At 39.7% G+C, this 72089-nt stretch overlaps 3 protein-coding genes and 2 pseudogenes across 3 annotated transcripts; 3 read left to right on the top strand and 2 right to left on the bottom strand.

Moving 5' to 3' along the window:
* Window positions 1-12095: 12095 nt before the first annotated feature.
* LOC138885598 (uncharacterized) lies at window positions 12096-13216 on the top strand. The gene is made up of 3 exons (XM_070166561.1): window positions 12096-12182; window positions 12451-12621; window positions 12749-13216. The coding sequence occupies exons 1-3, from the start codon at window positions 12096-12098 to the stop codon at window positions 13214-13216; spliced, it is 726 nt and encodes a 241-aa protein (XP_070022662.1).
* Window positions 13217-28079: 14863 nt separating this feature from the next.
* Window positions 28080-29615, top strand: LOC138885597 (uncharacterized). The gene has a single exon (XM_070166560.1). It carries the CDS (start codon window positions 28080-28082, stop codon window positions 29613-29615), a length of 1536 nt encoding a protein of 511 aa, XP_070022661.1.
* Window positions 29616-30767: 1152 nt separating this feature from the next.
* Window positions 30768-31718, top strand: LOC138885596 (uncharacterized). The gene has a single exon (XM_070166559.1). It carries the CDS (start codon window positions 30768-30770, stop codon window positions 31716-31718), a length of 951 nt encoding a protein of 316 aa, XP_070022660.1.
* Window positions 31719-44857: 13139 nt separating this feature from the next.
* On the bottom strand, window positions 44858-45197 carry LOC104249761 (large ribosomal subunit protein eL33y-like; annotated as a pseudogene).
* Window positions 45198-47763: 2566 nt separating this feature from the next.
* LOC104249762 (large ribosomal subunit protein eL33y-like) lies at window positions 47764-48105 on the bottom strand (annotated as a pseudogene).
* Between the last annotated feature and the right edge of the window lie 23984 nt (window positions 48106-72089).

Below are 72089 nucleotides of genomic sequence, written 5' to 3'. Positions count from 1 at the left end.
CATAATTTTTTTTTTACGTTGTCAGTGTATAAGTTACTTATTTGGAAATGAAGCAGACCTTGCTTTGCCTTATGGACCTATTCAATCAACCCTACTTTTTCGTTTGCTTTTTCTCCTCGGGGGTTAAATCAGCTGCGTTTGCAATCATGTCTTTAGTCTCTTGTCTTTTAAAAATCGCAAGCTCACTATATCTATTACCACAAATGGATGCAATTTTTTGACCTGCAGGGTATGTAGGCTCAATTACAACCTTTTGAATTATGAGAAGTAAATATATCAACAGAAATATATATTCCATTTAGATATAATGATAACTGCCATTAATATTTTATATATCGGATATTTCAATTAATTTTCTAAATTTTCAATGAACTAATATCTTAACTGTGTATAATTTCAGTATCTTGATTAAAAAGAAAAATAGAGAAATTTTTCTTAATGAAAATGACACTGTATAGCTGCTCTCAAAATAATAACCAAAAAATATTATATATATATAGAGATAGAGAGAGAGAGAGAGAGAGAGAGACACTATGTATGTTATATACAAATATTATACAAATTTTATACACTTTTCCGGCTACCGAATGTAAATAATTTCTGGCGCAAGCTAAAAGTAATGATACCCCTTTTCCTTACTCTTAATTATATAAATATTACATTAATTGTTATAACACATAATTCATTCTTATTCTAAATTTTATAAACTTTTTATTAATAGACTTAAAAACACGTGCAACGCACGTACACTAAAGCTGGTAAAAGTAAGGGATTTTTACCTATATATACTACATTAGAAACTTATTTACCCTTACTGTTTACTCACTCCAGTTCACAATAAGTGACCGATTTACTTTTTCATTTTGGTTCAAAATAAGTGTCCAGTTAGGTAATCAAGAAAAAATTCAATTTGTTTTTACTCCTTTACTCTTATGTGCATATCCCTAAAAAGTTTTCTCACTCCTCACTATAACTATGTGACCAATATTTAATAAAGGTAGTTTAGTCAGACTAGGTATTTTTGTATAGGATTTAGTATTTTCTTAATGAGCGTGCTAAAAGGAAACTGGTCACTTATTGTGAATCGGAGGGAGTAAGTTTTAAATTAATTACAAGTTGATATACAATTTACCAATTATATATAAATTAGTATTAATGTATATCTCTTTGTATAAGGAATTGAGTAAGAAATTTCCTCTTCTCTCTCTTTCGATTAGTATTCTTATATTAATATCTTCATGTGGATTAACTGAAGAAATGATACTAATGTTAAGTGAAAAAAAGAGAGAACATTAGTACCTAGCAAAGTTCTTGCTTCAGATCTTACAAAATCGAGGAAGTAAGTAAGAAAGAAATTAACTTTGATGAAGAGAACCATTTTAGTTATAATTCTTTTAGCTTTTTTGAATCAATAAACAAAATAGAATTAATTAGAAGTGAGTAGATTGAATTGAAAACTATGTTAATCCATTAAAAACTCCATTGACAGCCATTAAAATGCTTTGAAGTTTGAATTCGAAAATCAAATTTTATGAAATTATTTTTTATTTGGATTGAGTGTTGTTGCAAATGATTGGGAATATCCGTTAGAGTTTATATCTCAATTTTGAGACAATTTGGTGAAGATTCGAGGTGATTTTGGTTGAAATTTCAGATTGAAACTCTAAAAAGAAGACATAAATATATTGTATATATTTTATATGTCGAGTGTAGAAATGGTATACAAAATATCTACAATTTACATAATTGTATATAAGTTGTATATAAATTGTAGTTTTTGACCGGATTCTGTAAATTAGAGTTATTGACCGGATTCGTATATATTTTGTAAAAAAAACGTTTGTCACTTCTTGTAAATATGAAAACTTAGACAAAACCGTGAAAATAAGTTTAAAATCGTGTATATATACGAAAAAGTCCCTAAAAGTAATTGGTGGATCGGCTAATCTGTATTCCTTTATATGGCTTTAGAACATCTCGTAACCAAAACAGTTTTGAGGAAAAGGTATAGAAAACACCGTTAAACTTGTTAATTTCAAATTACATACATATACTTTTGGGAGGAATTCATTACCTCTAGACTTGTTTGTTACGGGCTAATACACCTTTGAGGGATGATATGGCAACGAAAGTCTACACACTTTTTTATAAGCGCATGACTTGCAGAAAATAAGTTAGAAAACTGATATTTATATATATAAAGTTATTTTTTAGACGCTAAATATATTAGTTGCAATTAATCGATTACCACCTTTTTCAAAATAATAAAGTGGTCCTCGTAATTAGGAGGAAATGATCTCAACATAAAATTTAACATTGTTAATACAATGTTTGATTTCATTTTTCTTTTGGACATAAAATTTTGCTATATTTATACAATGTTTGGTTCTAATTTTTCTTTCACATAACCAATGTACTCGCGTAGGCTGTGGGGGAATTTATATACTATTTTAATATTTTATGTATGATAAAATATGAAATAAGAATGTAGAATTGCTAATACATGGTTTTAAAACAACCAAATTAAATGACAAGAATAACTCTATATAGAAACCAGTAATGTGTTTAGTTAAAAGATAACAATAGTACTTTTTAAATCGGAAAATGCCTGAAAATGCCACTTAACTTATAGAAATGACCTATCGATGTCATCCGTTAAAAGGTCGCTATTTCCATGCCACTACCGTTATACATTTGGCCTATCTATGCCATTATTTGCCAAACGGTTCAACTTTTTCTTTTTTAAATAATTATAATTAATTTTTAGACCCCATATTTTCACGTGTCTGTTTATTATTGGTATGTCTTTACCCTGCCCTACATTTGTTTTAACCCTGGTTAGGTTTATTTACCAATACCCAACCCGATAAAACAAACTCATTTTTTAACCCAGATTTAAACCCTAGCTCCAGTCGTCTCCCCCAAATCAGCAACCCTCTATCCATCATTAAATTCAATTTCTCCATTATCATTCTAAAATTCCTAATAGGGTTTAGGTCTATTGTTCAATTACGATTCATCTTCATAGTAACTTTTTCTTGTTAAAGAGTTCAAAATGTCTACTGGGCCGAGCGACTCAATTGACTCAAAGAGGAAGTGTCGTTGTGGATTTGTAGCCCATCATTTTATGGGGACGACTCCTATAAATTATGGGAGATGTTTTTACAAGTGTCCATTGCCTGAAGTAAGTATAATTTACATAATGCATTTCACAATTTTATGGTGTAATATTTTATTGGAACATAATCTGTGATTTTATTGTGTAATTATTTGGCAGAAACAAGGCTGTGGGTATTGAGAATGGGACGATGTTGAATTTTTCCTGCGAGCTGTAATTGTCATTAGCAGTCAAAGGAGAAAATTGGAAGCTTTTGAAATTGAAAGAAATAGGTTGATGAAGAAGATAGATGATTTTGAAGCTTCTGCTGTTATTGATGCTGAAATGATAATAAAGTTGAGGGAAAGATTGGATACACTTGAAGCGTCTGCTGTTGAGGATAACTTGAAGATTGTGGAGTTGAGGAGAAAATTACCTTATTTGAGGAAGTAGCTATGGAAGATTGGGTCTGTATGGCTTGCTGGGGTCGAAAGATCTTCCTTCAACCTTGAAAGTATGCTGTGCTTTAGCGCGAATGAAACCATTTCTCAAAATAAAAAGGAATCCTCCTCTTGAGGTTGATAACCTAGCCCAAAACCATGCTCATGGGAAAAAAGTATGGGGAAATTAAAAGAGACCTTGATGTCTTCGCCCTAAGCGCATGCTAGGAAACTCATTCCTCTCGGCAGCATGGGCTACAAAATGATCCGTGTAATGATCATTGCTTAGAATTCTATAGTTTGGTCTTTTGTTAGGTATATGTTTGTGCTATGTAATTTTGACTTCATGTAATAGTCTATATTTTGAACTTGTCTCCAGTCTTTCCGAATTATGTAATAGTCTATGTTTTGAACTTGATCTGATCTTGTGTTATCATCACAGTTGAATTCCTTGGTTGTTCGTGAGAGTCACTATGATATTGAACTAAGTTGCTTTATGAGCTGCAAAAATTTGACAAGGGCTTCTTCATGCGTGCAGGTGCAGTTCCCTAATAATCAACCAATCTTTGCCAAATCTCCAAACCCAGAAAATATACTACTACTGTACAAGATATAATAGCCTTCAAAAGAGCTCAAATTAGTTCAGATCATATTCCCCTTTGACCTTTAAAGCAGAGAAATAACTTGCACTAATAAACCAAACTATTGACATAGAAACTAAACTAAACCAAACAGTTCGCCTAGGACATTACAAAACTAAACCAAACTGTTCACATAGAAATTGAAGCTAAACCAAACCGATGTCTCGTATCAGTTGTATTCAAAATACGTAATACTAACCCATTGTAGCTTAACTGAACATTACAACAGTCTAGCTGCATAATCGAACATTACAAAAGAGTAGTTTTCAATAGTCTAGCTACATCTAGAATCGTTACAAAAACTGAACCAAAAGTAGCTTTCAATAGTAGCTTATGCTTCAACAACTGTAGCTTCAATCATCTACTGGTTCTCCTTGGCCCTTCCTTTCCTTCAATTTGTACTTCTTTTTTCTAATTTCTGCTTGAAGTTGGCTTAAAGTAATTACTGGTTTTTCATTCCAAGTAGCCTTTGTTGGTGAATAAGGCAAGTTCGTTGGTGTTACTGCACCTGTATCATCTCCAGTAAATTGGATACTTCTTGTACTAGTTAGATTCATATGTACCTTCCTCATGGCTAGTTTTGTGTCAGTCTCAGATATAACCATCAGCCTAATTGTTGGGTCTTCATCATCTCCAATATCAGGTCCATAACTGTTGTACTCTTGTGTTCCAGCTTGAGTGTTAAAGACTTACTATTGTGACTATTGTGTTCCCACTTCAGTTTCAAAGAATGTTTCACTAAACATTGAACTCTGTCCAAGCTCTTGTGTTTCATCTTCTGAAGATGTAAATGTGGGGGTATTGTCCAAGTCTTTCCTCTTTTTTGAACAAAGTCCAGCCCCACTACCCTGCCAATCAAAGACAATAGTTAGTATATAATCTGCCAAAATTGTAAGTATTTCATAAACAACAAGAAATATAAATCTTTACCTTGTAACATCCTCTTGCATTATGATTTTCATCACCACACTTACTGCACGTCATTATAATTCCCTTCCTTGAACTACTCCACTCACCTTTCCTCTTCAAAGCTTCATCAGCAACCCTATTCCTCTTTACTTTGGGTCTTCCAACCATCTTGACAATTTCAAGTGACTCCATGGCCTAACTAGGCAGAATTTTTCAGAATTGTACCCCTCTAACAAGCTGAATTTTGTACTTGTATTTTAGCAAATAAGCCTCCTTACTATACTACTAGTGTATTTGTGTCACTTGTTCAATCTTCTCATGCATCAATGCCTTAATATCACGAGGACAAGGTATTCCAGATAAATTCCACAACTTACAGGTACATCTCTTCTTCTCAAGATTCACAGTATGTTTGTCTTTACCTTTAGTGATTTCAAAGCCATTGTCTCCATTAAAGTTCAAAGTGCAATCATGTGATATTGCCTTATAGTCATTGTATAGTTTCATATATGGTGAACTAAAATTGGCATTCCAGCTCATAGCTTTGCCTTCATAATCTGCAAGCCTTTCCATTACCTTGATCCTTATGTTCTGCAACATCTTGATAATTGACATATGTCTAGCATCTAGGATCCATACATTAAAGAACTCAATAAAGTTGTTATCCACCATTAGATTTTTATACTGTATATCAAAGTAGGCTTTACACCATGCTTTTGGTGGATAGTTGACCAAGTCCCTTGCAACATCCTTTGACATCTCCCCAAGCTTCAATAATTGATCTTTAAACTCTTCTTCATAAGTACACCAAGCACACCACCACATCAACTTCCTCATTTCCCCACTCCTTCATTTTTTTAACCAGTTGTCTTCAATGTGTCTAGGACAATACATGTGATGAGCATAAGGTAGTACAGTGCTCACATCATCTAATAATTCCTGTGATGGCAGCAAATCAACAAATTAGTAAATTAAATAGAAGTGAAATTTGTTGAAAACAAAAGAAAAAAAAGAAGAAAAAACAGAAGAAAAAATAAAAGTGAAATAGAAGAAAAATCAAAAGTGAAAACAGAAGAAGATCAGCAAATTAGTTGAATTTTCAGAAGTGAAATTTGGTACCTTTTGCATGTCTGATATAAATGTCACTCCAACCCCATTATTTAGGTCCAAAGACCTCTTCAAAAGTTCAACAAACCAACTCTAGGTCCTTCTTGTTTCCTTGTTAACCATTGCCCAAGCAAGTGGATAGAACGGATTCATAGAATCCTATCCCATGGCCACCAATAGCTGGCCTTTTCATTTTCCCTTCAAGAAAGTACCATCCAAACCAATAAGTGGTCTCAATCCAATTTTGAAGCCTAGCTTCAAAGCTTGGAAACATATGTACAATCTCAAGAACCTCTTTTTTCCTTCTTCCAAAGCATCCTTTGATATGTTGATTGCAACATCACTCCCAGGATTAGACAGTCTTTGTTCTTGACCATATGCTTCAAGCTTGTTACATTCATCCTTGAAACTCCCATCTAACTTCTCAAGGACCATCACCTTAGCCTTTTTAAGCTTAGATTTTGTCACATTAAAATTAAAATCATTCTCTAATTCCCCTCTCATATCCTTAATAGTATACTTGAGATTGTTTTGTAGTTTATTCTTAAAGTATTGTGCTGATATCTTAGCATCAGCCCTTGGATTTTATAACAAGGATTACAATTATGTTCTGCTTTCAAGTTTTTGATATTAAACTCATTAGTCTTTTTATCCCTTGAGATAGAACATGTAAAAGGGCATCCAACATCAAAAACATATCTAGCCCTACTAGGATCTGTTTTTTCAATCTTCAAGCCATAACCATTAGAAATTGCATAATAGTTCACTACACTTCTAGCTTCCACAATATCTTTAAATGTCATACCTTTATCCAACTCCTTAAAGTTTTCCAACCTATCACTCACTACCCTTCTCCTTTGTTTGCTAATAACCTCAAGTCCTTCAGAATCATATTCAATATCAGATAGAGCATATCAACATCAAAATTATAATTCCCAATAACATGTTCATTTTCAGATACTGCTTCAACATCTACATGAAATATTTCAGTATGATGCAGAATACTTTGAGTATGGACAATCAAATCTAACTCATCTACAACAAACAACTTTATGATTTTGAACTCCAAACATATAAGACACTGTAATGCCCTGATACCATCATCTCTATCAATTATGTAGAACCTACTCGACGGCCCAACAACTAAAAGTTGTTTCACTTCAGTAAACCTTAACTCTTTTGTGAACTCTTTACATAAATCTTTATAAGACAATAAATCCGGGCCAAACCTATTCAACATATGGACCAGTTTCTTATTATACAATAAATCTGGAGAAATTACCCATTCACCCCCATAGTTGAAATACACATCCACTATGTCAGTCATGATGCGATAATGTTCACATGCAAAAGGAAAACAAAATAGAAAATTGAGTGAATAAATCAGAATTACACATCGGCAATTAAAAAATACAAGAATAATAAAACCCTAGAAAGACAATTATTTGGGAGACCGGAATAGAAAAGAACAAAAACATAAAAGGATGGAACTTCAGAGAATAAATAATGATTTACACTACATTTATGAAAGACAAAAACAAGTAACCCCACATGTACAACTATCTCCACATGAACAGAATTTACACCCACCCTATTAAACCCCACCACCAAATTAAATAAGTTTTTCGATCTACTAATTGTTTACTTTGAAAATGGAAATAACAATTAGATTTGATTTTGTGGTTCTAAAAATATGTGATATATTTTTATGCTACTTGTTAAGAAATAGATGCTAAGTGAAAAATTAGAAAATAAGACAATAGCTTGTAGACAGTGTAATAATCAAACTGAATGGCTGGAAATCGGGGCCTCGAGCTTGCGTATACGGAGCCTCGAGGTCGAGTCGGATGCCCGACTAAGGGCAGTCGATGGAGGATTAACAGTTATAATAAATTTGATGGCGTCTCTTTATGACCAATAATGAGCAATAAATGAAGAACAATTAATGAAATGTAACAAATATGAGCAAGACAATAAATGTAAGCAATAGGATCAAACAGAGAATATGTTTGAATTAGAGAGTAGAGAATGTTCTTGTATTGGATGTAGTGTGTAATGATATTATGTCTTACAAAATGACAAGGATCCCCTTTATATATGAGGGAGAATCCCAACATAGTACAAATGCATTTATTACAAAGATATGGGGCAGGTACAACCATTTAATGCTATGATATGGGTTAGAACTAGCCTAATAGACTTTGTCAGCTCTAGTCTCATGCCTTGGGAACTTCACATCGATCCACCATAGCCGCTGGTTTGCACTTCCCCGAGGTCGATCATTGAGAACCTTCGGGGTCAAAACCCCGAGATGAGCTTCGAGCCTTTTGGGGGCGATCTTTACGAGGCGCCTTGATGATCATAAAATCGGACCACTGATTTTTACTGTATGCATATAGTCCCCGCCTTTCTTAGAGTGAAACGAAAAGAAATGACTTTGATATCTATCTCCTCGAGCTTCCCGCGATGATGTCATGCTTATGACATAAGCCTTTGTGATAACTGAAGCGTCCCATCAGTTCATCTTCCTAGAGCCATCCACTATACCGATGGTTTATTTTCTCCAAAGTGATAATATCGTCGTTGGTCCGTTTCCTAAAATGCATTGATTGCACCTGTCGGTACATTTTCCAAAGACATTGATTGCGCCGTCGGTTACATTGCCGCCCTTTTTATAAATGGAAGCTTTCTTGAACCAAAACTTCATTCAAATGTTCTTCAACAGCCTTTTACTTCTTTCTTCTCTTCGTCCTCATCCAACGTTATTTCCCATATTTGAAGCCCGTGGCCATAAGGTCACACGGCAGTGTTCTCATCAGTTATGCCATGGCCCTTTCCCAAAGCTTTCCCCTACTGAGTGGGATTGCACTAGTTTGTTGTTATTGTTGTTGTTGTTGACCCGAAATAATGAGAGAGAAATCTCAAGTTATCTTCGCATTAAAGGATATGCAGACTATGAATTTCTACTCATCTCTCTTAACTACCTGGTGCAGCACTTCACTCCTTTTGCTTTCCGTGGAGTGAGGTGGTGCCATCTACTAACTATTGCATCCTGCACTGGTGCAACGTCTCAAGAAGTGGCTTCACAATAGTAGTGCTGGCGAGACCCATACTCGCCAGATTTTTCACCCAACCACTTCTTCATCTTTTTCTTTTTCTTCTTCTTCTTCTTCTTCATTGTTTTCTGCTTCTTCTTAAATCTTGAAGATACCGTTTGAAAGACTACGATGAGGCACCCGGGGAAATGGTTCTCGAAGATACTACCCCCGAGGATGTACCCCCGAGAGCAGATTAGGCTTGTAGCTGTTATATGTATTTTTTTTGGCTTTTTTGTTTCTGTGTAAGGACCCTTCATGGGCTTTTATAATTATGTGTAAGGACCTTTCGTGGGCTTTTGTAATCATTGTTTACTAATGAAAAAGTGTTTCTTCAATTTTGTACCTGATTTATGCCGGATTTCCTTTTATTTGTGTTTGTGAAGAATCTGAGTGCATGACTCTACCAATCGGTCTAAATACCGGGCCCGGGTGTAGGTATTTCCCCGGTTCCTAATTGGTCAATACAATATCCCATGGAGCCCTTTGTCGTTCCTCAAACTAAGCCCGGATTGAATTGATACAAGCTTAGGCCGCCGGGACCCCTGACTTCGAGTTGAGTGAAAGTAGGGCTTCAAATATTTAAAACAAAACTTAGCCTTTTAGATCCCATCGATAGTCCTCGAGGGGGAACTTGCTCGGACGCCTGAGAATAAAGATAGCCCTTAGGCTTTCGAAGGAAGTCCCTAAGTGAGATTTCGCTTAAGCTCGGGCGACCTAAAAACTTGTTTTCAACTTAAAGCGAAGATAGCCTTAAGGCGTTATAGATAGATCCCGAATGAGGGTACACATGGACTCGGATAGCCCCTGGATTAAAGTAACCGAGAGGACGTTTAACTTGATCTGAAGGCAAGAAATAGCCCTAAGGCTTTATTAGTAGTTTTCGAGTGCAAATTGGCTCGGGCTCAGGTAGCTTAAGGGACAGAGGATCAGGTAAATGACCCATATTTACAATAGCAGAAATCCTCGAGGTAGGGTACCACCTCGAAGTCAGGCCTGTATGAGTAGATTTTTAAAGCTTATCTTCTTTTTGACAGAGGTCCTCAAGATCGGGTACCATCTCGAGGCTTGTAATGATATCAATGACATTTTAGAGCCTATCTTTTTTTGACAGAGGTCCTCGAGATCGGGTACCATCTCGAGGCTTGTAATGATATCAATGGATCCTTAGAGCCTATCTTCTTTTTGACAGAGGTCCTCGAGATCGGGTACTATCTCGAGGCTTGTAATGATATCAATGGCTCCTTAGAGCCTATCTTCTTTTTGACAAAGGTCCTCGAGATTGGGTACCATCTCGAGGCTTGTAAAGATATCAATAGCTCCTTAGAGCCTATCTTCTTTTTGACAGAGTTCTTCGAGATCAGATACCATCTCGAGGCTTATTGATGCGGGGTCTTTGATCCCCAAAACATCATACGACAACATTAATTGCATGACATGGTTATGAAACACCGAGGAAATCCCGCTGGTACATCTTCCCAAAGCAATAATGGCTTAGTCATCATTTTTAATTGGCCTTTGAGGTAGGCGTACAATCACCACTTTCTCTATATATATAGGGTTGTCTTCCCTCCTTCGAGGATTCCGCTATTCTGAGTAGTTGTCCTCCTTCATAGAGTTCTTCTTTCCTTCGTTAGGTCCTTAACTATTTAACTTTGAAGCCCTTGCTCAAATTCCCGCTCTAATTACCTAGTTTTACCATAGTTATAGCTGCTACGCCAGGGTCCGCTCGGCAAGGAGAAGGAAGTTCCGCCTCTGGTTCTTGCCTGGTTAGTGTTGCGCCGCTGGTGCCAGGTGAGCCAACCTCGGGAAATTTTGTTTCGAGGGGGGACTTTCCGTCAGAAAAACCTCCTAATGTTTGGGGTCATTGGGAGTATGCCTCGAAGTTTATTTCTTTAATAGGAGAAGGGCACCTTGAGTCAGTGAGGAAAGATTGTGGATGGGGGAAAAGGTAGTACTGCGGGTACCTTCCCCAGAAGAGAGCATCATGGATCATGTCGAGGGGTTTTTGAACGTATACACATACCCCTTTACGCTGGGCCCCCTTGATAGGGTCGTGCTCGACTTTTGTCGAAAGTACCATGTTACCTTGGCACAGGTTCATCTGTCATTTTGGAGAATAGTATTGATGATGAAGTTCTTTGCGGAAGAAGTAGGGCTTGAGTTCACCCTTAGTCATCTCATCAGGCTATACTGGCCTTTTCACCACCGAGTCCTGCTAACCCTACGATGCCGATCCACTACGCTCTTCGTGTCGATGATGAAGAATATGGGGTCGGGAATGGATGAGCCGATTCGTCCGAGTACGGACTCTTGATATTATCCTTGCAGAGTTTCTTCCATTTCCTAAGGAATGGAATTTTACATGTAAGTGGTACACTTGTCCCTTCATTGTTTTGCTTATGGCGGAGGTGGGCTCCGTAAATGCGCCTTTCTTTCCCTTTCTACAGTAATTCCATGGATGCCATACGAGGTCCCCGACCTGACGGATTGGGTTTGGAAGTTGGCGACCCACTCGACTTACGATGAATGTAAGTGGCGAGCCTTGTCTAAGGGTAGATAGGAGGCAAAACACCACAATACGTGCTATGTGATTTGCTCCTTTTTTGAAAGGAATTTTCTTTTTATGCGTACTAACTCCGCCATCATAGGAATTGGGGAGTTCTTTGAGGCGAGATCATGCCTCTCTGAGAGGGAGAAGGATCGTCAACTTTGGGGCCGAGGAACAATAATAATAAGCAGAAAGGGTCTTCGCAGGGCGATGGTAATTATAGCAAGATAAGTCCAGCCCGGAGGCTCGGAGAGGATGTATCAGTTGAGCCTGCAGTGCTCGAGATCTCTGGTTTTAGAAAAACGGTCCCTCCTTTGCTGCCGTCTTCTTTTCTCGTTGAAGGTACCTCGAGGAACGAGGGTTATCTACCCCCGACTTCTTCTCCCGTCGAAGGCACTTTGAGGGATGGTCGAAGTTAGGGGCCGTATATATCGAGCGACCATATCCCAACTGGGAGCGGTTCTACTGGGATTGATGGAGCCAGACTAGTAGACGTGCGCTCGACTTTCGAGGAAGCTCAGCGCCTCTACTCTGTGGTGAGTTTTGGCCGATCGTATTGGTCTTATAGTTTTTGCAATTTTTACTCTCTTATCGAGTTTCTCCTTCATAGGCTTTTAACAAGCTCAAGTCCGAGCTGCTTCGTTGTGAGACCAGGTTGCGAAAAGCCGTGGATGGAAAGAAATCCCTCAAGCTTCTTTGCGATGAAAGGGAAGACGAATTGGCACACTTGCGGTATGAGGCGAGTCGAAGTCTGAACTACGAAAGCTACCTCGAGGAGCAGGTAATTTTTGTTTCAAGGGAGTGCGTGTTTCTTCTTCTATCTTCTGAGGCTAATGTTTCGTTTACTTCAGTTGCAAAAAAAGATGGAGGACCTAGAATGACTTTGGAGCAAAGTTGGTCAATCCAAGTGTGATCGTGATGAGATAAAGGCTCGGGTGGACACTCAGGTTGCGGCTAAGAAGGATGCTTTGGCCAAGGCTTCCGCCCTCAAAGTAAAACTTTGCAATGCTCATGAGAACATCTCGGTCCGAACGGACATGATTTTAAGGATCGAGTATGAGCTTTTGAAGATTAAGGTCGAAGTTGTGGATGCCCGGGCTAAAGCCGAAGCGATCCGAACTAAGGCTGATAAGAAAGTGGCTGTCTATTTAAAGGACGCTGCCGACGGTCGTGCTGAGCTGAGGGGGGCTCTCGACCAGGAGAGTAGGGGCAAAGAGTATGTTAGGTGTAAATCTTGGAGGGAAACCCTCGAGAAGATCCATGCCAGGGGCTTCGATCTCTTAGAAGAGATAAAGCAGGCAAAAGCGAACAAATATGACGCTAAGTTCCTTCTGTCCGATGCTGAAGATAGCGAGAAAGAGGCCGACGGGCCATAGTCCCCGAGGGGGACGTAGATTAGGCCTTTCTTTTCTGACTTTGTATGTAGTGCTTTTAAAGAACATGGATCTTTGTATATTTTTTCACATATACGTATATAAAAAGAAGCCTTGCAGTTTCATTTTTTATGTACTTCCCTTTGCTTTGATGTTTGTCAGCCATTAGCCAGACGAACTACTCTTCAATTTAGAAGAACACTTAGGTTTATAGTACGACCATGGGGCTCATTGGGCTGGCCCATAGGCTCTTATGCATTTGGTCGGTACGACCTTTTAGTATAAGCCGACATTTAAGCTCTTATGCTTTTTCTCTTAGGCATATTCAGTTAACTGTTTCGGGTTCAGTCTCCGAATCGGGTCTCGACTCGAGCTCATTGACCCTTAAGTTTTTTGAATTTAAAGCTGGCCCTTAGGCTCTTACGCGTTAGGTCGGTGTGACCCTTTATATGGGTTGACGGCAATGGCTCTTACGTGTTAGGTTGGTGCGACCCTTTATATGGGCTGGCGGCAGTGGCTCTTATGCATTAGGTTGGTACGACCCTTTATATGGGCTGGTGACAGTGGCTCTTATGCATTGGGTTGGTACGACCTCTGATATAGGCTTTATTTTTCCCTCATCAAGGACTTTTCTTTTTAAAATTGTGTTTGCCTGACTCTTCGACAGTTCGATAAAAACCTCGATTGTGAATCATAATGTGGCGATGAACGAGCACCTCAGGAGGTTTTGGTCGGTGGCTGAGTGTTTTGAATCCTATAATTTGGAGTTGACATGGTCGAAGCTCTTTTGCCTATGTCGAGGGTTGCCTATTTAACCAGCTCTTTTCAAAGTACTTTCGAAGTAATTGAAGGCCTGTGATTTTATAGCGACGATCGGGCGTCCTCGAGTCGTGTTAGTTTGGTTGGTACAACCTTGTGACCATAGTCATTGTGTTTGGCCGGAACCTTTCAGTCCCCGAGTGAGATAATTTTGGTGTCTATATCGAGGGTATGCCTTTTTAAGGGTCTTACAAGTTCAAATATAGCCTTAACTTTAAGGTCGGGGTAATGCCTTTTTGTAAGGTGTTATAATTTTTACATACCTTTGAGGTCTTACAGTTTTGGTTACTTGGTACAAGTATGGTTCATGTCTTTCTTGAGGTCTTACAGTTTTGATGTTGCCTTATGAAGGTCTTATGCGCTTGAGGTTGCCCGTATGTGGCCTTATAACCTCGAATTTTTGACAGATCTATAGGGGTGACAGTTTGCGGCAGTCCCCCAGTCATCGAAAGTTTTCTTGGCTCTAGAGCCATTCCTTGTAAACTTGGTATTGCCTCATTGAGGTCTTACGAGTTTGAATTTTCCGAACCGGATGTCATGTGGCCTTGAGTTTCTGACGCCTGTCCCCGGGTGTTCGAGACACTTTTGGCTTCTGGAGCCATTTTTGTAACCTTAATGTTGCCTCATTGAGGGCTTACAAGTTTGAGGCTTCTGATCCAAAGGTCATACGGTCTTCGAGTTTTGACGTTAGTCCCCGAGTGTTCGAGACATTTTTGGCTCTGGAGCCGTTTTTGTAAAAAAATACCGAGCTTCTTTGAAACGCGAACTGTTTTGATGGAGGGGAAAGTATTCTTTGACTACTTGGCACAAGTATACACGTTTTTGCTGTCAAGGGTTTGGTTATTTTATACGGACACATTTCGTTCAACCATTTGGCCCAGTATATCATTTCCTATCGAGACCCCATTTAGCACATCTTGGCTTTTCCGAGGAGGTGACCCACCGGAGGGATGCCTCTCAGCATTTGAGGTTGATTGAAGAGAAGCCTTGAATACTTGTTGAGTCCTCCTTAGGTAGCACATGGATATTGCCTCGTTAAAAAACTTGTAGGTAAAACCCTTCTTGGGATAAAACTCCGGTCGAAGGAAAAGAGTGCAATGTATGCTTTTGGAATCTAAGGCCTTCAAGTTGAAAAGCGCTTCAGCTGTTTCGATTGAATACCTGCACACAAGTTAGTGTAAAATGTAACTAAAAAGGGAGACGATTATACCTTAGTACCGATGGCACCTTGGGCCTCGATATGCTTCGGTGGTTTGTTATGAGAACACGGCACGATACTTTGCTTGTTTTATTCGAGTATAGCCTAGAATGTATCTCGTGATTGCTATTTTACTGTTTATTTATCCCGTGGTTTCTTCGACATCAAAGGCATTGGTGCCGGTGCTACATCGTTTACTGCGAACATTTCCCTTGCTGCATGTTGTTCCCCGTACATGGTTTTTATTCCGTCCTTCATCGAAAACTTCATCATTTGGTGAAGGGTTGATGGTACTACTCTCATGCAATGTATCCATGGCCTTTAGAGCAAGGCGTTGTACCTCATGTCTCCTTCGATGACATGGAATTTGGCATTTTGGATAGTGTTGGTCACGTTGACCGGGAGGGTGATTTCTCCTTTCGTTGTTTTGCTCACCATGTTGAACCCGTTGAGGACTCGAGAGACAGGCATGATTTGGTCAAGTAGTTTGAGCTGCTCTACCACCCTCGACCTGATAATATTGGCTGAACGACCTAGATCCACAAGTACACGTTTAATTTGAAATGTATTTACAAGAAAAGAGATTACCAATGCATCGTTGTGAGGTTGAGACAAGGTCTCGATGTCCTCATCGCTGAATGTGAGAGCGTCCTCGGGTATGTAACCTTGAGTTCGCTTTTCTTTGGTGATGGATATTTTTGTTCTTCTGATAGTGGGTTCCTATGGGATGTCGACCCCTCCCATGATCATGTTGATAACATGTTGCGGCTCATCTGCTTCATTCTTCTTGGTTGCCTCTCTTTTACGGAACTGATTTTGGGCTCGATCACTAAGGAATTCTCAAAGGTGACCTCTACTGAGTAGTCGGGCTACTTCCTCCCGGAGTTGTCGACAATCCTCGGTGCTGTGACCGTGTGTGCCGTGAAATTCACATGCTAAGTTATGGTTCCTTTGCGAAGGATCTGATTGTACAGGCCTTGGCCACCTAGCGTCTCTGATTTTACCGATAGCGAATACTATGTCTGAAGTGTCGATGTTGAAATTGTATTTCGACAAGCGGGGTGCCTCTGTCGGCCCTGTATGCCTATCAAATCCGGCTCTTCTATCGAGTCCCTGAGGATTCTGGCCTCGATCCATCCTTCAATCATTACGGGGTATATTGTGCCTTGGGGCATTTCTTCTATATTTAGTGTATGGTTGGTATCTTTCTTTGTTTGGTTTTGGCTCCTTTGCCGGAAGCCTACTAGGATATACCGAGCCCGAGAGGACTCCTAGTTGGTCATCTTCGACCCTAATTTTTGATTGGTATCGGTTGTGGACATCCGTCCAAGTCATGACGAGATATTCGACTATGTTCTGCTCCATCTGCTTCGAAGCTACCGAGCTTCGCTCGTTCAACCTTGAGTGAAGTCTGCACTGCCCAGTTGTCAGAGACTAGTGGTAGTTCCATTCGTTCCATTTGAAAGCGAGATACGAACTCTCGCAGCATCTCGTTCTCCCTTTGCTTGATTTTGAAGACGTCGGATTTCCTTGTAGCTACCTTGATGGCACCAGCGTGTGCCTTTATGAAGGAATATGCCAGCATGGCAAATGAATCTATCAAGTTTGGGGCCAGGTTGTGATACCACATCATCGCCCCTTTCGAAAGTGTTTCTCCGAACTTTTTTAGTAGATTCGATATCGTGACTTGCTCGTTGGGGTCCGAGGTTCCATTGTACTTCGAAAGGTCGGACATTGTAAACTTCTTTGGAATGGATTTTGGGGCCGCTTCCTACAAGAACAGTTTTTTTACGAACTTCTTCGAATCTACACCCATTCAAAATCGGGGGTGCGTCCGGAATTTGATCGACCCTAGAATTATAGGTCTCTACCTTCTTGTCATTGACTTCTATCTTCTTTTCGCCCGACTCGATCCTCTTTGTGAGATACTTGAGCATCTTTATGATGGCGGGGTCGGTTGCCGACCCGTTGTTGCTCGATCTTTCTGGTGCCTGCTTGGCTTAGGGAGCCGTTTCCGGTGCTACCGTGCTGGGAGTTTTCTGGTGGCTTTGTAGCTGAGCAATTGCCAGCTATTGTGCTTGTAACATTTCAAAAATAACGTGAACGCTAACCTCTCGTTCTTCCCTAGATGGGGTTTTCTGAGCTTCTTGTTGGTCTCCTTGGCGTACGCTCCTGTTAGTGTGGGAGCTTATATCGACGTGTTGGGCATCGTGTGAGACCACATCCGCGGGATTGGCTCTGGCGTGCCCTCAGGGTTTAGCAGTGGTGCACCAATACCTGGAATAGCTACACCATTCTCTCCATGATCCTCAAGACCGTTGTTTTTATATGCGTCCGCTGAGTTAGACATTTTGACCTGAAATCAAAGATTCTTGGACAAGAAAAAGTATGAAAGATAACTTGCGTTATGTAGTAAACCAGCAAGAAAACAATCACTATTATTTTTAGCCCCATGGTGCGTGCAAACTGTTTATCTTGAAAATGGTAATAACAATTAGATTTGATTTTGTGGTTCTAAAAATATGTGAGTCTATTTTTATGCTAGTTGTTAGGTAATAGATGCTAAGTGAAATATTAGAAAATAAGACAATAGCTTGTAGACAGTGTAATAATCAAACAAAATGGCTGGAAGTCTGTCACGACCCAAACCGATGGGCCGTGATGGGCACCCGATACGTTACTCAACCGAGTACCAACATAACATATATTTCTTATTACGTCATCATATACACGTGACATATGGGCCTAATAGGCCAACATGATCATTTATAAATTCAAAACATAGGCCGACAAGGTCGTACAATCTTTCACGTACATGACATATGTCTACAAGCCTCTAAGAGTACATAAATGTCATAAAGGTCGGGACGGAGTCCCGCCATACCAAACAATACACTTCTAAATCATATAACCAAACAAGGAACTCCGAAGCAAACGTAGCACACCAATATCTTACACTGAGTTGATATCCTACTTGGAGGTCTCTCGACCTGTCTGTCTGGACCTGCGTGCATGAAACACAGCGTCCCTAGGCAAAAAGGACGTCAATATGAAATAATGTACCGAGTATGTAAGGCAATATACTGAAAGCTGAAACTGAACTAATAATATAATAACTGCAAGTAGCTGGAAGTCAAAGATAATCTGAAGATATGTTTACCTGCTGATACTGACTCAACTCTCTCAATATAGTAAGTAAATAGCTGTCCGGTCCTATAAGGCTTGGTATATATAAAACTGCTTTGCCATAGTAGGCTCGCTCAAAGGCGCTCAGCCATACTAGGCTCTATATCTCGACCAACTAGGATCGCTCATAAGCACTCGGCCACAGTAGGCTCGGTATATATATAACTGCTCTGCCGTAGTAGGCTCGCTCATAGGCGCTCGACCATACTAGGCTCTGTATCTCGACAACTAGGCTCGCTCATAAGCGCTTGGCCACAGTAGACTCGGTATATAAATTACCATATGATCAGAAATTGCCCAATAGAGGCCTGTCCATTAATTATAGCTCGATGGTAATAAAAATACTTTTAGAGTCGTCGAACTTTGACAAAATCATAGAAACCTTTGTTGCTATTAATAGCAGCCATGAAATGGATGGTTTCTCCGATGAACGGTAATTCCCGGTTGCCCGGCGGAACTTTCGCCGGAGTTTTTGTAGTAGTATTATGCCATAACATCTTTAAAGATTTCACAAATAAATATAGCAATCCCAAGTAGAGAACTATGTACCAAAACCAATAAAGTAAACGAGATGTGTGATTGAATAGTAGCTGCATTTTTTCTTCTAGAATTCTAAGTCCTAAACTTGTGCCTCAGTTAAAAATGAAAGATTGTTGAAAATTGAATGGTAAAGACAAATGAACGGTTGTAAGTTCATTTTTTTTGTTTAAATTTAGTGGACAAGTAATTATGGAATGTTAAATGGATGTTTCCACTTAAGGAATTAAGTGATACTGTATATATGTGAACTATCTGATCTTTTGACCGGAATAAGGAAATACTCAACTGAATATGTAGTCCCGATACAAAGAATATGGTAACTTACAAAACTATGAAAATATATGTAATTTGCGAGACTAGCAAAATATACGTAAATATCGGGATATAAATTTTTCTTTATGCCTCATTATCAAACTTGTGTAATTACGATATTATGCCTTAAAAGAAGAGCTTAGCCTAACATATCTAGAGTAGGGAAAACTCCGTATAATATACCTGGAGAAGATTGTACCATACTCCTTTAGAACCGTAAAATTTTACGTTGCTACAATTCCAACAGATTCTCGTTGACAGCTTTTGTGTATTGAACTTAGCTTTTGCTCCTCTTTAAATCTGACTATATTCGGATGTTTCAATGATCTGTGATTCATAATTTCTCTTTGCACATGTTCATCTATCTTTTGGCCTATTTCAATAAACTTGACAGCAAAGAGCTCTTTGGTTTTCTTGTCACTAACAAGCTTGGCTACCCCAAAATTACAAGAACCCAACTCCTTTACTATCTCATAACGCTCCATAATCAAGGAAAAAAAAAGGGAAAATGGGTTTAATCTCAGATTCTTCAAAATTCAGAAAAGTCTTGCATATATTGATTTACTGAATTGATAATATAAATATTCAAAGGTAAGAGAAAAGGGGTTCAAAATTTTCGGAGGTTAAGTTTTCATAATTTCACTATTTGTTTTGATAAGATTCTTTTAATAAAATGTAATGAGATGTTCATCTCTTTACATCTTGCCACCTTGTCAAGTGATCTAAGAGTCACTTAATGGCTCTTTATGTGGCTTCCATGTGGGGGACTTTATCCCCACCTACTAATTATCCACAAATATTTAATTACATGGTTAATTTTCCATTAAACCAATAATTAACCAATTATCCATATAATTAAGAATTATCTCAAATTAATAAAAATACTATTCATTTTTAACACACCTTATACACCTCACTATCATGGTCATGTGGTACCTTGTATGACACTACTCCATAAATACCGAGTATTTTAGCTCGAGCCGTATTTTATCCCAACATGCCAAACTTGGATGAAAATTCACTTTCTTTGACTTGCTTCCTCTGTCATCTTCACGAATTTATTTATTACTTATTTGAAATAGCATAATCCTTATAATCTCCAAATAATCCTTTCCTTGGACTGGTGTCAATTACCTTACGACAAAATCAACGTACAACACTACAGGGTGCAACATCGTCGTAATGTAGTACTACGGGACGTGACATCTCACTTTTGGTCTCTCATTAATTTATTTATGGCGTATTTTTATGTATGAAAATATGGGGTGTAACATCATCCCCCCCTTTGGAACATTCGTCCTCGAATGTTGACTGATGCGCTTATTGTTCTCATATCCCATAGCTCTTGCGAATACTTTAGTAGTCCTTTTGCCATCTAGGAAACTGTACTATTTCCCTTGTACCTATGATATTAAGAGTAATTCTACAATGTTCTTAATCGTGATGTTTGTAACTTTCTGGGTCCAATAAGCAGACTCCTAATTTACTTCGTTGATGTATATCTTTAATTTCCTCCTTCTTCTTATCAGCCTTTATATAGGCTTAAGTTATCTACCGATATACGGTTCATGGTATTAGTCATTACTTTAGCCCTCCATGGACGCTATGGAATATCTATGATACAATCTTCTAGTAATTCATTCCTTTGTGTATGACTTGGCTCAATTCTTTCTTTTAACTTATACCGAAATCTTCTACGGCTGTATGATTGTCAACATATATGCTGCGTGGATAATACTCCGAACTCTTAAGTGCATTCGTAACGTAACCAAACTCTGGATCATTGATCGAATTATTGTTTCATTCCTTCTTAGTTTTCTTTAAATGTAAGCCATTACCTTTCCTGGTTTTTCTGCCCTTTGTTGCGTGCATATTTAACTTATCTTAGCTCTCACGCATGCCAGAATTTTCATTCAACTCATATGATCTTCGAATATTGCTTTTGATTTTACTTCCCACTCACTAGCCACAGTAGATTCTCTTTCTTATAGAGGACGTATAATGTTGTTGTGAAACTATTGTTACATGACCATTTCCTCTTTAGGTCGCTGAGTTCAGGTTGCAGCCTTCTTCCTTATTTTCCTTAACTTGTCTTCCATTGTAGTACTTAGGGAGGACTCTCTAACTTTTGTAAAGGTGTGAGCTTATTACATTGTACACTCGACGGACCTTCTGATGTCCTTCCTTGCCTATACTTATCCTAGTTACTTATCTCCACGCCCTTGTGCTTGTGGGGTTGCTTCTGGACTAATATTTTGATCGTCTTCCTAGTGACACTTTTTTTTCCTGTAACACTCATACAATACCTTTTTAACTTCTTCAACTCCTATATGAATATATCTCAAGTATTACAATGTCATAACTGCAGGGCTGAATTCACTATATTGGGTTTTACTATCTTTATCTTGCACAACCTGTTGTCTTGTCTGTACTAGGCTCTTCCTGAATCAACTACTAATTACTCGTTGGCCCATTCTCATGTCAATATTCCGTAAAATCTTTCTTGGGTTAATTCATTTGTCTTAACTTACGTCTAACACTGACTCCTTATCTATCAATAACATCTTGGGCAGGGATCCTTACTTCCTCTCATTGACGTCGTATTTGCATAATGTTCTAGAATTGTAGCATATACATATGAGCTGAATGAGTGTGATCTCATTCCTTTTTCGTGTTTACCGCATTCTTCATTTACCATTTCATAATTACTATAACCACTTAATTCTAACTTCATGCCACATCACTCCATATTCCCCCTTTAGGGGAGTACTAAGATTTAGCACTAAGATGATCTACCTGTAGATGTTTTACCTCTTCAGCCTTGGTGTCTTCTCACATCATCGACGACCCTTACTCGCCTTGTGGTAATCCTTCTGTACCAAGAAAAACAAAATTTCTTACTCGCGAGAGTGGCACTTAGTGTAACTGGTACACTTAGTCCCTTAAGCTTAACTTTGCTCACATTGCTTGCTTTAGAGAAACGTCTTCCTGAATGACCATTTTCTAAATTTCTCCTGAATCCTCTTCTGTTGTCCATTCTACTATTGCCGGAACGAAATATGAAATTCTCATGATACCGACTTTTATCAAATCACTCAGTCCCTAATTCACGTTTAGTTTATCTTGTTCACCAGCCCATACTGATTTCTATTACTCTGGGGTCTAACTTTTCCTCTTGGTAATCTCTCTAGAGTTGCGAATTTATTTCTCGAAATGAGGACATGACTGTATGGCCTATACTCTTTTGTTTTCCTAAGGCCTGTCACCTCTCGTCTCTTCCTTCACTTGACTATAGATTTTGTAATATTGTCATCTTTTGATCTACCGTTGTCATTCATGTACCACATCTTACTCATAATGCTTCATTAACACTTTCTTATTTCCCGCTAACATTTATGCCTACCACTTTATTTTGAAAACTCGAACAAAACATTCTTTTGCTTTTAGCTTCCCTTTGCTCCATCCAGTGGCTCTTCAAGTTACTTAACGTTCTCTCTTTACTAGAGGCGCGAGCCACACTAAAGTAATATGTATCCCTTCAAGGCTTGTGAGCACGTGATTTTTTTATCGCATGAATTACTCCTACAGAATCCCCAACATTAGGATTTTTCTTTTTATTATTTGGTTTTTAGGAATTAATTGCTCAATTTTCGTGTTTGTTTACATTTTGTGTGCATAATTAATTTTATTTAAATCATAAAAATAGCAAAAAGTACCACGCATTGCGTTTAGGATTTAATTTTACAATTTTTAGATTAATTAGTAATTAGTTTGTTTTACGAAAGTGGAAAATCACAAAAAAATAACTCATTCGGCATTTTTAAATTTTTAGCTTCGAATTTAGGTAGTTTTCTTTTAATTTGGTATTTAATTAGTTGTGGTAATTATTATTTAGAGTTAATTAATTTAATTTGGTAGGATAATTTAGTTTTAAGATTTTTTCAAGTTTTATTTTTATTTGGAATTAATTAAAAGAATTTGAAAATAAAAAGAAATTAGAAAGGAGAACAAAATCTGATATTTGGGCTGTTTTAATTCAATCTCCCCAGGCCCAAGTGTATTTTTTCCCAAACTCACTCAAAACCGGCCCAGATCCGTGTCCCAACCCTGTCCAAACCCCCCAGTAACCAAAACGACGTCGTTCTAATAACCCTTTGATCACGACCGTTGGATCTCCTTAATCCAACGGTCCGGAACTGGGGTGCCTCTTAATATATATATGTCCAAACGCCCGTACCCCTACCCCCATCTCTCATCTCCCTCAGACTCATCTCTTAGAGACCAGACCTGAACCCTAGTAGCCGCCCTGAAATCTCACCGCCTGAAGGTGGCAGCGCCACCACCAACCCCCCTGAGATTAACACCCCACAATCTCCTCCATCTCCACATCCCAAATCCCCAAACAACTCCTCTCAAATCCTTCCAGAATTGCTCGAATTTCAGATCAAGTATCGAAACTCTAGCGTCGCCCTTGTTCTCTCCGGTGGCGGCGCCACCTCTGTTCGACCCCAAATTAACACCCTAGGACCGTCCTCTCTCCCTCATCCCAAATCCTCACTTAGATTTCTTCAAACATCTCTAGAACTGCTCGAATATCAAATCGAAGAGTCGAGCCTTAAGAGTCTAAGGTCGGAATCATGCATGCAAGTCTTTTTAGGAATTTTCCGATTGTTTCAAGTCGGCTTTGACACAAAATAGTGACACTCATTTGTTCTTCACCAAGAACAAACGTTTGCCACTGTGTTGGGTCGTATCAGTGCCTCCGTCTTGATTTCAAGTCTAGCTGGTAAGTCCCGTTCATCTTTGTTTTCAAAATCGCTTATGTGTCACCTCTGTTGCTTTCCTCTCTTTTGATTTATTTTCTGATTTATTAACTGTCCTGTTAGAACTTTTGATTTGGTCACTTAGATTAATTAGTTAGCCTAATTAGTTCCTCGCTTGTTTGTGATCATTAATTAGTCGATTTGTTTGGTTTTTAAGTGTTCTGAATTTGTTTGGGTTTCATCTTTGTTATTTGGACTCTGAGGTCAGTCTAAGACCTCATTTTAAAAGAATTTTATTTGGTTTGAGTCTGAGCCCATTGAATCATTGAGCCTGTTTGGGGATTCATAGCCCATGTTCAAGTCTGGCTGGGCTTCAAGGCAAAATACAGGGGTAATAGGGGTAAATTGGGTAAGTCACTTGAAGGAATCTTGCTATAACCACCCAAGAAGCTACCTAGAAACTACAAAAACAGACTAACTTGACCAACAAGTAAGTAAATAAAGTACTAAGTAGCAAAAAAGAAAAATTTGAAAAGGAATAAATTGAAATAACTAAACCTTTAAGGATGCCCTAGTAGCTTGCCTATAAAGGCATTGCTACTTGCAGCTCAAGAAAAGGGGGAAGAGCTAAAAAAAATCCTGAAAATCTTAAATAGTTGAAAATTTGGATAAAAACACGGTTCCATTAAATTCTGGCTCAAAAAAATCTGAATGTTTTGATTTTCTCTGAAGTAATTTTCTGTTTCATCTGGGGGTCATGATGTTTTGAATTGGGTTTTGAAAGCTTGGTTTGAATTTTCTTTAGTCATAATTCGATTGGGCTTGCTCCTTGTTACTTTTTCATCTCAAAATTCTGGTCCAAATTGGTGTACTGAAGCTGATTATTACTACTATTACTGCTAGTTCCTTACCTCTGATTCTTATTCCTTCATTATTCAGGTACCAATCCCAACTCTCTTATAACGTAGCTCTCAATTTGAGGATGAAATAAAGGCAGTGCTGACTTTTCATAAGTTTTATATGTGTTCATTTGATTCCATGTAGATCAGTTAGCTTCTATTGATTAGCTAAAATTTTCATGTTGTAAGTGATTTTGAACTGTTGGAGTGTTGCGGTAATGGTTTTGAATGGGTTTAAATGTAGTGATTTGTCTCCTCTTTATTCGATATGAATAATCACTGTTTTGGGTATTAATCTCATGCTTGAGTTGGGTTTTGAAATGCTAAGGGGGTAATCAGGATATTACTGAAGCAGTATCAAATAACAAGTGGTTGATTCTAGTCAGAATTGGTGTAGAAGTTTAAAATGTTTAATCAATGGGTATATGTGCAATTAAGTCCATATAAAGTTTGTATGATGAAATTGTGGGGTTGTGACTACTTCATCTCTTTCCTTATGCAATTCAAACCTTGCTGAAATGATGACATATGTGCGTTTCATCAGTCTTGTTTGCTTCTGTTCAAGTCAGTGCTAAGCTTAGTCATTATTCTCATAATCTGAACCTCTCACTTCAAATGTGGTGTTGCATTAGCTTTTAATATTCAAATGGGGGAGGGGGAGGGTGTGTATTCGAATTGGTGGCTCGAAATGGGATAAATGTATACATTGATTTTCTTTAAGGAATAGGTAAGTCTGTTATAACTTAAGTGATTTGGGGAATTAATTAATGAAAAAGGCATGAAGGTTTTCTTATAGCATAATATTATGGTTTGATGAGGATTGCCATTTGTTTTAGCTTGGTGTGTTTTTCTGGATCTGAGAGCTTGGGCTCTTTATTATTTGTTATGGGTTCGAGCTTTTGATTTACCAGTTCTTGTTTGGAACTTGGGCTCATCTAGGCCCAAACTCGGAGATTCGAATGCCAATCTGCCTTGGGCAGCTGGTTGAGCTCGATATCAATCCTTTCCAATTGCGTCTGGTCTTTAAATGCTTGTCGTGGGGTTCGAACTCAAGTTACCCCTTCGACTCCTCCTTAATCTCTACGCAATTTGGGGCCAGAAATCTCGTGTAAGGCAAAAAATGCAGTTGGGTCTTTACTCTAAAAGGCAGTTGCTTCTTCGCAAAGCTGGCTTGGGCTTGGTTCATTAGTTTAAAAAATTAGATTTGACATGTAACTTTAGAAGTATTGACCTCTACCATTTGTCCCATTAATTAAGTAGATTGGAGGTGTGCCATCCTAGATAACAAATAGTCTATGACCCTCCGAGCTTTAGTTTGAATACTTTTAAAATGGAATTGAGGTGTGTCGCGCTAAATAAAATCTCAATTGCATGACCCTCATTTAATTAATCTTGTGTTGATCCTTAGAATTTGAGGCGTGCCATTTAGCCAATTTCCATGGCCCTCGCGAAATTAATAACTCGTAGTTGCTTTAGGCGCGTATTTTAATAATATTACCTTCCTTAAACTCGGGTGTGCATTTCATGTGACCCAATTCTAAATCTCACAACGTTGAATAAGATGTGTTTCGGATTGTGGGTGCATTTCATGTGGCGCGATCCGAAGACATGTTTTATACGACGATAAATCTTCTTTAAAAAATATTTAAAAGTGGTTTAATAAGTTAAAATGTACCATAGGCTGAAACATGTATTAAAATCAGATAATAGGCCAATTGTAATAGTTTAAGCGACCGTGCTAGAACCACAGAACTCGTGAATGCCTAACACCTTCTCTCGGGTTAACGGATTTCCTTACTTAAAATTTCTGGTTCGCAGACTTCAAAATGAAAGTCGAATTTTCCTCGATTCGGGATTTTAAAATAAACCGGTGACTTGGGACACCAGAAAACAAACTATCCCAAGTGGCGACTCTGAATAAAATAAATAAATGATTCAATTTCGAATAATGTCACTTAAAGTGGAAAAACTCTCTTATATCCCTTTCGGGGGTGTAAAAAGGAGGTGTGATAGTTCTGGCGACTCCGTTGGGGATCGAACCCAGAATCTCTGGTTTAGGGTTCGAGAATTCGAGCTTAGAATAGCTGTTATGATTGGCTTTATCTATTATCTGATTTTCCTACATGTTTGAGCCTAACATGCTAAATGCTTTTACCGCTTTGATATTTTGTGAACTGTATATAAACTGCTACGAAACCATTTCTTCTCTCTGAGTCTTCTAAATCATGGAGAAGGGTGCACTTCGTGTGGCTTCTCTTCTGTCTAGAGTCTTTTCCCATTTTAGAACGAGGTTCGGATAAGTTGCTAAGCCGGTGAAGCTTCTGTATTCCCGGTACGCTGTCCCCCTCGGCTCGAGTTGTCCGCTCGGGTAAGCCAGGTCTAGAACAATAAACCCACGTTTTAAACCTAGTATAACAAAGCCTCATGCCGGATCCCTAGTAGGAACGTTTGTTTGCATCACGTGCATTTGACATTGGAGACTCAACACAGGGGTTGGGTCTGTCTAGGACAGGTGTACCCAAAATGAAAAGACCATCCTGATGCATCTTACTTGCTACTTGTGCATTTATTTACTTCGGATTTGCATGTTGACCGGCTTATGAATAATAGGAGAAAAGTTGGGAAAAAGAAACACAATGTGAGGGCTCAGAGAGATAATTACTTGTTTTGAGAAATCAGTGTCCAAAATATATTGAAACTCTGCCAAAATTTGAAAAAAAAAGAGAAAAAGAAAAAGAAAGTTTTGTCTTTAGAATTAGTTGATTTATTTTCGTCCAATCTCCCCGAACTATGCTAGTTTGATTCTCACCGGATGTGAGATACTTAGGCAACCCTCATCGGGTCCAACTTCCCTTTTTGCAAAAATAGCCCAAAAACAATGAAATTTTGATTTTTGTCACAAATAAGTCGGGTGATGCAATCCTTGTTTAAAATAAGTCGAATGACCCCAAAGGGGCGCCGGAAGGCTGTTTTTGCAAGAATAACCACCTTGGTTCATTTTTAGCGGTTAGCAGGCACAACCTTAAAGTCTTCTTCCCCAAAGTGCTGAAAGGCCGTATCTGCAAAATCGGGTTTTATTTTTGAAGCAAAACTTTGAAAAATGGTGTTACTCTTTCGGGTCAAAATAAGTTATTAAATCACCTTAATAAATGTGCAGGATGAGCACAAACGAAATTGAACCCTTCACAGTCCTTGATGAGATCCCCTTAAATCTCCACATGTGGTGGAATGATCTAGGAAAAGGCAGTAGAGAAACAGTGGTAAGAGTTCTGGGAGGCCTTGTCGGACTATTGAACGTCAAGCCAAGGTTGGACATAATTGAAGCTTTTATACCTTTTTGGGACCCGACTCGCAATGTGTTCCTTTTCTCTGACTTTGAGCTCACACCTACATTGGAGGAGGTTGAAGGTTATGCGGGCCTTAATAGAAACCTTAGAAGTCGATATCCATTGTCACCAAGACCGATATCTCCCCACAAATTTCTAGATTTGCTGAGTATTAGTCGGGATATTCAGGACGAAAACTTATCTGAAGGGTATTGCATGCTCCAATTCTTGTATCATCGATATGGTAACCCCCGAGGTTTTGAAGAGACGAAAACTGGTCTAACCCATGTCGGAAATAAATACAAATGGGAAGCAAGGCGGGGTTTAGCTTTTATGGTAGTCTTCTTGGGTGTTGTAGTTTGTCCGCGAAAAGATGGTAATATAGAGATAGGTCTTGTGGTAATGATCGATGTGGCGATCAAGAAAACCAACAACACTGTGGTTCCTCTGATCTTATCTGAAATTTACCGAGCCTTGACTATCTATTGGGAAGGGGGAAAGTTCTTCCAAGGCTGCAATCTGCTACTACAGTTATGGGTACAAGAACATCTCTGCCACCGGGTTGGGTATATGAATTACGGTTTGACCGGTTTGAGCTGCATTGAAGAGTTTGAAAGCCGAGTGGCAGGTATTGAATTCCCCGAAGAGACGGAAGCTTGGCTTGCACATTTGAGATCCTTGACTGACAATAAACTAGAGTGGGCATTCGGATGGCTTCCTGCCACCGAAGCAGTGTACATGTCAGCTGAAATGTGTTACCTCCTCCTGATGGGCATCTGGAGCATCCAGCCTTATGCTCCACACAGGGTTTTGCGCCAATTAGGAAGGTTTCAAACCATCCCAAATGATGAAAATTTGAGTAAACATGTCATAGAATTGGGCCCGAAAGCCACATTTCCAGAAGGGAAAATTCACCAAGTATGGAATGAATGTAGATTTCTTGAACCTAAGACCATGGTGCGAGATCTAGCCAGAAGTGAAGTGGACCCTAAATATATTGTCTGGTTCGGCAAAAGATTCCAGATTCCTGAAAGGCCCGCAAAGAGACCCCATGTCCAACAGTTCACTGATGGGGCCCAGGTGCAGTGGGACTGGTTGACCAAAGAAAACGAGTACAGGGCCAAAATAAGCCAGTTGGAAAGGCGAGTCATGGAGCTTCAGTTTGAAAATGCTGTTCAAGCCGCTGCAGACGAGAGAGAAAAGAAAAAACGAACTCAGGAAAATGAGGCCCTCAAAGCACAGATCCGAAAGATGAAAATAGCTGCCAGAAACCCGGAAAGAAGCCAGGCTGACGAAAGACTTATAAACGGTCTTAAAAAAGAAAGCCCTCGAATGTCAAGAAGACCTGGAAAAGTCTAAAGCTAGTCTAGAAAAAATCCGGGCACAATGGATAAAGAAGGCAGAAGAGCGGGCACGGTTTGTGCAACAAATGAAGAGGAACTATGAAAGGACTATCACTAGCTTAAGAAGAAAGGTAACCACTCTCGAGAACAAGGCAGCCAAGCGGGCTAAAAATTTTAAAGCCGATAGAGAATACTGTTATGATTTGATGGCTCAAATGGAGGAAGGAATGCAACAGTTGCAAGATCAACACCTTCATGACTCTCAAGTGTTAGAAGCCTAGAATCAGTAGATAGGGCGGTTGCTTCTGGAAAAAGGCAGAATTAGAGAAATGATCAGAACCATCGCTGAATACATTACCATGAAATGCCAAGCGTGCGAAGACATGACTCATACCACCTTTTTTGCTGTAGTAATGACTTTTGTCCGCCAAGTTATGAGTGATTTGGAGCGACTGCAAGGGGATCTCGCATTTAGGCCTGCGGCGAGACCGAATGATGTCTCGCGGGCATCAGGAATATTAATGTATTCTTGATTTTTACTTGAGTCTGTATCTTTCTTTTCTGATGGAGTCTGTTAGTTTATTTTTGATTCTGTTAGTCCGCTCTTGAGTCTGTATGGTCATTTATTGTTGGAGTCTATTTTTTTTCTTTTTAGTTTTGAATTGTTGTAATCCAGAGTATTTCACTTTTACGAGAAAAATTGAAGATCCCAAAATATTTTGTTATTTAGTTTTACATTTTAACACCCCAGAACTACGCTTGGTTTGATTCATGCGGGGTCATGATATGTAGGCAATCTACATAGGATTCGATCATAACCCAAAAAAAAAAGAGAAGAGAAAGAATAACCAAAAGAAGAAAATGTTGATAAAAGCAAAAGGGAGATGAAAAGAGAGAGAGTGGAATTGGAAAGGGAAAGGGAAAAAAAAAGTAGTAAGTAAAGCTGGGATGAAACATGTAACCATTGCAAAACATGTAGAAACACATTTAACTATATAGGTGCATCACACCCCAACATGTGATTACCTATCTGTTATTTGTTTCAAACTAACCGTTTGCTGCTGTACCCAGTCCAGGTTTTTATAGAACGGTGGTTGGTTTTTGTGGTAACCTGGCTTCGCACCCATACTTTACTAGATCAAAGGGGAGCATCGAAATGTCTTTAGAAATGACTCTACCAACAATTCCCATCACGGATGATAGCCCAATCTCGGGCATCCCGACCTCAGAATCGTCAGCCGCCGAAGAAAACAGAAACTTGCGTCTTCGGGTTATGGAGATGTGGGACTCTTGGGCAAATGGAAGAGAACCGCCAAGCGCCATCCTGGGATTCCCCGAACTCTTTCCTAGAGCAAGCGGTACCTCTACCATACCGATCAGTCACCCAAATACCCCACTAGGACACCCAACTATTTCAGCTCATTTTGTGGGAACACCTTCTGAGGTTCGCCCCCAGGTGTCAATGTCCGGTGCAACTTCGAATATCTTCACCGCTCCCCCATGCTCGGCCACGGCACAACCTATACTGCCTAGGCCCAGTTTTGACCCCTCAGCTTTCACCTTCCAAACACCCACCTTCCAAATAGAACCTCCTCAGTTTCCTGCTTATACTTACCCTCAACCGCCCCAATTTGAATTCACTGCGGGGGAAGAAAAGACCGCCAAAACTCCTGAGCAAGAAGAGATTGTGAGGAAGATGAGAAGTATGGAACAGAGTCTCAAAAACATACAAGGCCTGAGTGGACAGAAAAGTGTATCCTATGCCGACTTGTGCATGTTTCCCCTTGTGCACCTACCATTAGGATTCAAAACCCCAAAATTTGAGAAGTATGACGGGCACAGTGATCCTATCGCTCATCTCAAGAAATATTTCAATCAATTGCAAGGGGCCGGTGGAAAGGAAGAACTGCTCATGGTCTATTTCGGAGAAAGTCTGGTTGGCATCGCTTCTGAGTGGTATATGGACCAAGATATATCCCACTGGCACATCTGGGATGATCTTCGTAGAGACTTCGTTAGGCAGTTCCAGTACAACATTGATATTGCTCCAGATAGGAACTCGTTAACGAACTTGAAAAAGAAATCCTCAGAAAGCTTCCGGGAGTACGCAGTTAAATAGCGAGAGAAGGCATCTAGGGTAAACCCTCTGATGGATGAGGTCGAAATGGTCACAGTTTTCTTACAAGCTCAGGAAGCCGACTACTTCCAAAATATGATGTCTGCCATGGGTAAACCGTTCGCTGAAGCCATCAAGATTGGCGAAATGGTTGAAAACGGGTCGAATTCTAAGCCAATCCGCTATCAGAGCTACTTCCCAAGCCATTCAGGGTGGGTCCGGAGGAATAGCAAAAGGCAAGAAAAAGGAAGAAACATCCATGGCAGTGTCGGGTACAAGAAAACACCGTACTCCCAGATCCCTTCTCCCAGAAAGGACCCCGCAACACTATTACCCCCACCAAGACATGTCCAATGCAACTCATCCATACACGGTCATGAATGCTCAACCTTATGTCCGTCCACAACAACAAGCCAACCGTAACCAAGCTCAATTTCCTAGAAACCAGCCTCCTAACCAAAACCACTACAACCCCCGTCCTCCACAAAATAATTTTCCCCCCTTGTGAGCCACCTAGAAGGCCAAATTTTACACCAATCGGTGAATCCTACTCCAGTCTGTTTCCAAAGCTTGTCCAAATGGGTCTGCTACAACCGGTTCCTCAAACTAGGCAAAACCCAACATCACCCGCTTACAGAGCTGGTACCCGATGTGCCTATCACTCAGGGGCAGAAGGGCATGACACGGATGACTGTTGGACTCTGAAGAGAGCCGTGGAAAACTTGATAGAACAAAGGAAGATAGTGCTAAGGGATGAAGATATTCCCAATGTGACTAACAACCCGCTGCCGGCCCACAACAACGGGCCAGTAATCGGAATGATTTGTGAGGACAAGGAATTTGACCCGACATTGAAGGCCATCATTGCTATTACTGACGTAGAAAAGAAACCAAAAGTTGCCCTGAAGCAAGACAAAGGGGAGAAAAAGAACAAAACCACCCCTCCAAAATTAGAGAAGAAAGTTGAAGCGGGGATTAGGGCAACACCTCCCAAAAATGCTGTTCTCTATGTCCCTCGGGACCGCAAAGAAAAATAGATAACTTTGAGTCTTTCTAGGAGATTCGAGCTGAACAAGGCAGCCCAAATGTATGTGCCCAAGGGAGCCTATGTGATGCGGGGTCCAATTAATCCACCAAGGCTGAGTGAGCCCGTGGTTATTGGACGCGAGCCACAGAGGCCCATGACAGATCCTACCGCTGTGCCCTGGAACTACAACAAAATGGTGGTGACCTATAAGGGCAAAGTAATCTCAGGAGAAGTTCAAGAAAATAACCCCGTTGAAAAGTATTCTAACTTGGAAGAGGTGAACAATGCCACTTGAAAGCGCTTCCCATCTAAGAAGCCTGTGAGTGCCGAGGAAGCGGAGACTTTCTTTCAAAAGATGAAAATGGCGGATTATGAGGCGATCGACCAACTTCGAAAATTTCCCGAACAAGTCTCCTTGTTGGCTTTGCTGATGAACTCCACCGAACATCAGAAGGTATTGATCAAGACCCTTAACGAAGCATATGTTCCTGTTGAGACTTCTGTAGAACAGTTGGAAAGGATGGCAGAAAGGTTTTTCACAATTAACCAGATTTCCTTCAGCAAAAATGACTTGCCCCCAGAAGGGGCCGCGCATAACAAAGCCCTACACCTGACAGTCAAATGCGAAAGGTACTATGTGAAAAAGGTTATGTTGGACAGAGGCTCTGGGGTAGACATCTGCACACTCTCAACTCTACAGCGCATGGAAATCGGGACCGAAAGAATTCGACCCAACAATGTCTGTGTACGGGCTTTTGATGGTATAAAAAGGGACACAATTAGAGAGATCGATCAGATTCTGACCATCGGCCCAATAGACTTTGAAGTAACCTTCCAGGTTCTGGACATGGACACATCCTACAATTTTCTCTTGGGAAAGCCATGGATTCATGCAGCGGGGGCTATACCCTCTACCCTCCATCAGATGGTAAAATTTGAGCATGAAGATCAAGAGATTGTGGTCCACGGGGAAGGCGAGCAATCAATTTATCGGGACCCATCAGTCCCATGCCTTGAAGCGAGAGAGGGGAGTGAGCACATAGTTTACCAAGCCTTTGAAATTGTGGTCACAGACCAGTACGAAGAGGGAAACCCTTGCCCTCAACACTTTCTTTCTAATGCATCAATCATGGTGGCCAAAGAAATGATCAGACATGGCTTCAATCCGGGGAAGGGGCTCGGGAGATCATTGCAAGGAATAACGGAACCTATCACCCTGAACGCCAGTGAAAAGTTCTTTGGGATAGGCTTCCGACCCACTCCAGCTAATGTAAAATGGGCAAATGATAGAAAGAATGATGGTTAGGTCTTGCCTCAGCCGGTGCCGCATCTGTACAGAACATTTGTCAAGCCAAAATACCGTGAGGAAGAAGAATATGAGGTCTTCACGGCCGAAGAGCTTGAAGATATCTGTGGGGCGATGAGGAAGATACTGTATGAAGCCCACATGGTTCAGCCAGAGGAAGGTTCAAGCACCGCTGAGGTGCTGTATATGGGACCTAACGCTAAGCTGCAGAATTGGAAGGCTACGCCATTCCCGATAAGGCGGGAGTCCCGGTAGACCTGTCCTGCCACCTTTTCTACATCATGAGTTATTTCAGGGTGTAACTCGGATGTTTCCTTTAGCTTCTTGTCTTTTAATTTTCCAATGTAAACCCTGTTATCTTCAAATTCCAAGAAATGAAATCAATATTTCATCGTTCATCTTTCTTTATTCTTCTAATTTTGTCATTTTTCTCTTTTCTTTCAGTTCTAATAATGCGGCTTTAAATAACATGACATGCTTGCGGACTTCATGCCCAGATCCAAACATGCTGTCTAATTGCGAAATAATGAACCAAGAACCAAAATACGATAAAGAGAAGGCTTTTAGGGAAATAAATCGAGAATTGGAACAATTTGTATGCCAAACTTAAATGATAATAAACCAGTTAATTTGGGTAGTTCTGAAGAAATCAGGGAAACCAAGATAAGCATTTTCACAGACGGAAAAATTTGAGATGCATTAATCCAACTCCTGTTTGAGTTCAAAGATGTGTTTGCTTGGTCATATGATGACATGACAGTGCTGAGTGTTGATTTGGGGGTTCACAAGTTGCCAATATACCCCGATTGTCCCCCAGTCCAGCAAAAGAAAAGGAAGTTCAAAACTGATATCAGTGACAAGGTCAAAGAAGAGGTCACAAAGTAGTTGAAAGCGGTGGTGATCCGAGTGGTCTGGTACACCACATGGTTAGCTAATGTAGTCCCAGTGCCAAAGAAAGATGGGAAGACCCGGGTATGTGTGGATTATAGAGATTTAAACAAGGCAAGTCCCAAAGATAACTTCCCTTTGCCGAACATCCACATCCTTGTTGATAATTGCGCTAAGCATGAGATACAGTCGTTCATGGATTATTACGCATGATATCACCAGGTGTTGATGGATGAAGAAGATGCAGAGAAGACAACTTTTACCACACCTTGGGGTACATACTGTTACAGAGTCATGCCATTTTGTCTCAAAAACACCGGGGAAACCTATATGAGGGCCATGACTGCCATTTTTCATGATATGATGCACCAAGAGATATAGGTGTATGTGGACGATGTAATCATCAAATCCAAAACCCATGGCAACCACGTTCGGGACTTGAGAAATTTTTTTGAGCGGCTGCGCAAATATGATTTGAAGTTGAACCCAGCCAAATGTGCATTTGGGGTACCATCCGGCAAACTCTTGGGATTCATCGTCAGTCGAAGGGGCATCGAGTTAGACCTAACAATGATAAAGTCTATTCGAGATTTGCCTCCTCCAAAAACTAAGAAGGATGTTATGAGTCTGTTGGGTAGATTGAACTGCATCAGCCGATTCATTGCCCAGCTAACATACACATGTGAACCCATATTCAAATTGCTGAAAAAGACGCAGCAGTCAAGTGGACACATGAATGTCAAGGAGCTTTTGATAAAATCAAGGAATATCTGTCGAATCCGCCAATCTTAGTCCCACCTGAGCTAGGGAGGCCCTTGTTCTTGTACCTGACAATCTTGGAAAATTCATTCGACTGCGTCCTCGGGCAACACGATGTGACTGGAAAGAGAGAGCAGGCTATTTACTATCTGATCAAGAAATTCACCAGTTATGAAGCCAAATACACTTTGTTGGAAAGGACTTGCTGCGCTTTGACATGGGTCGCTCAGAAGCTGAGGCATTATTTGCAAGCCTACACCACTTACCTCATAACCAGGTTAGATCCTTTAAAATACATATTCCAGAAGCCAATGCCCACTGGGAGACTAGCAAAGTGGCAGATCCTGCTTACGGAATTCGACATAGTATATGTCACTCACACGACAATGAAAGCCCAGGCGTTAGCAGATCATTTGGCTAAAAATTTGGTCGATGATGAATACCAACCTTTGAATACTTACTTCCCGGATGAAGAGGTAAACTCAGTTGAGGCAATATCTGAAGACCTCGATGCTTGGAAAATGTTCTTCGATGGAGCAGTAAACGCAAAAGGTGTTGGAATTGGGGCAATCTTGATCTCGCCCACCAGTCAGCATTACCCGGCCACCGCTAGGCTTTGATTTTTCTGCACAAACAACGCTGCCGAGTATGAAGCTTGCATTATGGGCATGAACATGACAATTGACCAAGATGTTGAAGAACTATTAATCATGGGAGACTCAGATTTGTTTATCCGACAAGCTCAAGGAGAATGGGAAACCCGAGACGTCAAGCTTATTCCTTATAGGCGACATGTGGAAGAACTTGGCAAACAATTCAAGTCAATAGAGTTCATGTACATTCCTCGCTGCCACAATGAACTAGCTGATGCACTTGCCACTTTAGCTTCAATGTTGCGGTACCCAGGCAATGCCTACATTGATCCATTGGAAATCCAAATTCAGGAAAGGCAAGGTTATTGTAATACGGTTGAAACAGCACCAAATACCCAACCATGGTATCATGACATCAAAAGGTTTTTGAAAAAGCAAGAATATCCCGAGCAAGCCAGTGGAGACCAGAAGAAAACCATTAGGCGGCACGGGAGTGGTTTCTTTTTGAGTGGTGATGTCTTGTACAAGAGAACTCTGGACCTCAACTTGTTGAGATGTGTTGATGCGGAAGAGGCTAGAAGAATCATGCATGAGGTACACGCGAGATTATACGGACCCCATATAAACGGGAATGTTTTAGCAAAGAAAATCCTTCGAGCGGGCTATTACTGGATGACCATGGAAAAGGACTATTTCAGCTTTGTCCGAAAGTGTCATCAGTGTCAGGTGCACGGTGATTTGATTCATGCACCTCCCACAGAACTGCATCCCATGTCAGCACCTTGGCCATTTATTACTTGGGGTAGGGACGTCATTGGGCCAATCGAGCCAAAAGTCTCAAATGGGCACAGATTCATACTAGTTGCCATTGACTACTTCACAAAATGGGTTGAAGCCATCACTCTCAAATCCGTCATTAAGAAAGCTGTGGTAGATTTCGTGCACTCCAATCTTATCTGCCGTTTTGGCATTCCTGCAACTCTTATTACCGACAATGATGCCAACTTGAATAGTCATTTGATGGGAGAGATATGCGAACAATTCAAGATAACGCACCGGAACTCTACTCCTTATCAGCCCAAAGCCAATGGTGCCGTCGAAGCAGCAAACAAAAACATCAAAAAGATTTTGAGAAAGATGATTCAAAGTTCCATGTAGTGGCATGAAAAGTTACCGTTTGCATTGTTGGGATATCGCACTACTGTGCGCACATCAATTGGAGCCACCATGTATCTTTTGGTTTATGGAACTGAAGCCGTAATGCCCGCGGAGGTTGAAATCCCCTCTCTCCGAATCATCGTTGAAGTTGAAATTGAAGACAGTGAGTGGGTTAAAACCCGACTGGAACAGTTAACCTTGATCGATGAAAAGCGAAGGACCGCGGTCTGCCATGGACAATTGTACCAACAAAGAATGGTCCGTGCCTACAACAAGAAAGTGCAGCCTAAAAATTTCGAAGTAGGGCAATCGTTTTAAGGCGCATCCTTCCTCATCACCAGGAAGCGAAAGGAAAATTTGCTCCTAATTGGAAGGGCCCATACATCATCAGAAAGATATTGCCAAAAGGAGCATTGTATCTGGGCGATATTGAAGGAAATGATCCCGAAACAGCTGTAAATGCGGATGCAGTCAAAAGGTATTATGTTTAGCTTTTCTGTAGTGACAAGCTTGTCCGATTGGGATGGCGAAGGCTTTCATTCTCGCTACCCAAACACTCTCCACCCTTTGCAAACCCATTTGAGCCGGTTACTCTTCTTTGATTACCCTCTTGGGAACTAAAAAAAAGAAGCAAAAAGCAAAAGCAAAAACAACAAAATAAAATGTTTCCCTAAACTACGTTCGACTTGATTCCGAAATGATACATAGGCAGCCTCTCCCTGGTGTTCAGTCACACCAAAACAAAAATCCAATTTTCCCAAAAGTGAAACTGGGGCATATGTTAGAATGGTTCGGCAATGAGCCTACCTGAACGATTCCAAAGTTATAATTTCATCCAGATTCTTTTTACCTAAACCTTGTTCAATTCCTTCTGATCAATCAGCAAAGGCGTCGGAGTTAGAAAACACAACTATTTGGATCCGATGCAATCAAACGAGAGAAATAAAATGAGAGAGTCTTATTGGTGAAAACCCACACGGGCACCATGAGGCGATGATAAGCAGAGAAATGAAAAATGAGAGAGTCTTGTTAGTGAAAACTCGTAAAGAGCACTATAAGGCGATGGTGAGAAGAGAAATGAGAGAGGTCGATTGGAGAAAACTCGCAAAGGGCGTCGTTGATCGAAAAGAAGAAATCCCTCACCACCATTGGTATTGAAAGGGTCCTGGCAAGGTTTCTTGGCTTAAAAACACGGGTCGCAATGGGTATGTAAGAAGTTGGATAGTTGTGCGGATCGGGCATCCAGTCCAAGAAGCATGTCATGTCTATTGAAGTCTGCATGCACCCCAAATAAGTCCGTCCTTCCTCCCCGAAAGGGACACTTCTCTCTAAATTCATTTTCTTTCCTTTTGCTTACTTTTCCTTGAATCCCTTTCGGTCTAACTCTGTTTCCGAAACTAATACAAAGAAAAGGTGGCAAGATTGGATTTACAGGGTCCCGCCTAACAAAAGCTAAAGAAAAGTACCCAGCCTCAGCAGGTGCATCAAGTCGATCCCGACTGGCCATGATGCCTGTTGCTTTGAAATCAAATTTATTGAAAAGGAAAAGAAAGCCAAAGGCAAAAGCCTAAAGGCGGAATAAAGTGAAAGGGTCGAAGCCCCACGTGGGTAAGCCGTCATGAAATCTTAAAAACTAAGTCCCTCGGTTTGAAAGATAGATCAATCTTCAGAAAACCACTAAACAACAGAGGTTCTCACCAAAAGAGTTGGGCCGAGATCAAGTGATCAACGCAATCAAGGCCACAAAAACCGACCACCGTTTCAAACTAACAATTGTTCTTTGTTTGAAAAAAATTAAAACAGGTGCAATCCAGAGCAACCATGCAAGAAGCAGGTGCAGCCGAAAAGGAAAAGATGCGCAAAAGCTAGAAACAGCTTTGCAGCAAATAATCAATCCAAAAAGGGAAGTTTCCTCCAAGTTCTTTCCTGCATTTTATTAAAAAATGAAATGAAAATGAAAAAGAAAGAAAAAGAAGAAAATACAAACAAAATGATAGCTTAGATTCCCAACCTCAATATGTTACTCTTTTGCCAATATTAGGGCTCCAATCCTTGAGTTGAGCTTTTTAGACATAGGACCTCCATTCCCTAGTCGCCTTCTGCCAACATTAGGGCTCTAATCCCTGAGTTGAGCTTTTATACATAGGGCCTCATTTCCTAGTCTCCTTTTGCCAACATTAGGGCTCCAATCCCTGAGTTGAGCCTTTTTAGACATAGGGCCTCCATTCCCTAGTCGCCTTTTGCCAATATTAGGGCTCCAATCCCTAAGTTGAGATTTTTAGACATAGGGCCTCCATTCCCTAGTCTCCTTTTGCCAACATTAGGGCTCCAATACCTGAGTTGAGCCTTTTTAGACATAGCGCCTCCATTCCCTAGTCGCCATTTGCCAACATTAGGGCTCCAATCACTGAGTTGAGCTTTTTAGACATAGGGCCTCCATTCCCTAGTCATCTTCTGCCAACATTAGGGCTCCAATCCTTGAGTTGAGCTTTTTATACATAGGGCCTCCATTCCCTAGTCGCCTTTTGCCAACATTAGGGCTCCAATCCCTGAGTTGAGCTTTTTAGACATAGGGCCTCCATTCTTTAGTCGTCTTTTGCCAACATTAGTGCTCCAATCCCTGAGTTGAGACTTTTTAGACATAGGGCCTCCATTCCCTAGTCGCCTTTTGCCAACATTAGGGCTCCAATCCCTGAGTTGAACTTTTTAGACATAGGGCTTCCATTCCCTAGTCGCCTTCTGCCAACATTAAGGCTCCAATCCCTGAGTTGAGCTTTTTATACATAGGGCCTCCATTCCCTAGTCGCCTTTTGCCAACATTAGGGCTCCAATCCCTGAGTTGATCTTTTTAGACATAGGGAGCCAACATTAGGGCTCCAATCCCTGAGTTGAGCTTTTTAGACATAGGGCCTCCATTCCCTAGTCGCCTTTTGCCAACATTAGGGCTCAAATCCCTGATTAGAGCCTTTTTAGACATAGGGCCTCCATTCCCTAGTCTCCTTTTGCCAACATTAGGGCTCCAATCCCTGAGTTGAGACTTTTTAGACATAGGGCCTCCATTCCCTAGTCGCCTTTTGCCAACATTAGGGCTCCAATCCCTGAGTTGAGCTCTTTAGACATAGGGCCTCCATTCCCTAGTCACCTTCTGCCAACATTAGGGTTCCAATCCCTGAGTTGAGCTTTTTAGACATAGGGCATCCATTCCCTAGTCGCCTTCTGCCTCCATTCCCTAGTCGCCTTTTGCCAACATTAGGGCTCCAATCCCTAAGTTGATCTTTTTAGATATAGGGAGCCAACATTAGGGCTCCAATCCCTGAGTTGAGCTTCTTAGACATAGGGCCTCCATTCCCTAGTCGCCTTTTGCCAATATTAGGGCTCCAATCCCTGAGTTGTGCTTTTTAGACATATGGCCTTCAGTCCCTAGTCGCCTTTTGCCAACATTAGGGCTCCAATCCCTGATTTGAGCCTTTTTAGACATAGGGCCTCCATTCCCTAGTCGCCTTTTTCCAACATTAGGGCTATAATCTCTTAGTTGAGCTTTCTAAACATAGGGCCTCCATTCCCTAGTCACGTTTTGCCAACATTAGGGCTCCAATCCCTAAGTTGAGTCTTTTTAGACATAGGGCCTCCATTCCCTAGTCTCCCTTTCGCCAACATTAGGGCTCCAATCCCTGAGTTGACATTTTAGATATAGGGCTCCATCCCCTGAATAGTTTAGATTTTTGTTGCAAATAACTCACGAAATTTTCCTAGTGAAAACTGGGGCAGAAAAATTTCGTTCGTTTGTTTGTTTTTGGTATCTGAGCAGGTTTTACTTCGAGACACAGGGTTCGAGATGACCGAAAGAATGAGTCTCAATCCAGAATAGAGAAAAGAAGAAAAATAAGAAAAGAAGTGAATTCAAAGGGTTGAAGCGGAGAAAGATGCGGACTGCTCAAGATATGATTGAAGTCACAAGCTTCGCATGTTCCTCCTTGATCCAAAGCTGAAGAAAGAACCAGTACCTACAGCTAACGAGCGTCAAGATTCAAATCAGAGTGCACATCAAGAATCAGCTAAGACTCAAGATCAAGCTTCAAGATATTTATAAATAGGAATCTTGTAACTCGTTGCTAATAGGCCTAGCTAGCTTAGCTTTGGATTTTGCTTTTTGGTGTAATAAGGAGCTCAATGAGCAGTAGCAGCAGCAGCAGTGAATTCACAGCTCCCGGCATTCCCAGCTACCGAAATTTTCAGAACTACACTGACCTAATTCCTTTATAGCCAAGGATATGTAGGCAACCTTGAAGCAAGGTTTGGTCAGACTCTTTTCAAAAAATGCTTCTCATGGAGTTTCCAAACGGGCAAAAATCCCTCATAATTGCTCATTTTGTCCTTGCCCGAAAACCCTTCGTGTATCCGAGCAAAGAGGGGCAGCTGTGAGCACGTGATTTTTACCTCGCATGAATTACTCCTACAGAATCCCCAAAATTAGGATTTTCCTTTTTATTATTTGGTTTTTAGGAATTAATTGCTCAATTTTCGTGTTTGTTTACATTTTGTGTGCATAATTAATTTTATTTAAATCATAAAAATAGCAAAAAATACCACGCATTGCGTTTAGGATTTAATTTTATAATTTTTTAGATTATTTAGTAAATTAGTTTGTTTTACGAAAGTGGAAAATCACAAAAAAATAACTCATTTTGCAATTTTAAATTTTTAGCTTCGAATTTAGGTAGTTTTCTTTTAATTTGGTATTTAATAAGTTGTGGTAATTATTATTTAGAGTTAATTAATTTAATTTGGTAGGATAATCTAGTTTTAAGACTTTTTTAGGTTTTATTTTTATTTGGAATTAATTAAAAGAATTTGAAACTAAAAGAAATTAGAAAGGAGAACAAAATTTGATATTTGGGCTATTTTAATTCAATCTCCCCAGGCCCAAGTGTATTTTTTCCCAAACTCGCTCAAAACCTGCCCAGATCCGCGTCCCAACCCTGTCCAAACCCCCTAGTAACCAAAATGACGTCGTTCTGATAACCCTTTGATCACGACCGTTGGATCTCCTTAATCCAACAGTCCGAAACTGGGGTGCCTCTTAATATATATATTTCCAAATGCCCGAACCCCTACCCCCATCTCTCATCTCCCTCAAACTCCTCTCTCAGAGACCAGACCTGAACCCTAGTAGCCGCCCTGAAATCCCACCGCCTGAAGGTGGCAGCGCTACCACCAACCACCCTGAGATTAACACCCCACAATCTCCTCCACCTCCACATCCCAAATCCCCAAAAAACTCTTCTCAAATCCTTCCAGAACTGCTCGAATTTCAGATCAAGTATCGAACCCTAGCGCCGCCCTTGTTCTCTCCGGTGGCGGCGCCACCTCTGTTCGACCCCAAATTAACACCCAAGGACCGTCCTCTCTCCCTCATCCAAAATACTCACTTAGATTTCTTCAAACATCTCTGGAACTCCTCGAATATCAAATCGAAGAGTCGAGCCTTCAGAGTCTAAGGTCGGAATCATGCATGCAAGACTTTCCAGGAATTTTCCGGTTGTTTCAAGTCGGTTTTGACACAAAATAGTGACACTCGTTTGTTCTTCACCAAGAACAAACGTTTGCCACTGTGTTGGGTCGAATCAGTGCCTCAGTCATGATTTCAAGTCTAGCTGGTAAGTCCCGTTCATCTTTGTTTTCAAAATCGCCTATGTGTCACCTCTGTTCCTTTCCTCTCTTTTGATTTATTTTCTGATTTATTAAATGTCCTGTTAGAACTTTTGATTTGGTCACTTAGATTAATTAGTTAGCCTAATCAGTTCCTCGCCTGTTTGTGATCATTAATTAGTCGATTTGTTTGGTTTTTAAGTGTTCTGAATTTGTTTGGGTTTCATCTTTGTTATTTGGGCTCTGAGGTCAGTCTAAGACCTCATTTTAAAAGAATTTTATTTGGTATGAGTCTGAGCCCATTGAATCATTGAGCCTGTTTGGGGATTCTGTCACGACCCAAACCGATAGGCCGGAACGGGTACCCGGTACCTTACTCAACCGAGTACCAATGTAACATATCTTTCTTATTACATCATCATATACACGTGACATACGAGCCTAATAGGCCAACATAATCATTTATAAACTCAAAACATAGGCCGACAAGGCCGTACAATCTTTCACGTACAAGACATATGTCTACAAGCCTCTAAGAATACATAAATGTCATAAAGGTCGGGACAGAGTCCCGCCATACCAAACAATACACATCTAAATCATACTAACCAAACGAGCAACTTCGAAGCAAATTGAGCGCACCAACATCTTCCACTGAGCTGATAGCCTATTGGAGGGCTCTCGACCTGTCTATCGGGACCTGCGGGCATGAAACGCAGTGTCCCCAGGCAAAAGGAACGTCAGTACGAATAATGTACCGAGTATGTAAGGCATATAAATAAATAAATATATAAGAGACATGGAAGACATATAGAGTACATGATTCAACCTGTAAGTATGAATAACTTTGTAGATCATAGATTACTTTTAGCGTCATGCATGCGCGTGTGAACGTCATGTCGTGCATAGGTACATGTTTCATAACATTATCAGCCTCTGAGGGCATTCCATTATATCATACCGGCCACGGTGGACAAAATCATCATCGTATACCAGTTGATCAGGTGGTGGTGCGTATATAACGCCATAACCTTTCCCATATCCCATATACATATATTTACATATATACGCGTATATAACGCCGTTTGAGTACATACATATATATGCGTATATAATGTCATTTGAATCATATTTCAGCCACTGTGGACAACGTCATCATCATATACCAGCTGATCAGGTGGTGATGCGTATATAACGCCATAACCTTTTCCCATATCCCATATACATATATTTACATATATACGCGTATATAACGCCATCTGGTCATGGGTCAGTGCACATGAATGCAGTGCATAAAAAGTACGTCAATAAAATTATTCGAAATGTCATAAGACCATTTTGCCTCTGAGTAATATCATAAAGTAAATTCTTTTCAACTTTCGTATTTTTCTGAGACCCATGAACAGATGATAAGACATTATAACACACAAAAATTCAAGAACACAGATATCTCTAATACTTCTATGAATAGAGTCATTCGTGGAATTTGTGCATTTTGCACGTTCCGTTCGTATTGTATGGATCATGCCAAAAGAAAGAAGGGATAACCTTAACATACCTGGAATAGGAAAAAAATCCGTATGATATTCTTGGACCAAAATTCTTAACTTGATCAATAACCATCTCAAGCTTTCACTTCCAAAACATCTCAAATAATCGTACATAGAAACTCCAAGAACAAAATTAGACGACATCTAATCAGATGTTCACTCCTTGGTATTTCTTAGGAAATGACAAACTTAACAATTTATGTCCAACTTGATTATATGTTGCTTGGGTACATGAAAGCTCTAACCTTACCTCCCATGGATTTAGGTGGCAGATTGGACTTGAATTTAGCTCTAGCAATACCACTGTTACCATGTGGTCTACAAACTTTACCCCAAATATAACGATAATATGAATTGTTCTTATTAGTTTTTGCCTTGTAAATATGAGCCATATACTTTCCTAAATATCAATCAACTTCTTCCTTAGTGTTCACTTCCTTGATCTGAATTAATGACGTGCTCGGATACTAATTCGACTTCGACCATTTTGTAACCAAGAACGGTGCCTCTAACATAGAGTCTTACACGCTCTCCTTGGCATCCTTTCAACATTTTCGACTGTGGAGCTACACAACTGAGGAATATGGCGGCAAGAAAGCTCAAGTATGCAAGTTTTAAAGGAGAATGAATTATATTATAATTCTTAAGAGAGATATGACCAAAAGCTACCCCTCTTAATTCCTCTTTTAAGTGTGACACCTAGGCACAACTTTAAGAGTCATTACATTGAATTGGGGGGGGGGGTACTGCCACGTGAAAGTGAGAAAGATTATCCAAACATTGAATTAATTAATTAGGTAATGACCGGTTACTCGATAATTAACCAATTACCCGAAAAATTGAGAATTATTCCTGCTTACTTAAAATATTACTCACTTTTCACATATATTATACACCTTTCTATCATAACCATGTAGTAACTTGTATGTCAGTAGTCCATAAATACCGGGTATTTTAGCTCGGGCCATACCCCAATATGCCAAACTTCGACAAAATTTGTTTTCTTCGATATCACTTTCCCTCTTACCTTCACGAATTTACTCATCACTTATAATCCTTATAATCTCTAAATAATCTTTTCCTTGGACTGATGTCAATTACCTTACGACAAATTCAATGTACAACACTACAGGGTGCAATATCGTCAAAATGTAGTACTGCGGGATGTGACATCTCACTTCCAGGCTCTCATTAATTTATTTATGGCGTATTTTCAAGTACAACAATATGGGGTGTAACATCATTCCCCCCTTTGGAACATTCGTCCTTGAATGTTGACTAATGTGCTTATCATTCTCATAACCCATAACTCTTGCGAATACTTTAGTAGTCCTTTTGCCATCTACGCAATTGTTCTGTGAATAAGTTCAAAGGCCAGACATTCCTCCCTTTAGGCCTCTTTCCCATGCCATAACTTGTAGTCGGAATCCTTCCAATCTCGTAACTATTGCTACCTTTCATCATGCAGCCTGTACGGTTTTGACCTTGTAAGGGTGCCCAATCTCTAGGCTTCATATATAGAGCTTGATAAGATGTCCCTTTGGGCATCGATGAGTATACTGAAGTTCTTTGCTCGGTACTTTGTTGAATTCACAAATATTTATCTCATTGCATAGATCCATTTAGCCATCCGTATGAATCTACTACCATAACTCTTACTTTAATTTATTGATTCTGAGGTCTGCTACCAAATCCCAGCTTACTCTCGTTGCTTATTCCATATGTATAAATTTAAGTCCTTTAATGCTTCCTCATTATTGCTCATTTTTAAGAATGACAGCCTAATCTTATCTCATACTTTGTAACTTTTGTCCATCCATTATTGATTCACCTCAATATTGATCTACAATATACCACTGATAACTTAACCTTTTATGTATATTGCTGCTAGGATTCACGTTTTATCGGGGAATGTCTAAAATGGTTAGATTGATCCACCTGAGATGATACCCTGCTTTCATAACCGTACCTTACAGCATCCCAATGCGATTCACCTTGTATGGGTACTTTAATCCTGTCCAATTCATAAGATCCATGATACAATCTTCTAACAATTCGATCCTTTGTCTATGCCCTGGGCTTAATTCTTTCTTTTAACTTATATCGGAGTCTTCTATGGCTATATGATTATCAACAAATGTGCTTCCTAGATAATGCTCCAAAATCTTGAGTGTATCCATAAAGTACTAACTTTGGATCATTGATCAAATAATTCTTTCGTTTCAACGTAAGCTATTACTTTTTCTGGTCTTTCTGCCCCTTCGTTGCGTCCATACTTAGCTTATCTTAGTGCCTACACTAGCCAAAATTTTCATACCGGCCACTGTGGGCAAAATCATCATCGTATACCAGCTGATCAGGTGGTGGTGCATATATAACGCCATAACCTTTCCCATATCCCATATACATATATTTACATATATACGCGTCTATAACGTCGTTTGAGTACATACATATATATACGTATATAACGTCATTTGAATCATATTTCAACCACTGTGGGCAACATCATCATCATATACCAACTGATCAGGTGGTGATGCGTATATAACGCCGTAACCTTTTCCCATATACCATATACATATATTTACATATATACGCGTATATAACGCCATCTGGTCATGGGTCAGTGCACATGAATGCAGTGCATAAAAAGTACGTCAATAAAATTATTCGGAATGTCATAAGACCATTTTGCCTCTGAGTAATATCATAAAGTAAATTCTTTTCAACTTTCGTATTTTTTTGAGACCCATGAACAGATGATAAGACATTATAACATACGAAAATTCAAGAACACAGATATCTCTAATACTTCTATGAATAGAGTCATTCGTGGAATTTGTGCATTTTTCACGTTCCGTTCGTATTGTATGGATCATGCCAAAAGAAAGAAGGGATAGCCTTAACATACCTGGAATAGGAAAAAAATCCGTATGATATTCTTGGACCAAAATTCTTAACTTGATCAATAACCATCTCAAGCTTTCACTTCCAAAACATCTCAAATAATTGTACATAGAAACTCCAAGAACAAAATTAGACGACATCTAATCAGATGTTCACTCCTTGGTATTTCTTAGGAAATGACAAACTTAACAATTTATGTCCAACTTGATTATATGTTGCTTGGGTACATGAAAGCTCTAACCTTAGCTCCCATGGATTTAGGTGGCAGATTGGACTTGAATTTAGCTCTAGCAATACCACTGTTACCATGTGGTCTACAAACTTTACCCCAAATATAACGATAATATGAATTGTTCTTCTTAGTTTTTGCCTTGTAAATATGAGCCACATATACTTTCCTAAATATCAATCAACTTCTTCCTTAGTGTTCACTCCCTCGATCTGAATTAATGACGTGCTCGGATACTAATTCGACTTCAACCATTTTGTAACCAAGAACGGTGCCTCTAACATAGAGTCTTACACGCTCTCCTTGGCATCCTTTCAACATTTTCGACTGTGGAGCTACACAACTGAGGAATATGGCGGCAAGAAAGCTCAAGTATACAAGTTTTAAAGGAGAATGAATTATATTATAATTCTTAAGAGAGATATGACCAAAAGCTACCTCTCTTAATTCCTCTTTTAAGTGTGACACCTAGGCACAACTTTAAGAGTCATTACATTGAATTTGGGGGGTACTGCCACGTGAAAGTGAGAAAGATTATCCAAACATTGAATTAATTAATTAGGTAATGACTGGTTACTCGATAATTAACCAATTACCCGAAAAATTGAGAATTATTCCTTCTTACTTAAAATATTACTCACTTTTCACATATCTTATACACCTTTCTATCATGACCATGTAGTAACTTGTATGGCACTAGTCCATAAATACCGGGTATTTTAGCTCGGGCCATACCCCAACATGCCAAACTTCGACAAAATTTGTTTTCTTCGATAACACTTACCCTCTTACCTTCACGAATTTACTCATCACTTATAATCCTTATAATCTCCAAATAATCTTTTCCTTGGATTGATGTCAATTACCTTACGACAAATTCAATGTACAATACTACAGGGTGCAACATCATCAAAATGTAGTACTGCGGGATGTGACTTCTTACTTCCGGGCTCTCATTAATTTATTTATGGCGTATTTTCAAGTATAAAAATATGGGGTGTAACAGATTCATAGCCCATGTTCAAGTCTGGCTGGGCTTCAAGGCAAAATACAGGGGTAATAGGGGTAAATTGGGTAAGTCACTTAAAGGAATCTTGCTATAACTACCCAAGAAGCTGCCTAGAAACTACAAAAACAAACTAACTTGACCAACAAGTCAGTAAATAAAGGACTAAGTAGCAAAAAGGAAAATTTGAAAAGGACTAAATTGAAATAACTAAACCTTTAAGGCTGCCCTAGTAGCTTGCCTATAAAGGCATTGCTACTTGCAGCTCAAGAAAAGGGGGAAGAGCTAAAAAAAATCCTGAAAATCCTAAACAGTTGAAAATTTGGATAAAACACGGTTCCATTAAATTCTGGCTAAAAAAAATCTGAAAGTTTTGATTTTCTTTGAAATAATTTTCCGTTTCATCTGGGGGTCATGATGGTTTGAATTGGGTTTTGAAATCTTGGTTTGAATTTGCTTTAGTCATAATGCGATTGGGCTTGCTCCTTGTTACTTTTTCATCTCAAAATTCTGGTCCAAATTGGTGTGCTGAAGCTGATTATTGCTATTGTTACTGCTAGTTCCTTACCTCTGATTCTTATTTCTTCATTATTCAGGTACCAATCCCAACTCTCTTATGACGTAGCTCTCAATTTGAGGATGAAATAAAAGCAGTGCTGACTTTTTATAAGTTTTTTATGTGTTCATTTGATTCCATGTAGATCAGTTAGCTTCTATTGATTAGCTAAAATTTTCATGTTGTAAGTGATTTTGAACTGTTGGACTATTGCGATAATGGTTTTGAATGGGTTTAAATGTAGTGATTTGTCTCCTCTTTATTCGATATGAACAATCACTATTTTGGGTATTAATCTCATGCTTGAGTTGGGTTTTGAAATGCTAAGGGGGTAATCAGGATATTACTGAAGCAGTATCAAATAACAAGTGGTTGATTCTAGTCAGAATTGGTGTAGAAGTTTAAAATGTTCAATCAATGGGTATATGTGCAATTAAGTCCATATAAAGTTTGTATGATGAAATTGTGGGGTTGTGACTATTTCATCTCTTTCCTTATGCAATTCAAACCTTGCTGACATGATGACATATGTGCGTTTCATCAGTCTTGTTTGCTTCGGTTCAAGTCAGTGCTAAGCTTAGTCATTTTTCTCATAATCTGAACCTCTCACTTCAAATGTGGTGTTGCATTAGCTTTTAATATTCAAATGGGGGGGGGGGGGTGTATTCGAATTGGTGGATCGAAATGGGATAAATGTATACGTTATGTTTTCTTTAAGGAATAAGTAAGTCTGTTATAACTTAAGTGATTTGGGGAATTAATTAATGAAAAAGGCATGAAGGTTTTCTTATAGCATAATATTATGGTTTGATGAGGATTGCCATTTGTTTTAGCTTGGTGTGTTTTTCTGGATCTGAGAGCTTGGGCTCTCTATTATTTGTTATGGGTTCAAGCTTTTGATTTACCAGTTCTCGTTTGGAACTTGGGCTCATCCAGGCCCAAACTCGGAGATTCGAATGCCAATTTTCCTTGGGCAGCTGGTTGAGCTCGATATCAATCCCTTCCAACTGCGTCTGGTCTTTACATGCTTGTCGTGGGGTTCGAACTCAAGTTACCCCTTCGACTCCTCCTTAATATCTACGCAATTTGGGGCCAGAAATCTTGTGTAAGGCGAAAAATGCAGTTGGGCCTTTACCCTAAAAGGCAGTTGCTTCTTCGCAAAGCTGGCTTGGGCTTGGTTCATTAGTTTAAAAAATGAGATTTGACATGTAACTTTAGAAGTATTGACCTCTACCATTTGTCCCATTAATTAATTAGTTTAGAGGTGAGCCATCCTAGATAACAAATAGTCTATGGCCCTCCGAGCTTTAGTTTGAATACTTTTAAAATGGAATTGAGGTGTGTCGCGCCAAATAAAATCTCAATTGCATGGCCCTCATTTAATTAATCTTGTATTGATCCTTAGAATTTGAGGCGCGTCATTTAGCCAATTTCCACGGCCCTCGCGAAATTAACAACTCGTAGTTGCTTTAGGCGCGTATTTTAATAATATTACGTTCCTTAAACTCGGGTGTGCATTTCATGTGACCCAATTCTAAATCTCACAACGTTGAATAAAATGTGTTTCGGATTGCGGGTGCATTTCATGTGGTGCGATCCAAAGACATGTTTTATACGACGATAAATCTTCTTTAAAAAATAATTAAAAGCGGTTTAATAAGTTAAAATATACCATAGGCTGAAACATGTATTAAAATCAGATAATAGGCAAATTGTAATAGTTTAAGCGACCGTGCTAGAACCACGGAACTCGGGAATGCCTAACACATTCTCCTGAGTTAACAGAATTCCTTACTTAGAATTTCTAGTTCGCAGATTTCAAAAGGAAAGTCGAGTTTTCCTCGATTCGGGATTTTAAAATAAACTGGTGACTTGGGACACCAGAAAACAAACCGTCCCAAGTGGCGACTCTAAATAAAATAAATAAATGATCCCATTTCGAATAATGTCACTTAAAGTGGAAAAACTCTCTTATATCCCTTTCGGGGGTGTAAAAAGGAGGTATGACAAGGCTTATAGTGCATGTATTTGTAGTACTCATATCTGGCTGCACTATTTTAGAGTGTACCATCTGGGTGGCTCACAAGAAGATCTACTAGCACACTTGCAATATCCTTCGGAAATTTCAACTAACACAAACAATCCAATCACCATTTCCTAATGTTCCATCCTTTTCTTAAACTACACCTGTTAGTGCCCATAGGGCATAACTGAGATGGGTATGGCCAATTATACATACCTCTATTACTGTTGATGGTAACTCTTAATGCCTATATTTTTCTGCCGGAACTGTAACACTGATAATCTTCATTAACTGGGCGTCTCGTACCCTTCTTCACCTTGCTTCTTTTACTTTTTGAAAGCATTATCTTTCACCATAAAGGTTGATAAATATTCTTGCCTTAAGGTTCCTTATCAAGAGGCTTACACCTTTCAGTACGCACATGAGCTGCTGAAGACCGCACAGTTAGGCATCATTGGCATGATGCAAAGTCGAGTTCCTCTGACTCAGCTCTTCCATAGCCATGTCTTTTACCAATAGTCTTTGCGGATGTAGGTATCATCTTATTACGAGTAAAATAGAAGTTAGGAATTTAAATTCTTACAACTGAGCTCTACCACACGATCTAGAGTAAGAAGAAAGAGTGACAACCCTAAATGCCCTATAGCCTCCTACTTATAAGTGTGGTGCATGACACACCCATAAACAAGACTCTACTAGACACGGCTTGTAGACTCCCTAGGACAGAACTGCTCTAATACCACTTTTATCATGACCCAAACCGATGGGCCGTGACGGGCACCTGGTACCTTACTCAATCGAGTACCAACATAACGTATCTTTCTTATTACATCATATAGATGTGACATACGAGCCTAATAGGCCAACATGATCATTTATAAATTCAAAACATAGGCCGACAAGGCCGTACAATCTTTCACGTACACGACATATGTCTACAAGCCTTTAAGAGTACATAAATGTCATAAAGGTCGGGACAGAGTCCCGCCATACCAAACAATACACGTCTAAATCATACTAACCAAACAAGGAACTCCGAAGCAAATGTAGCGCACCAACATCTTACACTGAGCTAATAGCCTACTTGGAGGGCTCTCGACCTGTCTGTCTGGACCTGCGGGCATGAAACGCAGCATCCCCAGGCAAAAAGGATGTCAGTGCGAAATAATGTACCGAGTATGTAAGGCAATATACTGAAATCTGAAACTGAACTGATAATATAATAACTGTAAGTAGCTGGAAGTCAAAGATAATCTGAAGATATGCTTACCTGCTGATACTGACTCAACTCTCTTAATATAGTAAGTAAAATAGCTGTCCGGCCCAATAAGGCTTGGTAAATATGTATATATATATATATAAAACTGCTTTGCCATAGTAGGCTCGCTCATAGGTGCTCGGCCATACTAGGCTCTATATCTCGACCAACTGGGCTCGCTCATAAGTGCTCGGCCATAGTAGTCTCGATATATATATATATATATATATATATATATATATATATATATATATATATATATATATATATATATATAACTGCTCTACCGTAGTAGGCTCACTCATAGGAGCTCGACCATACTAGGCTCTGTATCTCGATCAACTGGGCTCGCTCATAAGCGCTTGGCCACAGTAGGCTCGGTATATAAATTACCATTTGATAAGAGGTTTCCCAATAGAGGCCTACCCATCAATTATAGCTCGATGGTAATAAAAATACTTTTAGAGTCCTCAAACTTTGACAAAATCATAGAAACCTTTGTTGCTATTAATAGCAGCCATGAAATGGAAGGTTTCTCCGATGAACGGTAATCCCCGGTTGCCCAGCGGAACTTTCGCCAGAGTTTTTGCCGTAGTATTATGCCATAACATCTTTAAAGATTGCACAAATAAATATAGCAATCCCAAGTAGAGAACTATGTACCAAAACAATAAAGTAAACGAGACGTGTGATTGAGTAGTAGCTGCATTTTTTCTTCTAGAATTCTAATTCCTAAACTTGTGCCTCAGCTAAAAATGAAAGATCGTTGAAAATTGAATGGTAAAGACAAATGAACGGTTGGAATTTCATTTTTATTGTTTAAATTTAGTGGACAAGTAATTATGGAATGTTTAAATGGATGTTTCCACTTAAGGAATTAAGTGATATTGTATATATGTAAACTCTTTGATCTTTTGACCGGAATGAGGAAATATTCAACTGAATATGTTGTCCCGATAAGAACAATATGGTAACTTACAAAACTAGGAAAATATTCGTAATTTGCGAGACTAGCAAAATATATGTAAATTTCGGGATACAAATTTTTCTTTATGCCTCGTTATGAAACTTGTGTAATTACGATATCATGTCAAATGAAAGAAGAGCTTAACCTTAACATACCTAGAGTAGGAAAAAACCCGTATAATATTCCTGGAGAAGATTGTACCGTACTCCTTTAGAACCGTAAAATTTTACGTTGCTACAATTTCAACATATTCTCGTTGGAAGCTTTTGTGTATTGAACTTAGCTTCTGCTCCTCTTTAAATCTGACTATATTCGGATGTTTCAATGATCTGTGATTCATAATTTCTCTTTGCACATGTTCATCTATCTTTTGGCCTATTTCAATAAACTTGACAACAAAGAGCTCTTTGGTTTTCTTGTCACTAACAAGCTTGGCTACCCCAAAATTACAAGAACCCAACTCCTTTACTATCTCATAACGCTCCATAATCAAGGAAAAAAAGGGAAAATGGGTTTAATCTCAGATTCTTCAAAATTCAGAAAAGTTTTGCGTATATTGACTTACTGAATTGATAATATAAATATTCAAAGGTAAGAGAAAAGGGGTTCAAAATTTTCGGAGGATAAGTTTTCATAAATTCACTATTTGTTTTGATAAGATTCTTTTAATCAAATGTAATGAGATGTTCATCTCTTTATATCTTTCCACCTTGTCAAGTGATCTAAGAGTCACTTAATGGCTCTTTATGTGGATGCCACGTGGGAGACTTTGTCCCTATCTATTAATTATCCACAAATCCTTAATTATATGGTTAATCTCCCATTAAATCAATAATTAACCAATTACCCACATAATTAAGAATTATCTCAAATTAATAAAAATACTATTCATTTTTAACACACCTTATACACCTCACTATCATGGTCATGTGGTACCTTGTATGACACTAGTCCGTAATTTATCCCAACATGTCAAACTTGGACGAAAATTCGCTTTCTTGGACTTGCTTCCCCTCTCATCTTCATGAATTTACTTATTACTTGTTTGAAATAGCATAATCCTTATAATATCCAAATAATCTTTTCCTTGGACTGGTGTCAATTACCTTTTGACAAATTCAACGTACAACACTACATGGTGCAACATCGTCGTAATGTAGTACTACGGGATGTGATATCTCACTTCCGGTCTCTTATTAATTTATTTATGGCATATTTTCATGTACGAAAATATGGGGTGTAACAAAGTCGGGGCCTCGAGCTTGCGTATACGACTCGAGGTCGAGTCAGATGCCCGACTGGCGGCAGTCGATTGAGGATTAACAATTATGATAAATTTGATGGCGGTTCTTTATGACAAATAATGAGGAATAAATGAATAACAATTAATGAAATATAACAAATATGAGCAAGACAATAAATGTAAGCTATAGGATCAAACAGAGAATGTTCTTTTATTGGATGTAGTGTGTAATGATATTGTGTCTTACAAAATGACAAGGATCCCCTTTATATAAGAGGGGGAATCCCAACATAGTACAAATACATTTATTACAAAGATATGGGGATGGTATAGCCATTTAATGCCATGATATGGGTTTGAACTAGCCTAATAGACTTTGTCAGCTCTAGTCTCGTGCCTTAGGAACTTCACATCGATCCACCATAGCTGTTGGTTTACGCTGCCCCGAGGTAAATCATTGAGAACCCTCGGGGTCGAAACCCCGAGCTGAGCTTCGAGCCTTCTGGGGGCGATCTTTATGAGGCGTCTTAATGATCATAAAATCGGACCACTGATTTTTATCATATACATTAACTTTGATAATTTACATCAATCTTCCGACAAAATCAAATTTTGAAGCCACCGTCGACAATAGCCTTGCTTTCGTTCGAAAACCTAGTAAGACTAAAGGGGGATTTTTTAGAAAGGGAATTTGTTTGATGAAAGAGACGGCTGGAGTAAAAGGTTTAGATTTGGGTTAAAAAATGGGTTTGTTTTATCGGGTTGGGTATTGTTAAGTAAACCTAACCAGGGTTAAAACAAATGTAGGGTAGGGTAAATACGGGCCAATAATAAACAGACACGTAGAAATGTAGGGTCTAAAAATTAATTATAATTATTTAAAAAAGAAAAAGTTGAACCGTTTGGAAAATAATGGTCACTATTTTAGACCCTATTTTGTTACATGTTATTTTGTTCATTAAGTTTGGATTGGAGGGTGATTCGTGAATTTTGCATTGTTTGGTGTGATTTGAGGGCTCGACTAAGTTCGTATGGTGTTTTAAAATTGGTTGGTATGTTTAGTTGAGGTCCTAGGGGCCTCGGGTATGTTTCAGATGCTCAACGGGTAATTTCTGGACTTAGAAGAATAGCAGATTTCCGGTTTTTCTGTTGCAGACAATTTTTCTTCGCGTTTGCGAAGGGGAGATCGCGTTTGTGAAGGCTGGCTAGTGGAACTATCGCGAACGCAAAGAGCTGAGCGCGTTCGCGAAGAGGAAAGGCGGAGCAGCTGGGGACCCCAGGAAGTTGCTCTACGAGTTCGCGAGTAAGGGGTCGTATTCGCGAAGGTCCTGGCAGCTGAAGCTACGCGTTCGCGAGTGGACCCTCGCATTCGCGAAAGAGGAAATTTGGCCAGTGGGATATTGTTCATCGCATTCGCGATAGTGGTCTCGCATTCGCGAAGAAGAACGTATCTGGGTAGAATTTAAATTCCAAAATCGAGGGTTTGAGTTCATAACTCAAAAATTTGATTGAGAGCTCGGTAGGAGGCAAAATTTGGAGAGATTTTCGGAGAGTTTGTGGGAATGATTCCTAACTCCTTTTTGACTATATCCCATTAATCTAAACATGAATTCATCATCTAATTTCGGATTTAGAGTGAAAAATTGGAAAAAGTTCTTAGGCCTAATTTTGGGATTTTGATCAAGATTTTGGTATCGGATTTGAGTGAATTTGGTATGAGTAGACTCGTGAGTGAATGGGTATTCATAATTTGTGACTTTTACCCGATTCCGAGACGTGGGCCCGGGGAGGATTTTGGGCATTTTTCTATTTTCTTGCCTTAGCTTCGATTTCATTAGCTAAATTATTTGTTTGTAGTTATTACGTTATGATATTGATTTGATTAGATTTGTGCCATTCGGAGTTGGATACTCGTGGAAAGAGCGCGATATCAAATTGATTTTTGAGCTGGTTCGAGGTAAATGGCTTGCCCAACATTGTGTGGGGGAACTCCCCTTAGGATTTTGGTACTGTTGTTATATGAATGCTGTGTACGTGAGGTGACGAGTGCGTACATGTGCTAATTATTGAAAAACCCTATTTTCATTAATTAAATGTCTATGTTTTCTTTTAATTGAGCAACACTAGTATATGAAGCCTCTTGTTTAGCTTAGGAAAGCATGCTTATGTGATTTAACTGTCTTACTTGCTTTAACTACTTACTTGGATTTTATGTAGCATGTTTAGAGTATAAATTTTCTGTTTTCCTAGTACGAACTTGAATAGAATTGTAAGATTTTTTCTTGAAAGTGTTGTGTATTTACTTTGGGACTACAGATCGGTATTTCGGGAGATCCCCCTGCATGTTTAATTTGGGACTACAGATCGGTATTCCGGGAAATCCCCCTGCACATTTATAATTGGGACTACAGGACTATATCCCGGGAGATCCCCCTGTACTAGATATTTACTTTGGGACTACGGATCGGTATTCCGGGAGATTCCACTACTTATTTATGATTTGGACTATGTGACGATATCCCAGGAGATCCTCTGCACATTTACGTTTGGGACTACGAGACGATATCCTGGGAGATCCTCTGTTGCTATCTCCGTGTACTGAGTTATTTCTTTCTGTTATTTTTTTCTTTATCGCTGATAGTATTTTACTTATACTATCACATTTCATATTGTTTTACCTTGTTATATATATATCCAGTTGGGCCCTAACCTTCCTCGTCACTACTCGACCGAGGTTAGGCTTGGCACTTACTCGGTACCGTTGTGGTGTACTCATGCCCTTTCCTTCACATGTTTTTCATGTGCAGATCCAGGTTCTTCTGCTCAGCCATACTATCCACGAGGTAGTCCAGAGACTTCGAGGTATATTTGTCCCGTCCGCAGACCTAGAAGTTCCTCTCTATTCTCCCTTCAGTTATAGGCTTTCCCCACTGTATTTCCTTTGTTATTAGACTTCTGGAGTTAGAAACCTTATGTATTTTTCTTTAGCTTGTGATTCATGATATTTTGGGTTTTGGAAGTGTTATTATCAGTCGAGAGTGTTATTATTGTATATACCAAGCGACATCTTAAACACTTTATCTATATATATACCTGTTAGATGGTTAGTTTGTACTTTTAAATTCTTTTTTCCGTAAATTGTTAGGCTTACCTAGTCGTAGAGACTAGGTGCCGTCAAGACAGCTCATAGAGGGAGAACTTGGGTTTTGACAAGTTGGTATCAGAGCTCTAGATTCATAGGAGTCATGAATCACAAGCCGGTTTATTAGAGTCTCACGGATCGGTAAAGAGACGTCTGTACTTATCTTCGAGAGGCTATGTAACTTTTAGGAAAATTCCATTTCATTTGATTCCTTGTCGTGCGAGATGTTTGATATCTAAATTCTAAACCTCTGTCTTCTATTCTCTCACAGATTGTGAGGACACGTGCTACCGGAGATGACCAGGCACCAGCGCCCCCTGCTAGAGCCGCCAGAGGTCGGGGCCGGGGTAGAGGCCGAGGATGCGCACATGGTGCATCCAGAGCATAACGCGAGCTGCTACCGAAGAGCCACCAGTAGCTCCAGCCGGAGCCCAAGCACTTGATACACCTACTGCTACTACTACTCCAGCCCTCCAGGAGACCCTTGCATAGTTCATGAGCATATACACCACTCTAGCTCAGGCAGGGTTGATTACACTTATTGCGGCCACATCTCAGGCCGGGGGAGGAGTACAGACTCCCGCTGCCCGTACTCCAGAGCAGCGGGTTCAGGTTGATCAGATCCTAGAGGTTATATCGGTACCGCCTGTAGCCCCAGTCCAGCCTAAGGATAGGGCATCAACTTCGGAGGAGGAGCAACAGAGGCTTGATAGGTTCAAGAAGTACAAGCCTCCTACATTCAGTGGTTTAGCATGAGAGGATGCTCTGGGATTTCTATAGGAGTGCTACTGTAACCTCCGCACTATGGGTCTATTGGGATCGAGTGGGGTTTCTTTCACTGCCTTCCAGCTTCGAGGAGCAGTCTATCAGTGGTGGCGTACTTTTGAGTTGGATAGTCCAGCTGAGGTAGCTTCCCTTACATGAACCTAGTTTTCAGATATGTTCTTGAGGGAGTTTGTTCCTCAGAGCCCTAGGGATGCATGGCGTGCAGAGTTTGAGCATTTGCACCAGGGTACTGTGACTGTTTTAGAGTATGCTGTCTATTTCACTGACTTGGCTAGACATGCACCAGCCTTGGTTTTTACAGTTCGTAAGAGAGTTTGCCAGTTTATTAAGGAGCTCATTCCTAGCATCAAGTCTAGCATGGCCCGGGAGTTGGAGATGGATATTGCTTATCAGCTGGTGGTGAGCATTGCTAGGAGAGTAGAGGGCATGCTTACTCGGTATAGAGAGGAGAGAGAGGCCAAGAGGTCTTGAGAGTCGGGCCATTATTCTGGTGCCCGTGCTCCAGCTGCAGTTCGTCATGGTAGGGGTTATATGAGTCACCCCATTCATTTAGCTATTCCAGCAGCCAGTGGTATTCCAGTTCCTCCTAGACCTCACAAGACCTATTATGCACATTCAGTATCTAGTGTGCCTCCTACACCGGGTGCTTTCAGTGGTCAGTCCACCAGACCGGGCCAGAGCCAGTCACAACTGCCACGTCTTCCCAGAGCTTTTTTTGAGTGTGGTGACACACGCCATATGGTGAGGGATTGCACTAGACTTAGGAGGGGTGCACCTTCACAGCCTTCTCAGCCACAACGTACTCCCCCAGGTCCTGAGACTATAATTACAGCACTAGCTGCCACCCTACCTACTTAGCCAACCCGATGCGGAGGTCGGGTTGGTAGGGGTCATCCTAGAGGGGGAGGTCAGGACAGATACTATGCCTTTCCTACCCATACTGAGGCTGTTAACTCCGATTCTATCATCATACGTATTGTTTTGGTCTGTCAAAGAGATGCATCAGTTCTATTCGATCTAGGCTTTATTTATTCTTATGTGTCCTCTTATTTTGGCCCACATTTGGGCGTATCTCGGGATTCCTTGAGTTCCCCTGTTTATGTTTCTACTCCTGTGGGAGATTCTCTTGTTGTGGACCACGTTTATCGGCCGTGTTTGATTGCTCTTAGTGGTTTTGAGACCAGAGCCAATTTATTATTGCTCAGCATGGTAGATTTTGATGTTATCTTGGGCATGGACTGGTTGTCGCCCTATTATGCTATTCTTGATTGTCACGCCAAAATCATAACACTGGCTATGCCAGGTGTGCCACGAGTATAGTGGAGGGATACTTTAGATCACACTCCCAGTAGAGTTATTTCATTTTTTAAGGCTCAACGAGTAGTTGAGAAGGGGTGTGACGTGTATATAGCCTATATAAGAGATGTCACTATTGATACCCCTATAGTTGATTCAATCCCAGTAGTGAGGGATTTTTCTAATGTGTTTCTACCTGACCTTCTGGGTATGCCACCCCACAGAGATATTGATTTTGGTATTGATTTGTTGTCAGACACTCAGCCCATTTTTATTCATCCTTATCGTATGGATCCTCCTAATTTGAAGGAGTTGAAAGAGCAGTTGTAGGAATTGCTTGATAAGGGCTTTATTTGGCTCAGTGTGTCGCCTTGGGGTGCTCCTATCTTGTTTGTGAAGAAAAATGATGGTTCTATGCGTATGTGCATTGATTATCGCCAATTGGACAAAGTTATAGTGAAGAACTAGTATCCTTTGCCTCGTATTGATGATCTGATTGATCAGTTACAGGGTGCTCGAGTGTTTACTAAGATTGACTTACATTCAGGTTAGCATCAGTTGAAGATTCGGGAGCCAGACATCCCGAAGACTGCTTTCAGGACTCGATATGGTCATTATGAGTTCCTTGTTATGTCATTTGGGTTGACAAATGGCCCAACAACATTTATGCATTTGACGCATAGTGTATTCCGATCATATCTTGACTCGTTTGTCATTGTCTTTATTGATGACATTTTGGTATACTCCTGGAGTCGGGAAGATCATGGGCAGCACCTGAAGGCGGTGCTTCAGACCTTGAGAGAAAAGAAATTGTATGCAAAGTTCTCAAAATGTGAGTTCTGGTTGTATTTTGTGGCGTTCTTGGGTCACGTAGTATCGAGTGAAGGGATCAAGGTGGATCCGAAGAAAGTAGAAGCAGTGCAGAGTTGGCCCAGACCATCCTCAGCTATAAAGATTCGTAGTTTTCTTAGCTTGGCAGTTTATTACCATCAATTCGTTGAGGGATTTTCATCTATTGCAGCACCTATGACCAGGCTGACCAGAAGGGTGCTCCGTTCAGGTGGACGGAAGAGTGTGAGGAGAGCTTTCAAAAGCTCAAGACAACTTTAACTACAACACCAGTATTGATATTGCCTACAGGTTCGGGATCTTATATTATCTATTGTGATACCTCGATGATTGTCTTTGGGGCGGTATTGATGCAGGACGATAGGGTGATTGCCTACACGTACCGACAGCTGAAAGTGCCTGAGAAGAATTATCCTGTCCATGATCTCGAGTTAGCTGCTATTGTTCACGCCTTAAAGATCTAGCGCCATTATTTGTACGATGTTCCTTGTGAGATTTACACTGATCACCGGAGTTTTCAGCATCTGTTCAAGAAGAAGGACCTAATTTGCGTCAGAGGAGGTGGTTAGAGCTGCTTAAGGATTATGACATCACTATATTGTACCATCCGGGAAAGGCCAATGTGGTGGCTGATGCTTTGAGTCGCTGGGCAGAGAGTTTGGCATATCTACTAGCAGTAGAGAGGCCCATGGTAATGGATGTTCAAGCCCTAGCCAGCCAGTTTGTGAGGTTAGATATTTCAGAGCCCAGTCGGGTTCTAGCTTGTGTGATTTCTCGGTCTTCCTTGTTTGATCGCATCAGAGAGCATCAGTATGACGATCCTCATTTGCTTGTCCTCAAGGACAAGGTTCTCCATGGTGATGCTAGAGATGTGACCATTGGTGATGACGGGGTATTGAGGATGTAGGGTCAGATATGTGTACCCAATGTTGATGGGCTTCGGGAGTCGATTGTAGAGGAGGCCCACAGTTCGCGGTATTCCATCCATCTGGGTGCTGCGAAGATGTACCAGGATTTGAGGCAGCACTATTGGTGGAGGTGGATGAACAAAGATATAGTTGGGTTTATAGCTCGGTGCCTCAATTGTCAGCAGGTGAAGTATGAACACCAGAGACCGGGTGGCCTGCTTTAGGAGATAGAGATTCCGGAGTGGAAGTGGGATCGAATCACCATGGACTTTATAGTTGGACTTCCACAGACTTTGAGGAAGTTCGATGCCATTTGGGTGATTGTGGCTCGGCTAACAAAGTTTGTGCACTTCATTCCTGTGTGTACCACCTATTCTTCAGAGCGGTTGACAGAGATTTATATCTGGGAGATTGTTCGTCTGTATGGTATTCCAGTTTCCATCATTTCAAATAGAGGTACTCAGTTCACATCATGATTCTGGAGAGTCATACAATATGAGTTGGGTACTCGTGTGGAGTTTAGCACAACATTTCACCCTCAGACGGACGGATAGTCCGACCGCACTATTCAGATTCTTGAGGATATGCTCCGTGCATGTGTAATGGAGTTTGGAGGTTCTTAGGATCAGTTCTTGCCACTTGCGAATTTTGCCTACAATAACAGTTATCAGTCCAGCATTCAGATGGCACCGTATAAGGCTCTGTATGGTAGGCGGTGTGGGTCCCCGGTAGGTTGGTTCGAGCCGGGCGAGGCCAGATTATTGGGCACAGACTTAGTTCAGGATGCCTTGGAGAAGGTTAAGGTGATTCAAGATAGACTCCGCACAGCCTAGTCCAGACAGAAGAGTTATGCGGACCAGAAGGTTTGTGATGTTTCCTATATGGTTGGAGAGCGGGTCTTGCTTCAGTTTTTGCCTATGAAGGGCATTATGAGATTTTGGAAGAAGGGAAATTGAGCCCAAGGTTTATTGGTCCCTTTGAGGTGTTGCAACGTGTTGGGGAGGTTTCTTATGAGCTTGCCGTACCTCCCAGCTTGGCAGAAGTTCATCCGGTATTTTATGTTTCGATGATCCGGAGGTATTACGGTGATCCATCGCACGTGTTGGATTTTAGTTCAGTCCAGCTGGACAAGGATCTATATTATATTGAGGAGCCAGTGGTTATATTGGACATGTAGGTTCGAAAGCTGAGGTCAAAGAGTATTGCATCAGTAAAGGTTTAGTGGCGGAGTCAGCCAGTCGAGAAGGAGACTTGGGATACCGAGCAGGATATGCGTAGCCGTTACCCTCATCTTTTCACCACTTCAGGTAGGTCTCTATGCTCGTTCAAGGACGAACGAATGTTTTAAGAGGGGGAGGATGTGACGACCCGGCCGGTCATTTTGAGAATAAACACCCCGATCCCCTATTAGCTGCTTTCCCCATGTTTATTTCTGCTATTTTGATTTGTCAAGATGATTCATTTTGAGTTTCGGAGTGTTTTGGGACACTTAGTCCCTAAATGAGAACTTAAGCCTTAGAATTTGGATTGTAGTTGGAACACTATGAAGACGAGTCCGGAATGGAATTCTATTGATTCTGTTAGCTCCGTTGGGTGATTTTGGGCTTAGGGGCGTGTCCGGATTGTGTTTTGGAGGTCCGTAGCTCATTTTTGCTTGAAATGATGAAAGTTGAATTTTTGGAGTTTCGGGCTGGTAGTGAAATTTTTTATATTAGGGTCGGACTCCGATTTTGAAAGTTGGAATAGGTCCTTAGTGTTGAATATGACTTGTGTGCAAAATTTGGGGTCAATCGGACATGGTTTGGTTGGTTTCAGCATCGGTTGTAAGATTTTAAAATTTCAACTTCATTAAGTTTGGATTGGAGGGTGATTCGTGATTTTTGTGTTGTTTGGTGTTATTTGAGGGCTCAACTAAGTTCGTATGGTTTCTTAGGATTGATTGGTATGTTTGGTTAAGGTCTCGGGGGCCTCGGGTGTGTTTAGGAATCTCAACGGGTCATTTCTGGACTTAGAAAGATAGCAGATTTTTTGGTTTTTCTGTTGCAGACAATTGTTCTTCGCGTTCGCGAAGGCTGGCCAGTGGAAGCATCGCGAATGTGAGGAGCTGAGCGCGTTCACGAAGAGGAAAGGCAGAGCAGCTGGGGACCCCAGGAAGTTGCTCTACGCGTTCGTGAGTAAGGGGTCGCGTTCGCGAAGGTCCTGGCAGCTGAAGCTACGCATTCGCGAAAGAGGAAATTTGGCCAGTGGGATTTTATTCATCGCGTTCGTGATAGTGGTCTCGCGTTCGCGAAGAAGAACGCATCTAGGCAGAATTTAAATTCCAAAATCGAGGGTTTGAGTTCATAACTCAAAAGTTGGATTGAGAGCTCGGTAAGAGGCGAAATTTGGAGAGATTTTCGGAGGAAGTTTGTGGGTAATAATTCCTAACTCCTTTTTGATTATATCTCATTAATCTAAACATGAATTCATCATCTAATTTCGGATTAGGATAAAATATTGAGAAAAATTGAGAAAAGTTCTTAGGCCTAATTTTGGAATTTTGATCGAGATTTTGGTATTTTATTTGAGTGAATTTGGTATGGGTAGACTCGTGAGTGAATGAGTGTTCATAATTTATGACTTTTACTTGATTTCGAAACGTGGGTCCGGGGAGGATTTTTGGACAATTTTCTATTTTCTTGCCTTAGCTTTGATTTCATTAGCTAAATTCGTTGTTTGTAGTTGTATTTACGTTATGATATTGATTTGATTAGATTTGGGTCACTCGAAGTTGGATACTCGTGGCAAGAACATGATATCAGATTGATTTTTGAGCTGGTTCGAGGTAAGTGGCTTGCCTAACGTTGTGTGGTGGAATTCCCCTTAGGATTTTGGTACTATTATTATATGAATGTTGTGTACGTGAGGTGACGAGTGCGTACATGTGCTAATTGTAGAAAGACCCCGTTTTCATTAATTAAATATCTATATTTTCTTTTAACTGAGCAACACTAGTATATGAAGTCTCCTATTTAGCTTAGGAAAACATGCTTATGTGACTTAACTGTCTTACCTGCTTTAACTGCTTACTTGGATTTTGCGTAGCATGTTTAGAGTAGAAATTTCTTGTTTTCCTCGTACGAACTTGAATAGAAATGTAGGATTCTTTCTGGAAATTGTTGTGTATTTATTTTTGGACTACGAATCGATATTCCGGGAGATCCCCCTGCATGTTTACTTTAGGACTACAGATCGGTATTCCGGGAGATCCCCCTACACCATTATAATTGCGACTACAGGACGATATCTCGGGAGATCCCCCCGTACTGGATATTTACTTTGGGACTACGGATCGGTACTCCGGGAGATTTCCCTACATATTTACGATTTGGACTACGGGACGATATCCTGGGAGATCCTCTGCACATTTACGTTTGGGACTACGGGACGATATCCTGGGAGATCACCTATAGATATCTTCGTGTACTGAGTTATTTCTTTCTGTGAATTTTTTTTTCTTTATCGACTATTAGTATTTTACTTATATATATATATAATCAGTAGGGCCCTGACCTTCCTCGTTAATACTCGATCGATGTTAGGCTTGGCACTTAATGGGTACCACTGTGGTGTACTCATGCCCTTTCCTGCACATGTTTTTCGTGTGTGGATCCAGGTTCTTCTGCTCAGCCATACTATCCGTGAGGCGAGACGGTCCAGAGATTTTGAGCTATATCTGCAGCGTCCACAGTCCCTCTTTATTCTCCTTTCAGTTATAGGTTTTTTTTCCTGTATTTCCTTTGTTATTAGACTTCTGGAGTTAGAAACCATATGTATTTTTCTTTAGCTTGTGATTCAGTGAGATTCCAGATTTTGGGAGTGTTATTATTGGTCGAGAGTGTTATTATTATATATGCCGAGCGGCATCTTAAACACTTTATCTATATATATACCTGTTAGATGGTTAGTTTGTACGTTTAAATTCCTTTTTCCGCAAATTGTTAGTCTTACGGTAAGACTCTTACCTAGTCGTAGAGACTACGTGCCGTCACGACAGTTCACGGAGGGAGAACTTGGATCGTGACAAACAACATCCCTATATAACAACACTTCACTATGAAAGCCAAGCTTTTCCGGAATTAATTTTCATGTTATGTTATAATATATGTTCTCTATAACAGTACCTCGCTATAGTATTCAAAAATATTTAGAACAAATAAGGCTGTTATAGAGAGGTTTACAAATAAAGCTGTTATAGAGAGATTTGACTAAAGTAGTTAATGCCGAAAGATATTATGTAGACTCTATAAAGGATCGAAAAAAGAGGAAATGAGAACATTTTGAGGAGAATTTGGGCACTACCGCCCTCGAATCTAATTGTGTCAATTTGTGGAATAGTGGTTTGGTTGTGGCTCTGGAGTGAAGCCCCGGTCTCTGGTGTTTTCGGCGACCATTCAAATTAGTACATTTATCAACTTTATCCCTTCTATATTTTTTTAACTTCACCTTCATTGCGGTTTGCTAATGTTGTTCCGATTACCATGCCTTTTAACTCAAAAACGAAAAATCCTTTGGTAAGATTAACACCTTTTTGGGATAAACTTCAATTACATAATGTGAAAGCAGACTTCGTTTTTCATTTATATCAAAAAGTTATTCACTTTTTTACCCTTCATAGGTACCTTTTGTATTGGATATAATTATAATTGTAAACATTAATAATATTTATAAAAAATAAAAAAATATCCTGTATTTAGGTTTAGGATTAAGTTTTCCTTTGTTTAGGATTAGAATTTTTTACTGACGTGTGACTTTCCTTTAGGTTCAGGACTCTTTACTCTTTAGGTTTTTCTTTGTGTACATTCTTTATGTTATGTATTTGTTTAGGTTTAGGATTAGATTTTTTTAATTTATTGGCTATTTTGTAAATCAGTTGGCATTGTTTCTCTCAAATATTTGATACCAAAATAAATTAGAATACCGAGGAGCTGACCACTTTTATAAACGAAGCCATTATGCTATATTCTTCATCATAAACTCTTACAGTATCAAGATGCACATGTAATTTTGCTTGTGATTTGAGCAATGCTTTCTCACATGCATGTATCTATTCTTGAAGTCATGTGATAATAGAAGTTCATGCATTCTGATAAACAATTCCAAATTAAAATTTCTGATTTTTTATTTACAATATCACATATACGATTATCAGTGTAAAATTAACTTATTTACAAATTTTGTATAGTTTGTTTGAATAAATTAATTAGACATTCTAACTCATATCAATTAAAGATCCTATTAATTCAAAATTAATTTCCAATTATGCTTTGTAATGGGAAAAAAACAATGATTTATAGTTATAATTACTAATTGCATAACAACTCAAGTTGCTCATATTTTGTACGAGATAATTAACTTGATTACCTTTATTATATATATATATATATATATATATATATATAAACATTTTATTTAGGAACAGTCAACAGTTTTATTACAACAACCACCCAGTAGAACCCCACTAGTAGGGTCTGGGGAGGGTAGGATGTACGCAGACCTTACTCCTACCCCGAAGGGATAGAGAGGTTGTTTCCGGGAGACCATCGGCTCAAATACAATAGATCTGTAACCACAACAGTTTCATCGATTCAGGTAAATAATTCCCCTTATTTCATAGAAAATAATCACTACAGAATCACTTTAATTTACAATCTATTTTTTAGTTATCACTTACAATTTGAAAATTAAGCTAAAAATATAATTGTATGGGATTTTTACCTTTCTATACACTATTTAAAACTTTATTACTCTCCCTACTCAAGTTTTAATTTAATTACATAGGCATATAGAATTTATCAATTATATACATTTTAGGAATTTAATGAGAATCAATTAACTCATATAATCTCTCTAACGTACATGTCCCATTCTTCCCAGGTTGCTCTCTCCACACCCCCACGGTTCTGTACACTAGCCCTCTATTAACACTCTCTTCCATTTTTCTTAAATAATCTTTGATAATCTCTCTCAATCTTTTTGAGTTCTCGTTCTAAATCCTACGAAAATAGTAGTAGCTTAAATTTTTCCTTCCTTTGTAATGAAGAAGAAAGGAGTTCTGAAGAATAGCCCTAAAAAAGCTAATGTTGGTGATATTGCTACTTTTGATTTGGGTGTTTTCTCATAGGATTCACCCAAAAAATAGTGAAATCGGCACATGCAAAACCAGAGACAAAGTCCAAGTTTTCGCCTCGTGAAGCTAGGGCAGAAGCTCGAACAAAACTTAAGCATGACAAAGATGCCGGTGAAGCTTCGACATCTGCTAAATCAGTAAAGCGGAAGGGTAAAGAAATTGCTCGTGATGATGATTTCGTCGAAAAAGAGGTTATCCCGAAACTTGCAACAAAAATCAAAGTTTCTCCTACTGTCAAACCTTCAAAAAAGAAGAAGGTTAAAAAATCACCTAAAACTATACCCAACAGTCACTGGAGAAGGTAAAATTTTAGTAGTTATAATTTTTGTTTTTTTGAAGTTACCAAACCTGTTCTCATTCTCATGACTATACATATATTTTTGTTGTTTTGTGTTTGTAGAAATTTTATCTACATTGTGTATATTTGTTGTTGGTTATCAACTTTTCTATATTTTCCTGAAAATTGTAGATTTCTTGCATATTATTTGAAATTATTTTGTTAGGGATTGTACTAAATGATTTAGTTGGTTTTATTGGTTATTATTTGCTCTATTTTATAGATGTTAGTTTCATTTTTTGTAAAGAAATTATATATTATGTCTAGTTATTACTTTCTAATTTCTTGCTCTAAACATAATTTTATCAATGTATTTGTAGCTTCAATATAGTCAGTTGTTATATATATTTACTAATTTTGTAACTTACTTGTATGCAATGTATTAATGTCTTTCTGATTGTAGCTAAATTGTAGTAGAAATGTATTTAGTTTGTTTTTTGGTCTTCAAACAAGTTTTATTAAACTTACTGTTCCTTTTGGTGCAGAATCGAATATTTTTTGCATAACATGATGTTGATTATGGCATCACTAGGTTCCAGACATTATCCAACCCTTGATGTTCCTGGCCAAATCAAGGTGTTATTGTCTGAAAATGGGTTAAAGTTATTTAAGAAGGCATGTTTTGGGCATTTTCGTTCCCTTCCCAAAATATGTATCCAAAATCAAGCAATTCACCTTCTCATGAAGTGTGAATTGAACAGATCCAGTTCTGATATTTTTTACAGCAGAGATAAAGAGTGAGGCTAAACTTTGGATTGAGGGAGTTTTCCCTTATCACTGACCTTATATATTTTACATAAGTAACGGACTTTGGTTACAAAACTAAGTATGACAGTAAAATAATAAGGAGCTATTTTTCGAACAAGAAAAAAAGTTGAGAAGTCATACTTGAAGCAAATTGTAACCGGCTATAGTTGGGTGAATGATGAGGATGCAGTCAAACTGTGTATTCTCTATCTAATAGAATTTTTCATCTGTCCTTCAGAGAAAGATAATGTTTTAATAGACCATTTTAGGTTCTACTTGGTGGACTCGGGGTAGTATGCGAATTTCGCATGGGGTATCGAAGCTTATAAATAATTGCTTCAGTCCATTAGGCACAAGCTCAACCCTTCTATGCATTTTATCTCATTCGAGGTTTTGCACCCGCTATGCAAATATGGTTGTATGAGTGTTGCTCTACAGTCAACACTGATATAGCTACAAGGGTTGGAAATTTGATCCCCTGCATACTTAACTGGGTAGCTAGTAAGGACAAGATATTTGGATATCTGCATTGGAAGATAGAATGTTCAAACCATTATGGATCAGGTAAATATTTTTCACTTCTAGGCAGACAATTTAATACAAATTGTCTACACATTTTATACATATTATGACTAGGTCCCTCACATTTTTTCACTCAGTTCACCAACATCCTCGAAGCCCCAGAAGAGCTTTCAAGAATGACTTTGCCAGACAAAGTTAAATACATCATTGAAGAAGCTGTAACAAAGGCCCAACATCCGACAAATGCACCATCTCCATCTGGACATAAGCAGGCAATGTGAATAGACGACAAAAAAAAGATATTTTGAAACAATTAAAAAAATTAAGAAAAGATGTTGATAACGTAACCTCTTATGATAATCCTAGCTGGTTTCTTTAATTAACTCTTTCTATTTTAATATGTAGGTCGGTTCATACCTTGGAACCTTCAAGAAAGAGGTATACCTAATTCTTGATTTTTGGTCTTATATATATATATATATAAGTGTCACGACCCAAACCGATGGGCCGCGACGGGCATCAGGTACCTTACTCAACCGAGTACCAACATAACGTATCTTTTTGTATCATATTATCACAGATAACTGATCCGGAGAGGCTACCGTAAAATAGGTAGAATACAATATGTAATACCAATTTATGCATAAGATATACGGGCCTATAAGGTCAAAATAACCACTCATACACTGAATATAGGCCGACAAGGCCATACAATCTTTTACGTACATGACATATGTCTACAAGCCTCTAAGAACACATAATTTTCATAAGGTCAGGACAGAGTCCCACCGTACCAAGCAATATACATCTAAATCATACTAACCAAACAAGCAACTCTGAAGCAAATGGAGCGCACCAACATCTTTCGCTGAGCTGATAGCCTACTTGGAGGGCTCTCGACCTGTCTATCGGGACCTGCGGGCATGAAATGCAGCGTCCCCAGGCAAAAGGAATGTCAGTACAAATAATGTATTGAGTATGTAAGGAAAGAAAATCATTAAACATTAGACATAAAAGAAACATGGAGTAAAAGACTCGACATGTATGTTTGCATAACTCTGTGGATCATTTCATTTTTATAATGTCATACCATGCATATGCATATGAATGTCATACCATGCATGGGTATATGTGTTCATAACATCATCCAGCCTCTGAGGGCATCCCATCATATCATCTCGGCCACTGTGGGCAAATCATCAATGTATTCCAGCTGATCAGGTGATGGTGCGTATATAATGCCATAACCTTTCCCATATCCCATATACATATATCTATATATATACATATATATATATATATATATATATATATATATACATATGTTTACCGTGAAAATGGTAATAACAATTAAATTTGTTGATGAGACTCTAAAAATACGTGATCTATTTTTGTGCTAGTTGTTAGAGCAGTGGATGCTAGATATGTGAAGATAAAGGTGAAATGTGAGCTAAAACAATGTTACAATCAAATCGATGAGTTAGATGTCCGGGCCTCGGGCTTAACCGATGAAGGGCCTCGAGATCGATGTCTAGGATCGGGCTTGAGCTATCGAGGGTATCTGGGAAGGGACTAACAGTTAGAATATAATTAAAGGAGACTCTTTACGCCGATATTGAACAATAAATGAAGAACAAGTATGAAAGCAATAAATGAGAGAGGTAGTCTCGAGCGAGTAAGTTAGAGAGAAAAGAGAGAGAGTTGTCATTAATCTTCTATAGAATAATTGTAGCAAAAGAGTTTACAAAGTGCCAAGGATCCCCCTTACATAGGAGGGGATCCCCAAAAAGAGTGCATTAATTATAAAGGTATGGGGATGGGACGGCCAGACGCGATACTAGGTTCTGCCAGCGCTATCCATTCATCTTGGGAACTCCCCTCTCTCGTAATATAGCCATTGGTATGCAATTCCCCCTGGGGCCGGTACCCGACGACTCCCGAGGGTAGGTCTCGACCTTGGCTTCGAGCCTCGAGAAGCATGCCCGCGAGGCAACCTAATGACCGGGAAATCAGGCCCCCGATTTTACCACATACAGATAGTCTTCGCATCTCTTAGATGAAAGTGGTAAGAAACGATAAGAAATGACCTTGAATTTCTTCGTTCTTCGATGTTTTTGCAATCGGCGATGGCTACGTGGTGCCAGGATGCAATATGCATGCTGTTCCTGCTGGTTTCTTCATTGACTATGGGAGTTGGCTACCTCTTGGCCTCCTTGAATGCGCACATGGTGCTTTTATAAATACTCCCCTTCTTCCTTTCTATAACCCATTGCGTGCTCAAACCCCTGATAAGGTTCGTTCTTCCTCTGCTCTTGTTCTCTCTAAGGAACACACTCTTTTTCTTCTTTCAAAATCTTCTAAGGATGGCAAAAACTTCCGCCTCTGCTTCCCAGGAGGTTGCGGGCTCATCCTCTTCGCTTCTTTCTCAAGGTGAAGTGGCTACAACTCCTCGAGAGACCTTTTTCGAAGCCAGAGCGTCGCGAGCCTGTGACTCGG

The sequence above is a fragment of the Nicotiana sylvestris genome, chromosome 2 (genome assembly GCF_000393655.2).
Source record: "Nicotiana sylvestris chromosome 2, ASM39365v2, whole genome shotgun sequence".
NCBI classification, from domain to species: domain Eukaryota; kingdom Viridiplantae; phylum Streptophyta; class Magnoliopsida; order Solanales; family Solanaceae; genus Nicotiana; species Nicotiana sylvestris.
The sequence above is the reverse complement of the archived record's forward strand: the minus strand, read 5'-3'. Positions and strand labels throughout refer to the sequence as shown.

Coding starts and splice junctions, on each gene's coding strand:
- LOC138885596 (XM_070166559.1), top strand. CDS start 30,768: ATGACTCTACCAACAATTCCCATCACGGATGATAGCCCAATCTCGGGC.
- LOC138885598 (XM_070166561.1), top strand. CDS start 12,096: ATGTATCAGTTGAGCCTGCAGTGCTCGAGATCTCTGGTTTTAGAAAAA. Junction 12,183..12,450: donor GTCTTCTTTTCTCGTTGAAG/GTACCTCGAGGA, acceptor TCTCCTTCATAG/GCTTTTAACAAGCTCAAGTC. Junction 12,622..12,748: donor AAAGCTACCTCGAGGAGCAG/GTAATTTTTGTT, acceptor GGTCAATCCAAG/TGTGATCGTGATGAGATAAA.
- LOC138885597 (XM_070166560.1), top strand. CDS start 28,080: ATGTGCAGGATGAGCACAAACGAAATTGAACCCTTCACAGTCCTTGAT.